At 42.6% G+C, this 72089-nt stretch overlaps 1 protein-coding gene across 1 annotated transcript; it reads right to left on the bottom strand.

The window, feature by feature from the left end:
* Window positions 1-25639: 25639 nt before the first annotated feature.
* FAM110C (family with sequence similarity 110 member C) lies at window positions 25640-48017 on the bottom strand. Its single transcript, XM_054989646.1, has 2 exons — window positions 46673-48017; window positions 25640-30648 (listed from the first exon to the last, which is right to left on the bottom strand). The coding sequence occupies exon 1, from the start codon at window positions 47788-47790 to the stop codon at window positions 46705-46707; it is 1086 nt and encodes a 361-aa protein (XP_054845621.1). The 5' UTR covers window positions 47791-48017; the 3' UTR covers window positions 25640-30648; window positions 46673-46704.
* Window positions 48018-72089: the final 24072 nt, after the last annotated feature.

Raw genomic sequence — 72089 nt, 5'->3', positions numbered from 1 at the left:
CCAGGTGGAAACCAAGATTGGTCCAGGAAGGATGATAACGGAGAAGGAGTGGGGGCTAGATACTGCCTTACCCTGTCCCAAGTTATTAGAGTAGATTTCAGAAAAGGATTGGTAAATGTTTGAACTGGTCTGCTTTTATGATCTGTCCAGATTATATCTTTTATGTCATGTGGGGAAATGCGTGTCGTTTCAGCATAGCTCCAGTCTAAATTTTCTGTAGGATTTAACAAAAGCACTATATTAGCTAATTGAGCAGCCATGCAATAATGTTTTAAATCAGGTATAGCCAATCCACCTCTATTGGAGGCACGTTTCATGGTTGAGAAGTTGATTCTAGGGCGTTTGTTAGCCCAGATAAATTTATTTATGAGACTTTGCCATGACTGGATATCTTGATCCGTGAGATGGATAGGCAGCATACGAAAGTTAAATAAGAAAAGAGGTAAAATCATGGATTTGACTAGCAGTATTTTTTCAGCCCAGGGCAAATTTAACTTGTCCCAATCCTTAAACTTATCGTTAACCTAGAAGCTGAAGACTCAGCACTCTAAGTGGACCTATACTGGGTCATCCTACAAAACCCAGATCTTGAGTAAACAGCTTCAAAATAGGATGCCCCCAGAACAATTCTATAAGAAGAAAGGGGCGGCAGCTGAAGCAGAAAAAAACTTTGGATCACTCCAAATCACACAGATCTGAACTCCAGAGATTGTCCCCTACAAGAGGACATGTGCTGGTGCTGATCCAGTCTCTGGTTCTGGACCTAAGGCCTCCTATGTGGCCTGCCTGGAAAAAACTTGTATTAGGCATTGCTGTGAATAAGGAAGTGGGGAACTATAAGCCCTCTGAAACCCCAAACAATCTTTGGATCACCCCAAATCACACACCCCTGAACTCCAGAGACTGTCCCCTACAAGAGGACATGTGCTGGTGCTGGTCCAGTCTCTGGTTCTGGACCTAAGGCCTCGAATATGGCCTGTCTCCAAGCACCCAGTACTAGACATGGCTTTGAATAAGGAAGTGGTGAAAATGTTGCACAAAAAAGTGCTCTTTCCCTTTGCCCCTTCCAATCTTCTGAGCAAAAGAGAGATGAGACAGACAAGGGCTGTTGTAACAGAGTATATTTGCAAATATAGGGTACCAGCTTACAAAATGAGCTTAGAATGTACCACCGAACAAAGGAGCACATGCTTCTTTTAAGGGCTCATGACATCATTTTGGAGAAACGAAACTCACATTCAAACAAAACGTGATCTCTTTACACCTATGGATAGGCTATTCTCCATTTCTCACTCTCGCAACAGCTTTATTTTTCACAGTAGTCACTCGTTACTTTCACACACACACACACACTCTTCCTCCAAAGAGGAGGGAGGGGAAACTTATAATTCTCCCTTTGTCTCTGCCTCTGCATCCCAAGAATGTTCAGTTATCTATTCCCAAGGACATACATTTCTTCTGTCATAAACAACTAGAGAAAAAGGGGGGGGTAGCTAAAGAGCAGAGACCAGTTACTTTAAAACATAAAAATCCATTCTTTTCCTCTTGCTAGCTTAAATCAATAATTACATTATTGATTCAAGGTCTCCACTAAAAATTTGCTAATCCCACAAATATATAAGCCCCCCTGCACCCCAAAATAATCTTTGGATCACCCCAAATCACACACCCCTGAACTCCACAGACTGTCCCCTACAAAAGGACATGTGCTGGTTCTGATCCAGTCTCTGGTTCTGGTCCTAAGGCCTCCTATGTGGCCTGCCTGAAAAAAAACTTGTATTAGACATTGCTGTGAATAAGGAAGTGGGGAACGATAAACCCTCTGAAACCCAAAACAATCTTTGGATCGCTCCAAATCACACACCCCTGAACTCCAGAAACTGTCCCCTACAAGAGGACATGTGCTGGTTCTGCTCCAGTCTCTAGTTCCAGAGTTGAGGCCTGCTATTTCACCTTTCTCTCAGAACCTTGTACTTTATATTGCTGTGAATAAGGAACTCAGAAATATAACAGCCCTCGGCACCCCCAAATAATCTTTGGATCACCAGAAATCAAACAGACCTGGGTTCCAGAGACTGTCCCTCACAACAGGACATGTGCTGGTGCTGATCCAGTCTCTGCTTCCAGAGCTGAGGCCTCCTATTTGGCCTGCCTCCCAGAACCTTCTATCAGACATTGCTGTAAATAAGGAACTGGGGAAAATGAAAGCCCTCTATGCATCAAAACAATCTTTGGATCACCCCATCTCACACAGACCCGAACTCCAGAGACTGCCCTCTGCAAGAAAACATGTGCTGGTTCTGATCCAGTCTCTATTTCTGGAGCTGAGGCCTACTATTTCACCTTTCTCCATGAACCTTATATTAGACATTGCTGTCAATAAGGAAGTGAGAAACATAAAAGCCCTCTGCATCCCCAAATAATCTTTGGATCACCCCAGATCTCACAGACCTGAACTCCAGAGACTGTCCCCTACAAGAAGACGTGCTGGTTCTGATCCAGTCCAGGTTCTGGTCCTAAGGCCTCCTGTGTGGCCTGCCTGGAAAAAAACTTGTATTAGATATTGCTTTGAATAAGAAAGTGGGGGAAAGTGGGGGAAATATAAGCGCTCTGCCCCCCAAAGTGGTTCTGGTGCTGTGAGCTCCCTTTTCAGCTGCCTCCAAGAAGCTTGTATTCGGAAAAGTTTCTCTCTCAAAGCAGCCCTGGTCTCGAGTCTGCTCAGATTTGGAGCCTGGACTAGAGTGTTGATTTTTATGCTCTTTCCTATTATTCCCATTCAAATATACTGTAATACCAGTACATGTCCTTTTGTAGGGGACAGTCTCTGGATTGCAGGGGTGTGTGATTAGGGGTGATCCAAAGATTGTTTTGGGTTTCAGAGGGCTAATAGTTCCCCACTTCCTTATTCACAGCAATGTCTAATACAAGTTTTTTCCAGGCAGGCCACATAGGAGACCTTAGGTCTAGAACCAGAGACTGGATCAGAACCAGCACATGTCCTATTGTAGGGGACAGTCTCTGGAGTTCAGGGGTGTGTGATTTGGGGTGATCCAAAGATTATTTGGGGTTGCAGGGGGCTTATATCTTCACCACTTCCTTATTCAAAGCCATGTCTAATACAGGGTGCTTGGAAGCAGGCCACATTCGAGGCGTTTGTTCCAGAACCAGAGACTGGATCAGCACCAGCACATGTCCTCTTGTAGGGGACAGTCTCTGGAGTTCAGGGGTGTGTGATTTGGGGTGATCCAATGATTGTTTTGGGTTGCAGGGCGCTTATATTTTCACCACTTCCTTATTCAAAGCCATGTCTAATATTGGGTGCTTGGAAGCAGGCCACATTCGAGGCCTTAGGTCCAGAACCAGAGACTGGATCAGCACCAGCACATGTCCTCTTGTAGGGGACAGTCTCTGGAGTTCAGGGGTGTGTGATTTGGAGTGATCCAAAGATTGTTTTGGGTTTCAGAGGGCTTATATTTTCACCACTTCCTTATTCAAAGCCATGTCTAATACAGGGTGCTTGGAAGCAGGCCACATTCGAGGCCTTTGTTCCAGAACCAGAGACTGGATCAGCACCAGCACATGTCCTCTTGTAGGGGACAGTCTTTGGAGTTCAGGGGTGTGTGATTTGGGGTGATCCAAAGATTGTTTTGGGTTTCAGAGGGCTTATATTTTCACCACTTCCGTATTCAAAGCCATGTCTAATACAGGGTGTTTGGAGAGAGGCCACATTCGAGGCCTTAGGTCCAGAACCAGAGACTGGATCAGCACCAGCACATGTCCTCTTGTAGGGGACAGTCTCTGGAGTTCAGGGGTGTGTGATTTGGGGTGATCCAAAGATTGTTTTGGGTTTCAGAGGGCTTATATTTTCACCACTTCCGTATTCAAAGCCATGTCTAATACAGGGTGCTTGGAAGCAGGCCACATTCGAGGCCTTAGGTCCAGGACCAGAGACTGGATCAGCACCAGCACATGTCCTCTTGTAGGGGACAGTCTCTGGAGTTCAGGGGTGTGTGATTTGGAGTGATCCAAAGATTGTTTTGGGTTTCAGAGGGCTTATATTTTCACCACTTCCGTATTAAAAGCCATGTCTAATACAGGGTGCTTGGAAGCAGGCCACATTCGAGGCCTTTGTTCCAGAACCAGAGACTGGATCAGCACCAGCACATGTCCTCTTGTAGGGGACAGTCTCTGGAGTTCAGGGGTGTGTGATTTGGGGTGATCCAAAGATTGTTTTGGGTTTCAGAGGGCTTATATTTACACCATTTCCTTATTCAAATCCATGTCTAATACAGGGTGTTTGGAGAGAGGCCACATTCAAGGCCTTTGTTCCAGAACCAGAGACTGGATCAGCACCAGCACATGTCCTTTTGTAGGGGACAGTCTGTGGAGTTCAGGGGTGTGTGATTTGGGATGATCCAAAGATTGTTTTGGGTTGCAGGGCGCTTATATTTTCACCACTTACTTATTCAAAGCCATGTCTAATACTGGGTGCTTGGAGACAGGCCACATTCGAGGCTTTAGGTCCAGAACCAGAGACTGGATCAGCGCCAGCACATGTCCTCTTGTAGGGGACATTCTCTGGAGTTCAGGGGTGTGTGATTTGGGGTGATCCAAAGATTGTTTTGGGTTTCAGAGGGCTTATATTTTCACCACTTCCTTATTCAAAGCCATGTCTAATACAGGGTGCTTGGAAGCAGGCCACATTCGAGGCCTTAGGTCCAGAACCAGAGACTGGATCAGCACCAGCACATGTCCCCTTGTAAGGGACAGTCTCTGGAGTTCAGGGGTGTGTGATTTGGGGTGATCCAAAGATTATTTGGGGTTTCAGAGGGCTTATATTTTCACCACTTCCTTATTCAAAGCCATGTCTAATACTGGGTGCTTGGAAGCAGGCCACATTCGAGGCCTTAGGTTCAGAACCAGAGACTGGATCAGCACCAGCACATGTCCTCTTGTAGGGGACAGTCTCTGGAGTTCAGGGGTGTGTGATTTGGGGTGATCCAAAGATTATTTGGGTTTCAGAGGGCTTATATTTTCACTACTTCCTTATTCAAAGCCAAGTCTAATACAGGGTGCTTGGAGACAGGCCACATTCGAGGCCTTAGGTCCAGAACCAGAGACTGGATCAGCACCAGCACATGTTCTCTTGTAGGGGACAGTCTCTGGAGTTCAGGGGTGTGTGATTTGGAGTGATCCAAAGATTGTTTTGGGTTTGCAGGGGCTTATATTTTCACCACTTCCTTATTCAAAGCCATGTCTAATACAGGGTGCTTGGAAGCAGGCCACATTCGAGGCCTTAGGTCCAGAACCAGAGACTGGATCAGCACCAGCACATGTCCCCTTGTAAGGGACAGTCTCTGGAGTTCAGGGGTGTGTGATTTGGGGTGATCCAAAGTATTTTTCTGCTGCAGCTGCCGCCCCTGTCTTCTTATTGAAATGTTCTGGGGGCATCCTATTTTGAAGCTCAAGATCTGGGTTTTGTAGGATGACCCAGTATAGGTCCACTTAGAGTGCTGAGTCTTCTGAATATCGAGGTGTATAATATGTGCCCCTGCAAACTTCATTTTGGAGTTATAGCTTTTCAGTTTTCCCACAATATTTTTTTTTGGCTTTGCGAATAACGAATAAGGAATAAGGAACTGCGAATAAGGAACTGGGAACTGGGAACCAACTTCAGCTTCGTCTATGATTCTACGATTCTATATTATGGCAATACTCCATCAACTGAAGTTGTTTTGAGGAGGCCCAGTTCAAATAGCTGGTTTGGACCTTCAAAGCCCTAAATGGCCTGAGACTAGGATGCTCAAATGACCACCAACTGCTGTATTAGTCTACTTGATATTGCAATCTGCCTCAGTAAAGATTTTCATCTGCCACTCCCATCAGAAGTTCAGTGGGCCACCAAGGTTGGTAAGACCCACCAGAAACCTACCCAGGTAGCAGTTTAGCACCAAACAAATGAAAGCATTTGGGCCCCTTAGGTAAAGAGAAAGATGTCCATTCCACTGATGTCTTATTTGTTTTGCTCTCTGCAATTTTTATGGTTTTGTTTTCTTTTAGTTTACATTGCTCTTCTGGATTGCTGGTTATGGGTTGCTTTTATAATTTTATTATAGTTTTTATCGTAAGTTTTCCTTTTAAAGTTTATATTAAACTTTCTCTCATTGTTCTTCACCTTGAAGCCTTTTATAAGCCAAAAGGCCATGAAAATAAATATTTTAGATAAATTAAATAATTGAGGTAAACTAGGAAGGAGGTGCCGTGGCTCAGAATGGGTTGGATCCAGTGAGTTTTTTGCTCAATCTGACCCAATCCCCTGCTTTAGTACAGCCCCCATCCCACGTGATTTCATCCAAGCATGTCTAGGGTTGCCAGCTCCTGATTGGGAAATTCCTGGAGATTTGGGGGGGGGGGGGGTTGAGCCTGGAGAGGGCAGGGTTTGGGAGGGAGAGGGACTTCAGCTGGCTATAATGCCATAGAGTCCACTTTCCAAGACAGCCATTTTCTCCAGGGGAACTGATCTCTGTCACCTGGAGATCAGTTGTAATTCCGGGAGATCTCCAGCCAACACCTGGAGGCTGGCAACCCTAAGCATGTCCCATGATCTCTAGCATCATCTTTTTTGCAGTGAAAGTGAGCCCCTTCCTCCCCTTTTCACCAGAAGAAAACCTGGTTGGACCTTACCCAATAATTCAATCTATTCTAAAGAAGAAACTTTGCTTGTAAGGTCTCAGATATGAGGTAACCAGTTAGTCTGATTTAATGAGTTCATCTTAATTTGCAAATGAGCTGAACAGCTTGCAAGGACACCAGAGCTGTGTGCTTTGCTTTGATCTTGCAAATGCAGCTTAGCTTGGGAGGAGTGGGCACCTAGATTGACAAAGTTGACAAGAAGTGCACAGTTAAGAGATCATTTTTCAAAATGTGTGTGTGGCAGGTGGGAAGAGATCAAATTTGAGTTATTCCTACCCAGAGAGAGAGAGAGAGAGAGAGAGAGAGAGAGAGAGAGAGAGAGAGAGAGAGAGAGAGAGAGAGAGAGAGTATATGTCTCTCTCTCTCTCTCTCTCTCTCTCTCTCCTTGGTAAGATTACTGGTATATTTAATTCAATGCCAACATAAGCCACAAAATTTTGTCTGCTTTAGGCATCTAGCACATAACTATTAAAATGTCACTGTAGATACTTATCTATGTCAAAATCACACTATGGAGAGGACAGAGTACAATTAACTCAGCACTTTAGGGGCAACATTATCATCTTTTTTGCAATGGTAATGTGTATGTGTATACCATTCCAAAATGTCTGCAAAAGAGCATCAGTTTCATTAAAGTCTTTGCCTTAGGCTAATATCTGTCTTGCTTATGTTATCCGTGTCATCATCACCTTGGCTCCAGAAATTAAATACGCAGTTATTCTTTGGTTTGGAAATAACTCAGAAATCATTTTAAGCTAGTTATAGGGCACATTCCTGTCTTCCTCTCTTTGTCTATGGCATCAGAAATAAAGATGAGCTGAGGAGGTGGGAAAGTTATTTCTCGGAAGCTTCGGTGGAGAAAGCTCACTGTGCTACCAGGACAGAGGCATGAACAACATTCACAGGGTGGGCGGGCGGGCGGGCAGGGAGTATGTATTTGCTTGTTATTTGGGGACTGAATAGAATTAATTCATACATCAGGCATCCTGATGGCCCTTCCACACATTACATTTTTAATGTGTGCACTTAAGAGATTTTAAAGGGAAACCTAAAAAAATGGATATGGCAAAGCCCTGTTTGCAAACATTTGTCACACATGATTATACTCACTGGTGAGCCAGGCTCCAGGCGCAGCTCCCTACACAGTTGTACTGAGTTTACCTCTGCATAATATCTATATTTGGCCATTCCTATACTGCTTTTTGACTCTGGATTGTTGAGCAAAATGGCTATATCAAATGCCTCGATAGGCATTTTCAGCAGTGCCTTTGCCAAACAGACTCTACTATGGGTTCAAGGAAATTTTGCTGATCACTTCTCATTCTGTTTCTTTGATCCAAAGATGATATAATTCACCAGAGTGGAGAAAGGCTTTTAACTCTCTTCACAGTGCTCAATCATTATTTTCATTTTCATTTTTTCACGGAACTACTTTTTCCTTGTTTCTCTTTAATTGGCTGAGCCAGCTTTATGTAACTTCTCATGGAGGATGGTTTTGCTAGCCTAGCTTGGTGAAATGCACTCCAACGCACGGATCCCCTCCTTTAAAATAACCTCCAAAGGTCACTGCACATTAGATAAGTGAAAAAAGTTTCCAGGGAACTGAAATCTCCAGAGGCTGATTAATATCCTACAGTTCAGTTTAGTATTCAGCATAGTTTTAGTAAGGAGTCAAAACGTAAAAATCTCAGGTTTCCTTGTACCATCACAACATCCACACAATTCCAAAGATGCATTTATTTCATATGCATTCAGTTCCTGCCCTTCCACCTCAGAGTTCAGAATAGTTCTCCCATATTCTATTTCATGTTAACCAGTAAACCAAGTGGGGAATTAAACAGAGGCCTCTCAAGTCCTGTCTGATACTCTCTGCGCTAAAACACAAATCCTTTTCAGATGTTTGGTTTTGGGATTCCAGCTGTTCATAACAAGAACGCACACAACCCAAATGCACAATCACCGTTTTGTGTGAATGAGGCAACATGCATAGTTTCTGTGCACATGTAGCTTTCAGTACATGTGGATGGAACCAAAGTCTTTTGATGGAATGTGCTTCCACATATTGAGGTTGTACACTCATGGAAAATATATATGTTGCCCCATTCATACAAAATGGCGACTCTACATATGACTGGCGAATCAGCATTAAACATCCGAAAAGGGCTGCACTGCTTCAGCATTTATTCTGTTCCCTCCAAATGTTGTTTCCCAAGCTTAACACTTCATGTGAAGATTGGGGGAGAGGGTGGAGATTCTCAGCAATTTAAAGGCTTATATTATTCAGAATTAAATTACCAATCAGAAATGTAATGAACTACATTTCTTATGGCTGGCATATAAGAACTATAACAGTCTTTTTAGCACAGGAGTCATTTTGCCTCATTCTAAATATTTGTGAACGAAGAGGCCAGGATTTGCCATAGCTTGCAGAAAGTTGACCTCGATATTTACAGCCAGTGGAAATACTGGCTGTAAATACTGACCATAGGACAGGACAGTGGCAGGACAGTGTTAAAAAATGATTTGGTACTGTTTGCATATTAGCCAAAGCTGGTAAAAGACCCTATGTGCCACTCTAATCATAGGCCAAGATCTAGCAGCACCCCCAAGCTACCAACCTGCTCCTTCAAGGCAGTGCAGTTAGAGATAGGCACGGACCAAGAAAATGCCATGGACCTCTGGTCTGTCGATTTTCACAGACCATGGGCAACAAACTTTTCATGGACCAGCCTGTTCATGGACTGGTTCGTTGGTCCATGGTTTGTCACTTCCAGGGGCCCTAGGACTGCCCCCTTCACACTTAGAGATGCCAAACTCGCAGCAAGGCTTCAGCAGGCTCTCCTCTAGCCACCTTCCAAGTTTGGCCAAGATTGCATTTCAGAGGTCTGAGTTACAGCCCCCCCAAAGTAGCCACCCCAGGAAACTTCCAGTAGATACTAGGAGTTGCAAATGCCAATTGACTTACATTGGCTTGCAGCACCAAAAAGTTGCAATGCAGCAAAATCAAATAGAAAAGGGTGGAGGAAGAATCCCCTCACTCACCACACAGACACCTTCCCAGCCATTGCCTAGGGAATTAATTCTTGCTCCTTGCTCACATAGAGCGGAATGAGCTCTCTGGTTGACAGGCAGAGCTGCCTATCAAGGTTTTGAGGGCTAAGATTGGTGTTCCTATGGCTGCAAAACATCTACCCCTCCATTGCCTAGGGAATTAATTCTTCCTCCTTGCTTGCGTAGAGCAGAATGGGAGCTCTCTGTCAGAGCTGCCTATCAAGTTTTTAAGGTCTGCAGAAGGTCTGCGGACATCCTTTCTGTTGCCTAGGGAATTGATAGATCAAAGCCAGGATGTCTGGACTCATAGACCACGGACTGATGAACCAGCCCAAACGGACCAAAGTTTGTGAAAAAGGTGAGTCCCATGAACCATGTGTTCATGAACCACGAACTGGGCTAGACCATGTCAAGTTTAGGTCTGTTTTCCAGACCATGCCCATCTCTAAATGCACCCCTCCAGAACAGGCTGACTGTGCAATCCTCAAGCAGCATCTGTATTGACCAACAGCCTCTGAGTCTTGTCTGGACTGAGCTTCAATTTATTGGCCCTCTTACATCCCATTACCTTTTCTAGATAATGTTCAGGATCTCCATAGGCTCACTTAGGCTGTTAAGAAATAGGGTGCGTTCCTTCCACATATTGGTGACACCTCATTCCAAATCCTCAGACAACCTCTCACAATGGTTTCATGTAGATGCTAAGACTTCAGTTAATTGCACATTGATTATGGAGGTACATTCAGATCGTGACAGAAACAAAATTTCTAGGTAAGATGAATAATGAATAACACCTTGGAACAGTTCTTCATAGAGCCAAGCTGTACCTAGAATCTATTGTGCAATTCTCACTGCTATCCAATTCTGAACAAACCTAAGCAGAAAGCTGTCCAACATATAATTTCAAAAGAGGCAATTTATCAAAAAGGAGATTAGCGTGAGGAAGACCAAGTCTTTTCAAAAGAGATTTGGAGGTAATTATTAAAATAGAAGTTTTAATCAAACAAGAGAGGAGCCTGTAAGAACTCATGAGGGAGGGCATGCCCCACTTGGGACGGCTCCAGCTTCCCAAACTGGTGTCTGGACTCAAGCAGTTTGCTTTTTGTGACATCTGTACATTTGCAAATGTCACTTTTAGGTTTTGACATATTTTTTTTAAAAGAACTTATTTTCAGCAAGCCTGGAGGTTCCCCTGGACTTGGGCAACTGTAATTGGTAGTCATGGCATGGATTTCACTATTCCTGCTAGTCCTAGTCCTTTACTATTAGATATAATGTAAATAAAGAGACAAAGCAGATTAAAGAACAAATAAATCCAAGAGGTCACCAGTGAGGCTAATAAGCAGAGACAGGGAAGCTATAAAACGCAAGAAGGCTTTCTTTAATAGATTGGAAGGCAGATTTACTTTATTCCATTCTGCTACCAATAAACCCAAGGCAGTTTAAATAGGCTTCCCAAGCAGTTTCCCATTCAAACGCTGACTAGGCCCAAACCTAAGTAGCTTCAACAGTGTCCTCTGGAGCCATATCATATGCATGCCAATCATACACAGAGATGATTTGGGTGACAAAGGAATGAAAAGGTTACTGAGGGAGGCTAGAGATATTGCCAAGAGACTAAATAAATTATTTTTATCAGGCTCTGTTACAGAAAATGTTGTATTATATATACATAATCCTGAACCAATTTCTTGGGGGAGGGAACAAAGACAGAGATTTTAAGTACATACATAGCAGTACAATGTACATACGAATTAGACCCTGGGTCCATCCAGGTCAGTACTGTTTGCAGAGATTGACAGCAGCTCTCCAGGGTCTTTCACATCACCTACGACCTGGTCTTTTTACCTGTAGATGTTGGCAATTGAACCTAGGACCTTCTGTATATCAGATGCTCTGCCACTGAGCCGCAGCTGATGACTATGTTCAGAAATGGGGTGTGCAAGTGTGGAACACAAACTCCATGCCCCCACTCCAAGCCAAGCCCATATTTAGGCAGGCACCATGCTGAATTCTTCCTATAAAGGCAGTCCAGTCAATGACTCCCCTTCACACCAGCAAGAGGGGCAAAGAAGCATGGCAAGAGAGGCCTTGCAGGTGTCTCCCACTGAAGGCTTGGATAGTTCTGAACATGCTCAGGAGGAAATGACTTGCTATAGGATTTATAGCTTGTAAGGTACCTCTGAAGGATGGGGAGGCAGTGAGAACTGGGGACATGAAAGAGGTTAATAAAATTATGAAAAGGGGAAAATAGGTCGAATGATTTTTTCTCTTTCTCGTGTTTATTTCTTTGTTTGTTGTCAATCTTTCCTACTGAGCTGCAAGACGGATTACACAGTGCAAGTGAAATACAATATAACCAACATCTAGGACATTCACTGAGCAAAATACAACAATTAACACGGTTAGGAGGACATTCAGTGAAACCGATACAATAGGGTCCGGTAGCAGAAAATTTGAAAACAAGCAGAAAGGTAAACTGCCAATAGATTCAGGAAGGAAGTATTCCCCGCAATACATAATTAGTAAAGCATTAACAAGCTGTAGTGATAGTTGCTAGCGTAGAGGACTTTAAAAGGGGACTAAAATTCATGAAGGATGTCTATCAGTTGCTATGACGGTGAAATGAACTCTTATCTGGCGATTCGTTTTCGTTTTCTCAGCCATGCCGGACGCTCCTCTCGGCTGGTCCGGGAGGAAACGACCGGGCACCCTGACCGGGCGGCTGATCCGCAAGGATTAGCCCCCAGGACTCCCAGGGAGGGAGCCAGGGTCCGGGACGCGGCGGGAAGAACTCCCCGAAATCAATGCGGGGGGGGAATTGCCCGTTTGTCCCTATGGAGGCCGGCAGACGTGCGCGGCGCCTCGAGTGCCGCCGGGCAACGAGAAACGGCAAATAAAAGAAACAGGCGGAAGCCCGTAAACAAGCGAATCCCTTCTGTTCTACAAGCGTTTGTGAAGGAGAGGTTGATCTGAAGAAGACTCGTTCTTCCCCTTCGTTGAGTTCCAGAATTTTGTTGGCGCCCCCCCCCCCCAAATGGCAGCAAAGAAGCAAAGTCCCGCTCTCGGTAAGTCAATCTCGGCTACCTTGAAGGGGGAGTCGCTCGAAGAGTTGGTGCGCAGGGCGGTGGTGGAAGCCATAAAACCCTTTGTTGACAAGCTGAACGAAACTGATCAAAGGGTGGGCTTAATTGAAAGCGAAGTGAAAACCATTAAGGCAGCAGCGGGGGGGGGGCAGAGAAGTCTGCTCTGGAAAGTGCGTCACTTGTGAAGGCTACAAAAAAGGAGCTGAAGCTGGTTGAGAACCAGCTGATCGGGCTACAGATGGAACGAACGCAGACAATTTTGCGTCTCCAAAACGTGAAAGAGGAGGAAAAAGAGGATCTGTGGGAGGTGGTCTCGGAACTATTGGCGATACCCACGAGGACGACTAAAGAAGAGGTTAAAAGCGCCATTTTGGAGGTCCGTCGGGCTTCTTCAAAATATGCAACAAAGCGACAGTTGCCTCGTGAGATCATTATTGACTTTTCATCTAAAAAGATTCGGGACACCATCCTATATAACTCATACAATGCGGATTTGGACTTTATGGGTTTGAAAGTCAAGATTTTGAAGGACGTTCCATTTCTAGTCCGGAAACGGCGTTTTAAATATAAAAAGTTTGCAGCTCTTCTGAGGGACCATGGAATAAAGTACAAATGGTTATTCCCGGAAGGAATATGGTTCAGATATAAAGATCAGGACTATAAGATATTATCAGAAGATCAACTAAAGGATTTTGAGAATAAAAACCCAGAACTCTGCTGCACCGAGAACGAAGAAAAGGAGGAGCCGGAGGGGGGGGAGGAGGAGGAGAGCACCGCAACAGCGGTTGCACAGAGAGAACTGCGTCCGGGACCTAGAAGGGGGAGGAAAGTTTAATCAGAATTTGAAATGTTTATTCTCTGTATGATTAACCACTCCATCATTATCCTATGGAGCTATTTTTGTATTATGACAGTATGAAGGGAAACATTGAAGTGTAGTGTTTAGTGTTTGTAGTTCATTCCCCCCCCTTTTTCTTTTTTTTCTTTTTCCACCCCCCTTTGTCCCTTCCCTCTCCCCTTTCCTTGTGATAGTCTTGTGTAGTGCTGTGTAGTGTTTTGTAGTTATGAAAAATAAAAAAAAATTATAAAAAAATAAAAAAAAAGAAATGAACTCTTATCTTTTTGGAAGCAGTGTATCTCTCTGAAACAGTGGCATAAACATAGGAACAAACAATGTGGGGGAGTATTGCCTTTGCACCTTCCTGCAACTTCCCAGAAGCATTTGGCAGGAACCTGGTCTAGTGATTTAGCAGGACTTTTCTTGTGTCCTTAATGAAGAACGTTACTTCTTGAACCACCAGCTCTGTTCTTGTTTCAAATATCCCTGAGATCTGCTTGCAGAGTGGATCTCAAGGAATGGGATTTCCCACTTCCTTCCTTTGTTATCTTCTGCGCTCACTCCTCAGACTTTCTTCCTGGCAGTCAGCAAGCCATCAAAAAATGCATCGTGGGCAAAGAGGGGGTTTGCAGAGAGAAGAGGGAAAGGGCAGAAGTCATTGCCATCTCTTCTGAAGACAGAAGTGCCTTTAAGTTATCTGAACTGTGTGGTTAGATGTAAGCTAGTATTTTCTGGTTTCTCTATGTTTAAGACATTGCTGGTTTCCTATGTTATTGTAGTGCATCTTTACACTGTTGAAAAATCTCATCTGCATTTCATTCAGGGTTTTGGATTTATTTTTTTGCAGCTAGGCCATCACAATTCATCTATTTATCCTTTTTGTAGGTTTTAAAAATGTGACTTCATTTGATTATATTTTTCAATTCCTCCATCATCTGCACTGGTTGTATTTTGGGCTCCTGAAACATTTGCTGGTGTGTGGTAACACCTTATCCCAAGGAACTATTCATTTGTCTTTGAAGATGTTCCGTTTTCATTTATCAAACCTTCAAGAGTGCAGTCTTAAGCAATTTCATTACATTCTGCCCATGTTTACTCGCTCTCCTGATGAAATTCAAGGGTGTTATTTGTCTTTTTATGATCTCACTATTAGTAAATCTGACTCGATAAAATATGTTCATTGTTGGTCATAAATTCCCTCTGTGGTTTATGTGCTCAGCATTATTCAGAGGAAACAAGCATCTCATCAGAAAATTATCAATTATCAAAACAATCTCTGAATCAATCCTCAAGCTTTTAAAATCTGGAGTAGAGTTTATTTGGGAGAACTCCTCATTCAAAAAGATCTGTTCATATTTCTTCATTGAGCTCCTGGAATTATAGACAGTAATAAGTTCCTATACTCACTTATAGGGCTTTTTTCTGGGAAAAGAGGTGGTGGAACTCAGGACTGCACAATGACATCACTTTGGGTCAGCTGGAACAAGGGGTGAGTTTTTAAAAGTTTAAATAGCCCTCAGCGAAAATGGTCACATGGCCAGTGGCCCCGGCCCCTGATCTCCAGACAGAGGGGAGTTTAGATTGTCCTCCACGCCAGTGGAGGAACTCCATTCCACCATGTTCCAGCTGAAAAAAAAAGCCCTGCTCACTTCTTATAGTTTCCTAGCCCCTTCTTTGTCCAATCTATTAGGACAAGAATGAGACCATGTTTTCTTGACAACGGTGATGCTTTTAGTATCCCTCACATAACTACTATTTGGTTTTCTAGTGCAATATCAGGGAATCTTAATATGTTTTTACTCCCTCTCTTGGGATCATCTCACTTTTGTGTAATAGCAGAAAGAAGTGCTGCACAGGACTTTCCCACTCTGATGGGAAAAGATGATAGATATGTCTGAGAAGGTGGCTCACAGTGCAATCCTAAGCAGAGTTATGCCCTTCTAAGTGGAAGTCAGTGGGTTGAAAAGGGTGTAACTCTGCTTAGGACTGAACTGCTAATTCTTTGGGGCATGCTTCAGTCCCTCTCATAGCACGCAGTCTGGGAATCACTGCTGTAAATACTACACAGGGGCCCAAATAAAAATCTTGCATATGAGGGAAAAAATGGCTTTAAGTCTGTAGGGTTGATATGATCTCTGCTTCTGTTACTGCAGTCCTAAGCAGAGTTACATTCTTCTAAGTCCACTGAAGTAAATTGGCCTATGTAAAGGGTATATAATATTAGATTGCCCGCCAGCAGCACGGCGGGCAATCTAAACTCCCCTCTGTCTGGAGATCAGGGGGCAGGGCCACCAGCCATGTGACCATTTTCTCCAAGGGCAACCCATTGAGTTCCACCACCTCTTTTCCCAGAATAAAAGCCCTGGGTATAACTCTATTTAGGATTGCACCATGTATCATATAAGTAGCTCCCTTTGATGGCCAAACTAGACAACACACTGAACATCCACAAATGGATCGCCCAATTTTTAAAAAAATTGGGAAACAGCAACTACAAGCGGGTTCTGATGAGAAATGGTTTAACCCTGCCCTCCCATGCTGTCTTCGTATTTGCTGAACCAGAGGAACCACACAGGCAACACACAACTGATCTGCACATTTCCCTCAAGGGGGCAAAAAGCAGTTCACTTTGGTTGGATTGTGCCCTAACCATATTAATCACTTGAACAAGCAGTAAACTAGGCATTATGTAAAATATATATTGTTTACATATACAAAGATCCATTTCTCTCCTGTGCTCTTTTAAAATTCCTTAGATGAACCACATCATTTATTTAACATCATTTCTTTATTTAAAACATTTGTTAGCCGCCTTTCTACCTTACGTCCCTCAAGGTGGCTTACTATTGATTTACTACTTCGAAATGCCTAAGTTCTAGTAACAGTCTGCTAGCACGGTGTGTGGATTGAGTATCTTTCTTGCATTCATTCATGTCACCACTAATATTTGGGTAATAGAATAACATTTGTACTCTGATTATGGGTGTTGCTGTAGATTCCAGACCTCCCAATGAGAGAAGACTCTCGTATTACATTACAATTCCACTTAGCTTTGTTTTGTAAACATGTAGGTCTCACTGGATTTTGTGAGTGAGCAGGGGAAAATGTGTTCAAGAATGTAGTAAACAGGAGGCTGTAAAACAAAAGTGAGTGTGTGTGGGCGGAGGGTTGTTAGAACAATAACATGGAGAAAGAAAAAACATCTTATTGGCATGACCCTTGGCCGAATATTTTAATAACAAGCAACAATTCTACCCACTTTTCTTTATGCTTCCTTTTCCAGGGTTCAGAGAGTGACACAGCAGATCAACATTAACATGTGTTTAACTACTGGCTGAACTTGTCATCTGACTGGCCAGAACTAGTCAATTTACATACCACCCGTGTTAAAGGTTGTTGCTACCGGAATCAAAATTGTGCAAGCTATTGGAATTTACTTATTAATTGTAATGATCTAACCAGCTCAATTAAATGCTATCTGTTTTAGAGCATACATAAACTACAAGCCTATATTGATGTTATACCCTAACTGTCATTACTTCCTACACAGAATCCTAGGAATTGTAAAGAATGTGACGGTGCTGAGAATCTCCTGCTAGAAAGTCTGGTATCCTTCACAGAACTACCTTTGCCACAGTTCACTGTGGATTGACTTTTAAATCATCCCACATTTGTGGTGTGTAATGTGTATATGAATCTAGGGCAGCGTTCCTCAAACTTTTCCTAACTTCCTAACTAGAGGCGGGCATGAACTGAAATATCAATTGAAGTTCATCATGAATGAGGCTGGTTCGTGGTTCACAACCTGATGGTTCATGGGAGCTCATTTCTCACGAATTGTGATGAATTTTAGCCTGGTTCATTTGGTTCATATTTCAGTTTGTCACTGCGTACAGCCTGGCACTGATCAATCAGTTTCCTAGGCAACGGGAGGGATAGGCTTTCTGCAGACCTTCTGCTGACCCGGAAGTGATATTTTCATGAACCGAACAAACCGGTTCACAAACCGGGGCAAGTTCATGAAAGTTCATGGTTCATGAAACATGAGAAACCATGAACCGCATGGTTCAGAATTTTCCTGGTTCATGCCCATATCTACTCCTAACTCATTCCATTGCTACAGGTGATTGATGGTATATTGCACTATCACTCCAACACTGGCATTTGGAGATATTACCTCTGGATCCTCCTGAAATCCACACATATAGAACTATCATTAGAACTAAGTAGCAAGGCTGGAATAATTGGGCTGTAACAATGCAGTCTGTCACTCCCACAACTTCAGAGTGCACCAGTGAAGATCTTCTGCCAGAAGGTATTCAACCTCACAAGGAGGGATTCTCCATGTGTACCAGGATCCAAACTTTCCGTTTAGTCTCCAAGGAATTTTGCCCCAAAATCTGGGAGCCAATGCCTTAGTGCCTTCTGGTATAATTACAGTAAGAATTCCACAATCACAGGTGAGACAGGATAAAGCAAGGAAGCAACTTTGCTATACAACTTTTAAAAAATTAGGATTCACTATACACTACAATACGAACAGTTCAATCCTAACAGTATATTCACACTACAGATACTTTTTAATGGTCTATCCATTGGTACAATATACATTTCTTGTTAATACAGTACAAAATATATGCACAAGTACACAAAACTAAAACAAACCACCTTGCCTTTGGCCAGGCATACATCTCTTGTGGATGTTGCTAATGGAAGACAGAAAGCAGATGAAAATAATTTTTGAATCCTACAGGTACTGTGGTTAATTTTTTCACTGACATAAAAAATTCAAGAACATATTTAAATATTCCTTGTAAAATGGCCTGAATGTATATAGCTCATTTCTTCTGTCAAATCCTAGCATATATCATCATTATGTAAAAACATGCGAATTTTCCTCAAAAACTATGATTATATGCCCGAAGGGATAAGTTGGTCCAATAAAAGAAACATTTTAGCTTAAGGAAGAGCCAGAACTGACAGCAATTCCCAGTGGGAGCACCATTTCTCTTTTCTGAGACAACAGATCTGGATTAGATTTCCAGTCCTTTTGTAATTCCTTCTAAGTAATTTGGATAGTGCGTACAGCCTTGTGTACCCTGTGTACTGAGCGATGATTACCTCTTTTCATGTTCTCTGATTAAAGAGGATAGTTTGTTTCAACAAAATGATTTTCTTTCCATTCTGTTCTTAAATTGAGTATTAACAGAAGACCAGGCTTGAGTTCAGAAATTCAAAGAAGAATGAATAATTGTTTTTGATAGGGAAATGTCTGGCATTCAAACTTTTTAAAATAAAAAGTGAATTAATCATAACACAGTAGACAATTACATCCAGGCTAAAAAGAACCACAAGCTATTAGTTAGGGTAGTCGCTCTAAGTCAGAGCAACAAACACTTTAGAACAACATGTGGGTGCAGACAGTTTTCTTAGATGGTACATTAAAGCCATTGTTCATTATGTGTACACTGGTATGTGCTGTGTACATTCATCCCATTTGTAAGATCTATGTTGAGGGTTTGACTCCATCCCAATTGCATAGCCTGACGCATGAGCCCTTGGGTGAAAGGGCTCTTGGCCTTTGGGCTTAGCCAGTAGCCTTGTGGACCACCCTAGGGGATACCAGCCCAGCCCAGGATGTTTTATATACCTTTTGGGTTTTTTTCATATATTGACACTATAGTTTATTTAAATTTTATATTTAAACTTTATTTGTATTGTTTTTCTAAGCCACTTTAGGCAGAAAATAGATAACATAATTCTTCTATATAAATAAGTAAATCCTGCTCTCCCCCCTATCACAGGTAAATAGGTTTTGCAGGATTTTGTGTTGCATCAAAAATGAACAAAACCTATTTGACCAAAGGAAACAACAAGACCAAACAATTGAAAAAAGTTACACACAGAGAGGCAGTGTGGTGTTGTGTAGTGGTTAGAGTGCTGGACTAGGATATGGGAGGCCCAGGTTCAGATTCCCACTCAACCAGGGAAACTTGCTGGATAATCTTGGGCCAGTCACACACAGCCTAAACTACTTCATGAGATTGTTGTGAGGATTAAATAGACGGGAAGAGAAGAGAACGATGTAAGCCACTTTGTGTATCCATTGGGGAGAAAGATAGAGTGTAAATGAAGTAAATAATAAATTAAAAATAATCAATAACATATGACAATAGCTGTATCATGCCACCTTCAACTTACTTTAAAAACATTTGTTTCCAGCCATGATTGCCTTAGAACGAGTTCCCAACCATTATCCTGTTTCATTCAAATATTCTTTGGAGCTTTTATAATTTATTGGCTATTAGAAACCTCTAGAGGGATAGTGGAATAGGGTTAATGACACAAGCATGAAACATAACCACTGTGGCCCTTCTAGATTCAATATAAATATCTCAAATAAGCAATAGTGGTTCTTTAGGGCTTCTTGTACTGTAATATTTCGATAGTCTTTTTTAAAAGATGTGCTGAAATGGCTACGAGACTGAGATAGTGAGGCTCCAGTTCCAGTCTAAGCAGAATTCTAAGTTGACTGAAGTCAATGGGCTTGGCAGGGTATAACTCTGCTTGGGATGGCGCTGTCAGATGCCAGTGTGATGCATACATCTAGTAGGATTTCTAAATCAGCTTCACTAGATGGGGTCGTCTTCTCCAGCTAGACAAATGCTGCATTCCTGTGCACACATACTTTGGAATGGTATTTCCTTTTAAATAAACATGTAGGGAATAGGATGAAAACTTTACATCTTTGACAGTTTTGTATCCAGTGGGTAATTAAGTTTTTAGTACTCAATTACAAAAGGGGGAGAGAAAAAAGATTTCCCACAGGAACAATATAGTCAGACATGGCAGCCATTTTTGCTCTATTGGAATGAGGTTAAACTATATGAAGATGCCAAAATAGATATTTTATCATGTGCGTAAAGTGGCAATTAGAGATGGGCATGAACCGAAATATGAACCAAAATTAAGCACGAACCAGGCCGATTCGTGGTTTGCAAACCATGGTTCGTCAGATCCCATTTCTGACGAACCATCACAAACTTTTAGGCTGGTTCGTTTGGTTCATTTTTTGGTTCGTCACTGCAGACAGCCTGGTGCCAATCGATCAGTTTCCTAGGCAACAGGGGATGGACTTCCTGCAGACCTTCTGCTGACCCAGAAGTGACCTTCTGCTGACCAGGAAGTGATGATTTTCTGACCTGGATGTGATGTTTTCATGAACCAAACAAACCGGTTCGCGAACCAGGGGCAGGTTCATGAAAAGTTCGTGGTTTGTGAAATTTGAAGAACCACGAACCACATGGTTCGGGGGGTTTTCGGTTCATGCCCATCTCTAGTGGCAATAATAGAAGATTGCTAGAGTCATTTCCTTTCTTTAAGCATCAGTGATTTGAATACAAAGGAAATACTTGTATACAGAGGCAATACTGTTCAATTAGATGAAAAAGGTTAGAAATTCTACTAGGTGTATCAATAGAGTAATAAGGATGGAGTGTTCTCGCTTAGTTTGAAAATCAATGATTTGACTATGAGTTAATGTAACTGGTTCTATGGAAAAATTTGTATAGTGATTTAATTTGAATGTTATTTATATAAAAATGTTGGAAATATTGGACAGAGCTACACTGCAGTGTGGAGTGCTACTTCGAAGTACAGCAATAAGCAGAGGGCAGAAGAAAGATTCAGTCCCCTCCTCTCTTCCCCAATGCTTCATAGTCTGAAATCATCTCTACACCACCCCACTTCAGCAGTACAAAGGGCTGCTTCACACACTGCATTTTAAAGGATTTACTTAAAATGGTAAGTGCAAATAATCAGCTCTCTGTCAAAAGTAAGGTCAGTGAGAAACCCAGGTTTGCTGAATTCTAATATGTGAAACGGCCTTTTTGTGGCTATTTTGAAAAAAAAATGCATTCACACAAATATCAAGTCACCTGTCATATGATTGTAACTTGAATTATGTAACTGCTGTGACTGATTTAGCTTGTAAACTAAAACCAAACATGAACACAATTGTCAGTTGTTGAGTAATGAAAATTTAAGTCACTCTGGAGCAGTAGATGAAAGTAAGGAGAAGTTAATGCACTCAAGAGACAACACAGTAGTGGCAGCAAATAAATTTAGCAAAAAGAGGGGCAATTATCAGAACTGGGCAGTCCTGTTCTCTTTGGCCAGCCAAGACTCTCATGGCATAGACATTTATACAATTTACCATTCAACCTACCTGGATGGATTGCATTGTTCTGCCTACCAAGTGCCAACTATACTATTTCCTGTGACATCAACAGCTAAGCTTCAGAAAATAAAAGGGACATGTGGGAAATGCTCATTAATTTGATCTTGTCCCAGGATAAATAATGACTGCATGCCTTGCAGGATACCTATCTGAGTTTCTAAGTTCTGCCAGGTATCAGTAGCAGCAGTTGTCTCCGTTGAATTTATATAGGAAAGTCGTATTCTTGATTGTGCATACAGTAAAGTGACATCAGAGGGTGTACTTCCAAAGCATACTTCACACACATACACAGCAAGTACACTATAAAGAGCTAGCCATTTTCAAGAAGGAACTGCAAGTTCTTTGATGTATTTTTAAATATTTAATACATTATAAAATATGAGTATTTAAGTTTTAAAAAACAGTCATTCCAGTTAAGATTGCAGCCTATTTTTTCCTCAGAGAAACATTTGCACGAAGATTTGTGCTGTATAATAATATATTAACCATAAGTGTCTTGTCTATTTCTGTCTTTTAGAGTAGGCTTTTGCCTAGAAGCATGAAGATATTAAATCCTTTAAAAATATTTAGTAGTCAATATATAATAGTTTTCACATATGTGCTCCTGTAATGGCTATTTAAAATGTATTGTCTGGGTCATAATCAGAAGCACCCAATGCTTTTATTGTAAATTCCAGTGCCTAGTAATAAAGTTGGAATTAGTACCAGCTCCCTGCTAAAATTACATCAGTGGGCACAGTGAAGAAATGAGATATAAATATCTGGAAGTTATAATAAAACCGTATGCAACAGTTGTTAATACATATAGTCAGCTCTCTGTCAAAAGTAAGGTCAGTGAGAAACCCAGGTTTGCTGAATTCTAATAAGTGAAATGGCCTTTTTGTGGCTATTTTGAAAAAAAAAAATTGCATTCACACAAATATAATCACCTGTCATATGATGTAACTTGAATTATGTAATTGCTGTGACCAATTTAGCTGATTTTCTTCTATGTTTAGCTGATTGTCTTCTATACTTTCATTCAAAAGAGAGGAATGGGTTTGTGGCAACTCAGAACAATTTTTATCAATCTGTTTTTCAGCAATTCTTGGTAAACCTAGGAGACAATGCATGTTCATAACAGAAGGTACTTTCTGCTTGGACCTCTCTTCCAACTTACTGTCTACTCCAGGCTTTTCTATAGTATAAAGGGAAATGACTTGCTCTGTGTACTTTTCATCTCAGGACTAAATGAAAGGAGGGCAAGCTCTGCCGCCAATGATGATGTGAGAAGCCTCCGGCGCGGAACTTACCCGCGCCGGCGTTTGCGGGGCCGCAAAGCGGGAAAGGAAGGCAGGACGGCTTTCCTGCTGGCCCAGCCCAAGCGCACGGCTCTGCAGCAGGCTGAGCTGGGTGGGTTTGAAAAGCACAGCTGGCCAATCGGAGTCGCCGCCTGGGAGCCAATGGGGAGAAGGCAGTCAGCCGACCTGAAAGGGGAAGTTTTCCCTCAGGTCCTCCCCAAGGGTTAATAGGGCTGGGCCGGCTTCCGTAGCTCAGTCGGCTTTGGAGCAGTGATCCCCGCCCACCCTCTGCTTGAGGACAGTTAGAAGTTAATGTAATAGTTAGGATAAAATTACTGCAGGATTATGTCTGTAAGAGCATTGAAGTTGAGCTTTTGTTAGCATTAATTGTCACAACTTGTTGTTGGCGGTTTGGGCGTGGGGCACCGATCCCTTTGGGAAAAACAGTGCCGGCCGGCACTGTGTTCCCATAGATGGGGATCCCCATAAGGGATCTTGGACCAGGCTTGGCAGTGGTAAGCCCAGCTCGGGAGGCTGACAGACCAGGCCTGTGTTCAGATGACGGGGGAGCCACGCAGAGGCTACCGCCCAGTGTGACTCCCTTAACTGTCATCCCGTGGTTTCCCCCTGCAGTGGGCCGGCTGGAGGGGTGAGGGGTCATCGCCTGGCAGGCGGGTCAGCTGATGCTGGGATCCGTGCCCTTACGCAGCCATAGCTCCATGATTCTGTAACCAATAAAGTTGTGGCCAATTTTCTCCAAAAGAAGCGTCAGCGTGTTTTTTCCTGCCTGGTGAATTCCTGCGATTCAGGCTGGTCCCGCAAACGGGTATAGAGTGACAACAAAGCCGCTCTGCTTTTATGTAAGATAAATCAGTGAAGGATATTTGAAAATCTGAATATTACCATAGGTTTGTTGCTAGGTTAATCAACCTCAGCAATTTCAGCTGAGTCCATTTATAACATCTGCCACTTCTAAAATGAGCCATGAAAGTTACTAGTAACTGCTTTACTGACTTCTTATTCCTTCTTTCCTTTTGTTTTGTTGCTTATCCATGGAAGATTACAAGTGCAGCTGTGACTCTGAATTCTGAAACGATGCATTATCATGAGTGTGTGTACAGCACTTCATACATTATTCATTGGTAAACCTCGCTTTGTTGCTGATTCAATGGTATCTTTGGTAAGAAGCTAGTCTGGGCCATCCCATCTTCCTGACAAATCTGCCTGCATGGTATAAATGTTTACAGTATTGGCTTGCCATGTTCACACTTTCATCTGCAGGTGTACACATATTATATGGATTGGATTCTATAAAGAATATTCAGTTGTATCTTACAAAGAGAACAGATCTCCCTTCTCTGCAGCTTCATGAACACAGTGAGTGTTAGCAGATATTACTCCCTTCCCTCTTGTGCAAGTTGCTTCACAAATGGAGCAGACACTCATGCAAGGGGAAAGGCACATTTATGTGATTCCTTCTCTTTGTCACATAAGCCCCACCCTCGCAGCTTCCCATTCTGTTCCTGAGGGACACCCCCCCCAACCTTCTGGTGCTGTTTTTCACAGGGACTTAGCAAGGGAGGAAGAGAGAGTCTTGTTCTGTGTTAATGTTTGTAGGATGTGTTCCATTGGTAAGAGGCAGTCTTTATTCCATGGACTTTATAAAAGAAGGCTTTATAGCACTAGCTTTTCACTAAAACATGGGCCGTTTTCACATGCCTGTAAATGCCTCCGGAAAATCACGCATGACAGCATCTTCAAAGCGCGATTTCCCATTTAATGGCACGATGACATCAGAAATTGCGCCATTAAATGGGAAATCGCGCTGTGAAGACATCATTGTGCCATGAGTTTTCCGTGATTTCCCAGAGGTTTTAGGTGTGTGAAAACGGCCATGATTTAACTCTACAGTGAGCTGGAAAGAATGAAAAAAACAAATGTCAGGATTGTCGTCCTCAATAGTGAAAATTTTAAAATCGCCACCTGTCCTTTCCATCAAGTCTATAGGGTGCAAGTTTATCTCCCTGCTCTTAGACAGACCAATTGCAGAGGCAAATAAGGCCTGCCTGGAGAAACTCCTAATTGATGCAAATCCAACTATCTCCGGGCAATTAGCCAAATTCTGTCTCCATTTGGTTAAATTCCTGCCCTTTTTACTATTTTAATGTAAGTGTTTTAAATATTAGAATTACTGTGGTTCCCAGAGAACTATATACATTTTAAGATATGATTTTAAACGTCAAATGTATTTTTCTATGTCCTTTACACTTTTACACTGGATTTAACTATTTTATTGACTGTTAAGGATGTATTGCCATTGTAATGGTCTCTGACCGCAAATAAATTCATTTATACTTTAAAATTGCCATACCATTAGGTAACTTCATACCATATTAGAAGCTTTTGATGCAGAGTCAGAAATTAAGCACCGATGATAACGTAACGATTTTTACTATAATGGAAGATGATATATTTATTTCACAACAACATCCAGGCATTAAGCATAAGGTAGAACAACAATGCACTTTTATAAAAACATTTCTTGTAAGCATCAGCTGCTCTGAGAGAACAGTTCATAAAAGACAACCTAAAGAGATACATAATAACATCGGAACATCCAAGGCAAAATGGGATGCAGTGACTGAGAATAACATCTGTCTACTGACTAATAAGGATTTTTTTTTAACTCACATAAATTTATTAATGAGCACTTAAAGTGCTGGTTTTAGCTTCCTAACACTGGAATAAATTAAAAATAAAATATATTTAATCATCCTTGCAATCATGTGTACAAATCCAGAGGTCCATAGATCTTCTGATGCATGCACAGAGCTCCTAGAGATATGTGTATCTCCACATATTCCAGTAACTGGGATCTGCTCCATGTACTCCACAGCATGCTTGTGCCGATTAATCTCTTCCATTGAATTGGGTTGGGTACTCTACATGCCTACTAGAACCTTTGAATCAGGAACAGATTCAAGGATTATGGGTCTAGAGTTCTATCTTTTAAAAGAAATGTTCTAAATTAACATATTTAAACCCTTTCTTTTTACACATACATTTTACAGAATTAAAAAAGACACAGAAAAGTGCTCATCAGGTGCTTATTTCACTTTCAGTATTTCAGTAAGGTTAGCTGTTTCTTTGGTGCAACGTGGCGAGTAATTGGAAAGAGCTTGTTGTGGGTCTCTTATTGGGATGGCAAAGGAACCCCCACATTCCTCTGCTGGTTGCAGTATGTGGCTGAGACCTTGGGCTGAACAAAAACATACCAGGGCACTCCACTCATTTTTTCAGCTTTGAGCAGAAGAGTTCTTCCCTCGCCTGTACCAAATACAGTGGCAGAACATAAATATAACACACAGCATAATTTTGAGAAATAAATACTGTTCTGACAGGAGTCTCTGACTCAAGTTAAGAGTAAACCATGCCCAAGTAAAGTTACAGATGCTGGAGTTAGACTTGCCAACTTCCAAGTGGTAGCTGGAGATCTCCCAGAATTACAACTGATCACAGACCACGGAGAACCATTCCCCTTGAGCAGGGCTTTTTTTATGGGGAAAGAGGTGGTGGAACTCAGTGGGTTGCCCTTGGAGAAAATGGTCACATGGCTGGTGGCCCTCCCCCCTGATCTCCAGGCAGAGGGCAATCTAAACTCCCCTCTGCCTGGAGATCAGGGGGCGGTGCCACCAGCCATGTGACCATTTTCAAGAGGTTCCAGAACTCCGTTCCCCTGCGTTCCCCCTGAAAGAAAGCCCTGCCCTTGAGAAAATGGCTGCTTTGGAGGGTGGACTTCATCTTATTATATCCTACAGAGTTCCCTTCCCTCTCCACCCCCAAATCTCCAGGAACCCCCCCGCCCGAGTTGGCAAAACTAAGTTAATATGTTGTCGAAGGCTTTCACAGCCAGAGAACGATGGTTGTTGTGGAAGATGTTGTGTGAAGATGCCAGCCACAGCTGCTGGCGAAACGTCAGGAACTACAATGCCAAGACCACGGCTATACAGCCCGGAAAATCCACAATGACCATCGTTCTCCAGCCATGAAAGCCTTCGACAATATATCGAACACCTCTACGGGGAGGAAACATTTCAACAGACCCGGAGATTGGAAACACTTCAGAACAAGAAAGTACATCTACTCTGTTCTTTACCTGCCAACATCTTCTCCACACTGTGACACTGAGAGATCTCTGTCTTTTGGTGCTACACCTCTGAAGATGCCAGCCACAGCTGCTGGCGAAATGTCAGGAACTACAATGCCAAGACCTCAGCTATACAGCCCGGAAAATCCACAACAACCATAAGTTAATATGATTCTTTGGAATCATATATATATATATGATTTATATATATATGGCTGCTAATATCCAAAAGCAAAGGGTTTTTTATATATATAGCAGCCATCTTTTAAAATTAAAGACCTCCTTACCTCTGGCAGCCATAATCCAAAGTGGCCAGCATTCCCCAAATCCTGCTTTAGCATTTCATTAACTAAAATCAGAAACCAGAGACCAAACTGTATTCAAGTGAGATGAGAGTTGCTCTGGCATAACTGAATCACATAGCATGAGCTGTTTTCTGTTTTTTTCAGCTCCAGCATGCCATTCCTGGACTGGCTGGCTGGCACCATCTCAGGAACGTTCAGAATAGGTTTTGTTTAGTAATATTGTAAGTTGATATGGCCTGAAATTCTGAAGCATACAGAAAGATCAAGGGCCTATCCATTCCTCTGCATTGTTTTGCTGTCCAAATTTTTATCAAAAACGAATCTCAGTGGCAATTATGCTTTACAAAACAAAATAAGTTGTTTGGTAAAAAAAGTTAACTACCCATGCAATCCTAACCATGTATTCTCAGAAGTAAATCCCATTATTAGGATTGAATCCTCAAACCAGCCATTTCGATGCTATGAGTTTGGATATGAAGGGTGTTCAATTTTTAAAACATTTGCCCCCAAAGTCACTGTTCCTAACCTCCCATCAGTAAAATGTATGCTGCAGATTTTTGTGGTATTTGGAAGTGCAGGAAAAGTTGTGTGGGGGAGTGAAATAACAGGGGAAGGCTTGTTTGCGCTTGCTGGCTGTTGCAGAAAATGACAGCCACTTCCAAGGGGTGGAGAAGCAAGCCCTGTTTGGAAAGCCCTAGTCAGAAGCCATCTTTGCCTTGATACTGTAACTACTCCAGACAGCTGTGTGCCTGCAGGCCTGTCTAGACCACACATTTTACTTTGCATCTCTGCTGTCCTATAAAAATGCAGTGGTCTTTCCCAATAAATAGCAGCCCCGTTGTGTCTGCAGTATCATTTGATACCATGCCAAGATTATGGCTGGGATCCAAACAACCCAGAGCATCAACATACTCATGGGGAGGAGACGAATTCTCTTTTTTGGCTGTATTCCCATGCATCACCAGTTCTTACTCTGGAGGATCTCCCAGGCTTCAGGAATGGCTTTTCAGAAAGTGCAAGAGAAGGGCAGAAGGAGACTGTTAGGTATGGCCCTATCCATCCTTCTGTATTCTTTTGTTGGCTATATTTCACCCAAAACAGAGCAAAGCTGGAGATAGAGCTTTCCACAATGCAAAAAAAGAACTGATTAAGTACCCATGGAGTGTAAAAAGGTTTGCATTTCTTTAAAATATGTATTTACTTTATTTATACCCCCACCTTCTCCCCAAGGGGGGGGCAAGGTGGCTTACATCATTCTCATCTCCTCCATTTTATCCCTGCAACAAACCTGTGGGATAAGTTAGGCTGAGAGTTTGTGATGGGCCCAAGGGAACCCAGCAACCTTTCATGGCAGAGTGAGGATTTGAACCTGGTTCTCCCAGATCACAGCCTAACACTGTAAACACCACACCATGCTGGCTTTCTTGTGGTGTCATTGCATAGTCTGGAAAGACTGTTCTTTTATGTACCCCAGCAGAGCATTTAATTAGTATGGAAAGCAGATTTCTGTTAGAAATGAAGGTGGATGCTTTGTCACAGTGTATTCCAACCTCATGGCTACTTCATACAAAGGCTCTGTTTTAGTTCAGACTAGAGATGGGCACGAACTGGGAAAATGGCAGTTTATTGTGGTTCGTGGTTCATCGCATTTCACAAACCATGAAACAGCATGAAATTGCCCGGTTCACAAATCAGTTCATTTGGTTTGTGAATACGTCTCTTTCAGGGCACCAGAAGGTCTGCAGAAAGCCCATCCCCCATTGCCTAGGAAACTGGTAGGCACCAGGCTGTCTGCAGTGTCAAACCAAAAAATGAACCAAATGAACTGGCCTAAAAATCATAGCAGTTCATTGTGGTTTGTCAGAAATGCCCTCCAACAAACCACTGGTTTGCAAACCAAAAAACAGTCCGGTTCATGACGAACTTTGTTCATATTTCGGTTCATGACATCTCCAGACTTATCTCAAAACCAAACAAATCAAACTAGCTCTGGTTAGGGTGATCATCTGAGCCAGGCCACTCTGCTAAATACGGTTAGTTGAACAAATTGAACATGAAGCTGCCTTATACTGAACCATACTGGTTCATCAAGGTCAGTGTTGCGTATTCTGACTGCCATCAGCTCCAGTCTCACATAAAGGTCTTCCACATCATTTACCACTTGGCCAGAGATAGAACACAGGACTTAGATGCTCCAACCATCATAGTTCTGGGTAGGCTTCATCATACTAGGATGTGAAACTCTGAAGTTGGTTTATAACCATAGTAAGTTTGCAAGAAATCTGAACATAGATATGGATATCCTGACTTAATCCTGGTTGCTTTTCTAGTGTTGCCCTCATCACTGCCACCGACAGAAAGGCCTGGCCATAGCAAAGGTAATTAAACCAGCATTAATTGAGACAAAACAGAACAGATGATTCTTGGTTCCACAAAGTGATCATAGTTAACAACATAAACCATTGAAAGGAGCTAAAATGTCATTCCTAAGTTGGAAAACCATACACTCATTAATAATGCAAGACAACCACACACACCTCTTTTTTGCTCTATGTACGTGTTTGGGAAATCTCTGCTCCTTGCAACTTCTCCGCACCCAGCAAAACTGCCATATAATTGCCATACATGATGGCTAATCAGTTATTCTCGTTATGTTAGCGATATCCATGTGGAAAATCATCCACAAGAAGCAGCACTCAGAGGTTATTTCCAGGTTTCTTTTTTGCTGATGGATAGCTAATCAGAAAATTCAGCTGTGTACAAACCAACATGGCTTTAACCATCAGTTTGCTCATAGTGGTGTTATTTGGCAATGAGTTGCAGTTCTACCGATTTCAGAATGGCCGCTCCTCCTTTTCCCAGAAGCTATTATTGACTCCCAGATTCAGGTTGTGGTTCAGTCTAACGTATTGTTGTTGGGTTGTGGGTCACAATTACACAACTGAGGGAAAATGGCTGAAATGGTTGCAGCAAATCCATGTTCTGATTAGTTCAGAGAATACTTCAGTTCTGAGAAAAGAGAACAAAATGTTATTTAGACATCTTGTAGTACCTGATACTGCCAATTAAGTGAATACATTTTATTCAGCTTGATACTAGACATTTGAGAAGCATTTTTAGGGCTCACCAACACTGCAGGTTTACCACAAATCACCAAATCTCAACGACATTTTTGCCTTAGACTAGAGCCTATCAAATTGAAGCTTAGTGGCTTGCCCAAGAGGACCCAAGAACCTTCGTTACAATGATTTGCTTCGTATTTCATGCAACATTCCTCATCACATTTATATTCCACTTTTCCTCCAGGGAGCTCAGGGTGGTATGCATGGTTCCTCCTCCATTTTATCCTCAGAAGAACTCTGGGAGGTGGGATAGCCAGAGAAAAGATGACTGATGCAAATGAGCTTCATGTAGGGTGGGTACCTGAACTCAATTCTCCACAGTCTTTATCTGATAGTATCATCACTAGACCACTGTGGCTCTCAAAAATAACATTGTTTGCTCTAAGAAACATAAAGTATGAAACAGAAAGAGAGAGAGGGACATCTCCTAACATCCAGTAGACCTGTATGAGGAAACTGTGAGAATTGCTGCTGTGTAGATAAGAGTATGGGAGTGCCCATTGCCCCTACATGTTTTCTATATTTATCTCAGCAAACTATTAGTGCACTCAGAATGCTGCATAAACTTTACTTCCATCCTACACCAATTCTCTACAAACATTGGATTTCAGCGTGAAATATTAGGTAATATACAAAATACAGCAGTGTGCTTGGAATCCGTCTATATCTTTTGCCAGCCAACACTCACCAACTCTTCATCCTCTATTTAATACTAGGAATTCATTAAAAGAAGGGACTTAAATAATGCACATATAAAGCTGTAAAAACATCTTGTTATAACTATAAAACAAACAATCATAATTATAAGCATTTAATTTTAGTCTAGTTTTTCTTCTTAATATTTTTGTTTTGTATTTGTCCTTTTCCATTTGCTATGTTTTGTTGTTAATGTATAGCTATGTGTATTTGTTGTGTAACTGAGTTATAAAATTATTTAAAATATACGCAGAGTAGAAAAGGGGCTTGCCTGGAAAATGTTGCAGTGGGGAGATGAGGTGAAGTGGAGGGTCAACTGCTTTGGTAGCTCAGCCACTACCATTGTGGGGGGGGGCAGAGTGGGGAGGTCTCCCAGGCTCCCATGCGTCTCTGGGTGCCCTATCAGGGCAAGTGGTGAAGGGGGAGGCAGAGCCGGGCTGCTGGGCTTTTAGCCCAGCCTGGGTTGCTCCAGTCCATGTGGGGATTGGCAACAAGACAGTCACCCCCTCTCCCTCCCTGTGGGTTGCCAACTTCAGCTGGGGTCATCTGTCACAACTTTTTGATGGTTTGTGGGGGGGGGGCACTAGGCCAGATCCACTGGAGGGAGTTTGCACCGGCTGGATGCCTCACCCATTTTGGGGTCCCCTCAAGGGATCTAGGGGGAAGCTGAAGGGTATATGCCTAGCTCAAGGGTCACTGGCAAGCTTTACCCCAAGTGGCAGGGAATTGCCGGGGCTGTGCCTACAGTCAGCTGTACACCTGCTGGCATCCCGTTTATTATTATTATTTCAATTTATAAACTGCCCATCCTCAGGGGCTCTGGGCAGTGAACAACAGTTAAAATCAATAAAAACAAGAAAACAATAATTCTAAAATCAACATACAATAAACAATAAAATAAATTAACCAAATACATTAAGGTGCAATGGTTTAGTGTCCAGCAGGTGGGCTGGGGGGGGGGGGGTAGGAGTTCCATCAAATGGCAGGTGGGTCATTTGACACTATGAATCCATAGCCTATGCTTTGCTGTAATCAGTAAAGCTGTGGTTGATTTTCTCCCAAAGCATATGTATGTAAGTATCTTATTTGCCTGCAACGCCAACCTCATAAATGCTAATACAGCTGCAAGTCATACCAGTCTGAAGAGGGATATGTTTCCTCACTTAAACAGACTATGATGTAAAAATGTATATTGATATCATCTTTGAGAGGAAACCTTCACTGTTTTTATTATAAAAATAACAGGCAAAACCATCAGAGTATTTACAGTAGTTGCTTCGAGGGTTTCCCTCTGTATTAGATGACACTCCATCTCCATTGTCCCTGCCTGATTTCAACCTCCATTCATATGTGTTATATGATAGCAGAATTAGTATAGCTAGGGTTGCCAACTCTGGGTTGTGAAACTCCTGCAGATTTGTGAGTGAAGCCAGGAGAGAGTAGGGGTAGGGGAGGGGCCTCAGCAGGATATAATGCCATAAAGTCCACCCTCTAACGCAGCCATTTTCTTTAGGGGAACTGATCTCTGTAGTCTGGAGATCAGTTGTAATTCTGGGAGATCTCCAAGTCCCACCTGGCAGCCAGCATTCCTGGCCTAAGGGCAACAATGACATCTGTATAGAATGCTCTCATATCACATTGCCCCCTGAACAGGTACGCTGTGATTGCTCATATATATATTCCTGTTTTGGAGAAGTGGTAGCCTTGGAAAGTGTGGATCCACCTTCTGTGATCCCCAATGTGTTTGCATTTTCATGTGGCTTTAAGGCACATCCTCTTGAGAACTCTGTGTTTGCACCCTACGAATGTTCAATATTGCAATATTGCAAGTAAAGCTCTTGGTCGTGTCGTACCTCAGACTATGCATAGAGTACTGCTGGAGCTTAAATAGTATTGTTAAAAGCCTCCTTAATTATTCCCTTCTTGGGCTGAATAGGTTTCCAGTGTTGTCAGTATCAAATGTATTTATTCATGCATTGTTTTACCCATGACAATAGAAGCCCATGAAAAATTGAACTGAGGATATAAAAGATTCATGGCTAAGCTTCTGATGCATTAAAAGCTCAGAGCTGTGTAAAAAACCTTAGGGAGTGCAACTCCCTCATACACACACACATTTGCTTATCTCTTTTCTTTTTCCAACGAGGCACAAGAAAATCTGCCAGGAGTGTTGGTCACTCTGCCCAAAGTCTCTTCAAGCAACTAACAAAGGAAGACAAACTAGGAAGTGTGTTTCTTTCACCCCCAGATCCTCACCCACTGAATGACAGCCAATCCAGTCTACAAACAGGTACTCAAAAGGCAAATAAAGCCAAATTGTCAGCACTAGCCCTGCAGGATTTTTTATTTCCCTTTTTGCCTTTTAACCAATGTTTAGACAACAAATGGGGCAGCCTGAGATACAACCGGGTTACGGACAGCGCTCAAAAGAAGCCAGGCTGACACCAAACACAAAGCTGGCAACTCTGGATGGTCTGGTGATAATAGTTGTCAAGAAGAAATGCAGGCATAAAGTTGTCGATAGGAAAGCTCCTCTAGTGCTCTTGCAAGGCTTAGCATCCCTGCGAGTGGGACGGGACTGGGTTTTTTGCCGTCATGGCTTGCATTCCCAGCAGGTGCAACAAGCCAGTCTCCCGGGGATGTAATCACCAGAGAGATGCTTGAAAGTGATGGAGACCAGCTGAAAGGGGGACCATTTCTAATTAAGCTTATGTGAAGATGTTGCTTCTGATGCTATTAGCTAGGGTCACTGGCTTGGATTCAGAACACTGCCAGTGCAGAGAAGTGATGGAGCAGAATCTTCCAGCTTCCTCCTCACTCTGAGCTTCCTAAAATTCTGCTCCATGGGAGGAGAGGTCAGGAACGTTGCAGGAGGTAAAGTGCGTGTCTGCAGAGAATGAAGGGAATTGGCAAAAACGTCTTGTTCTCCCTCCCAGGAGCCATTACATCAGTGTAACTTCCATAAAGCTAGTGGAATGGCACCTTTTGTCCCCAATCCATTCTCACTTCTGAAGCATTTTATCGTGCAGAATTATGTGGAATCGTTCCCTTCCCTCTCTCTTGCAAAACACCAGCGCCTTTCCAAATGCTTCGCAAAGCCTTTGGAGGGGAAAAGGTAGTACTCTTAATAGGCGGGTACTGAAAAGCATTTTCCAGGTGGTGATTTATTTATATTTATTTGTATTCTGCTCCCCTGTCCGCCATATGGACCACTTGGACAAGTTGCAAAACATTAAAAACACAAAAATGACCATTTCAAATCCAACCTCAAAAAGCCACTATTGTAAAAAAAGCAACCTTAATTAAAATCAAAATAAATTCAAAGCCTTAATTAAATAATTAATAATTATTAATAATTAATAATTATTAATAATTCAACCTTAATTAAAATCAAAATAAATTCAAAGCCATACTTAAGTTCACCACCACCAATTAATAACTAGCAAAAAGTAAATTCAGTATTTATTTTAAAGCATTTTTTGCAAACATCCAGACCTAGGGTTGCCAACTTCCCAGTGATTGCCTGAAATTGCAACTGATCTCTGGATTATAAAGATCAGTTCCCCTAGAGAAAATGGCTGGTTTGGAGGGTGGAGTCTATGGTATTATATCCTGCTGTGGCCCCTCCCCAAACTCCACCCTCTCCAAGCCCCACCATAAATCTCCAGGAATTTCCAGGTAGAATTTTCTTTATTTAAACTATAAACTATAAACCATAACATAATAGCTATAAACTATAAACAATAAACATAGAGAATAAGAAAAAACACAACATTCTAAACATAAGACACACTAACAATACATATATCTACAGTGGAGAAATGGTGGACAAAAGTTTTGGAGTTTGCGTCAATGGCAAAACTTACTGCATTGATTAGAGAAAGGACATTAGTTAACTTCTTGACTGAATGGAAACCATTTATAGACTTTTTGCATGAAATGGAGAACAAGAATTTGATGACATCTGGATTTATGGATTAAGAAACATGAACAATAGAAAAAAGAGGGGTTTTGTGACTAATCTAGAATAAGTGTGAGTGACTCTAGAAATGATATATACTTGTTGCAGAGAAAATCGGAACTCAACCTGTAGTGTAATTTAGTTCCCCCCCCCCCCACCTTCTTTTTAATTATATAGATATAATCTCCAGGAATTTCCAACCTAGAGTTGGCAATTCTATCTAGACCTGATAAGAAGTTAGGAAAAGTAGCAGAATGGTAACATTATTCTTGATGCTTGGAATGATGACACAGGGAACTGTCTTGCCACTAGAGATGGGCACGATCCGCATTACGATCCAAAAAAACCCACGATAATGGCGATCGCGCGATCGTGACTCAGCGGATCGTGATCGGCCACGGCCAACGATCCAGCGATCAGGAGGGGGCAGGATCGGGGCTGGATCGTGCTCGGATCGGGAAGCCAGACACTCAGGTGCCAGTAATCTATTCCCGGGGCAAAGGAGCCAGGGGAATGCCTGAGCTGTGTTTGTCCTCCTTCTGTCGCCCTGGAAACCCGAATGGAAGCCCAGCTTTCCTTGATCAGCAGGGCTTCCTTCCAACCACGGAGCAGCAAAGCAGTCACCAGTTGGGAGAAGACACCCAGGGGAGGGAAGGGGAAGGGGGTGTTCTGTAGCCATGGGCACTCCAATCTCATCCCTGCAAACCCTGATAGGCAGCTCTAACGGCCAAACACAGACGGCCAAACACAAACACAGATGCCACCAGCATCACCCACCGTTCTTTTCTCGCCAGCGCGCTCCTTTTTGGCCTGGCGGGCGGGCACATGGGGGGTGCCGCCGGCGAGCGGCCAGACCCCCTGCCCCCTGAGGGGAGGTGGCTCGTCATCACCAACACCCACCTTCCCACATAGCTGGGAATAGAAGCGCGCCCCGCTTTGGCCTCCACGATCCACGATCCACGGATCGGGAACAGGAGATGATCGATGTGGATCATTTAGTTGGGATCGTCACCGGCGCCGATCCATGATCAGCTGGATCAGCAATTTTTTTTGGATCGTGCCCATCTCTACTTGCCACATCTATTGGGGCAGATCCTATCACTCAGCTGAGCAAACTTTTAAGGCCTTCTTCAAATTGAATGTCTCTTCCTTTGCAAGAAGAGCCATTTAAGTTGGAAGAAGGCTCCTTAGGCTGGAGGAAAGCCTCTTGGAGGATGACTGGATCCACCGAACTGTAATCAATCACCACTAGATAAATGGTGGGTTGTATTTATCCTTAATGGCAGTTGCTTGGTACAGATATAACACTGCTGTTCTTTCAAGAGATTTATATAAGTTAAATAAATTAAATAAACAAAAGCGGGCCATCAGTTTCCTCTCCACTGCCAGCATCTAACCATAGTGAAGTATTATATGTACGCCAGAACTAAACCTGGAGAATGTTAACCAGGTTTAGTTTTAACTTGTCATAGTCTGATTAAAAGATTACTCTGATTCATTGTGTCAATAGATAAGCCAATGGCTATTAGCTGTGATGGTTAAGTAGCTGTATGTCCCTAACACCAGGTGCCAGAGGTGGGTTATTCACTTCCTATACTTCCTATACAATTTAACAAAGTTACTGTTTGCCATTTTATGTGGTTAAAGTACATTCATTTATCATAACCCTTGTGGTTATTTGAATAGATGAAACCATGTATTGAGCCATGCGCTGTAAATAGTTTATGAGGAAAGAAAGGTTGTTGCTTTTTTCTCCTTTGTCATTTGCAAGAGGTGGCGCTTCCCTCATAAAGGAGCACAAGCATGGTTTATCATAGCACTGCTTACAGTTATCGTATCTGATCTTAGCTACCGTATCGTTTTGCACTCCGGGCAGCTGGGCTCCTGAAAATCTTAACAAGCTCTTTATGTTTCATGAGATGCACTCCCCAAACAATATCTGTGTCGGTTCAGTTTTACAAACTTAAGCTGTTCTATTGACTTCACTGGAACAACTGAAGCACATAAGTACATTTTTACAAAACCAAGGCCAAGCTCATACAAAAAAATGGATGCCCACATTAACAAAGTCCAACTTGGACACTGCTTTGGTATAATATGGTCCAGCTATTGGCCTGTCTATGGATCTTATGCCACCGTGTCCTTCAAGGAACTCCTAATGGTATACATGGTTTCCCCCTCTTCATTTGTATCTTCACAACAACCTTGTGAGGTGGAGCCAGCTGAAAGGATGCCATTGGCCCAAGGTCGCTGAGTGCCCTTCATGGCAGAGTGGGAACTTGAACCAAGATGTTCAAGGTCCCAGCTCAACACTCTAACCACTACACCACAGTAGACCAATTTATGCAACACAGTCCTTTGTTTTGGAGAGATATCAGATACCTTTTAACAGCTTTATTAGTGTATGTATGCTTGCATCATTTCACAAGCTATGGTTTTCCAAGTTTCTGATCCTCTACTGGATTTTTAGAAGTTAAGGCTACATTTTTACACCAAAGAGTAAGTCTCATTGTAAGAAAGACTTACTTCTGAAAACCTGGCATAGGTTGGAGGCGCTCACTTTGGTTGCAGTACATCAATGGATACTCATGGACCCACAACATCAATATCCTTGTATTCCTCCATCACCAGTATAGCCTATCCTTTATAAATGTTATGGGATGCTTTAAGATAACTGTTCTGCAATAGGTAACCTTTGGATATATTAATTTTATTAAATTTTTAAAGAAGTTTTGTGTGTGTATGTGTGTGTTTAAAGAAAAACTGTTACTGCCAATTTGTTAACACACCCTGCTTGAGAAGCCAGGCAGGGCAGGGCAGGTTGGGGCAGAGGTACATTGGAGAGCAGGCAGAGAAGAAAAGTGAGTAATGTGTACATTGCTAGGGGTGGGAAAGAGAAAGAAGAGACAAAACCAACTCAAGCTGTGATCCTTGGGGTAACAACTGGGGCTTTTATTGGTACATGAGTGTCCCTATTTTCTTCTTTGGCTCTGCTTCTGTTGGGGATGTTGTCTTCATAAAGTGAATGCATTTTGCTTCTAGTCACAACAGAGATCTTGTCTGCTGTTGCTTTAAAAAGGGAAGGGCCTGCTCAAGCCGTTCACAAGCACAAGCACAGGCATCTCTGTTTGCTCTTGGGACATGAGCCAATATTTGCCCAGAGTCAGAATGTGTTGCTTCATGGCAGGAAGTGGCTTGAATGGCAAGACTCTGTCAGGCCTGCAGGTGTCCCACGCTCATTCCTCTCCCAAAATGGTTCGTCCTCTGACTAATCAATTATGTAAAGACGCTATGATGCATTTTTATTGGAGCCGTTTGTAGCTTAGGTTAGCCAAGATCATTTGGCTAAGCGGTCGCATCTGTGGTTTTTCAAGCTATGTGTCGTCAATAGCAGTTTGCTTTTACTTTTAGGAGACCTTGTTTGTGGCACACTGAGGAGTGTGTCATCATGAGCTCTAGCTGGCACATGAAAAATGTTTTTTTACCACAGAATGGTGGACAATTTAAGACTGTTCAATTGATAGCTTTCCCCAAACATTTCTATTGTCTGCTTTGGATCCTAAAGTACAGTTACTTTGAATTACCAACAGATCTCTTATAAATAGCTGCAGACTTGACACACAGAGATTTCTTGACATGCCCTCTGAGACTGGAATGACATGACTAGAATAGGGTTGCCAACCTCCAGGCGAGGCCTGGCATTATGCCAGAATTGGACTTGATCTCCAGATTACCCCTGGAACAAATAATAACTTCAGAGGGCATACCATATGGTATGGCATACCATAGAGTCTAGCATAAGTAGACATCCTAGAGTGACATCACATCCCTGCTGAGTTCCATCCCCAGGTACCACTAGGTTGCCAGGTCTCCTTACCCTCCCAAAAAGGGGTGGGGGAGAGACTCGGCACTTACCTTGTTAGTGTTCTTACACACGCACAAAGTGTTTAAACGCTTCTGAAGCCAGCACAATGATGTCACTTCTGGGAGTAATGTCATCATGCCCGGCAGGAGCAAGCCTGCTGTGTGCTGGCCCAGGAGACTTCTTGCCTCCCAGGCCCATTCCCCAAGGGGTTTTCCCCTACTGGCCAGGAGAGTGGTAGCAGGAGGAAGAGGCTGGGAGTAGGAGATCCCTCACCCCCACCGGGGGACTGGCAGCCCTAGGTACCACCCTCAAATCTCCAGGAATTTCCTAGGTCAGAGTTGACAACCCCAGATTAACAGTAGAGCCGCCGCCCCCCCCCCCCAGCCCTATATTTCCTGCCACAGTGCACACTGGTATGTGTGGAGGAAAGGGTTTCACAAGTAAGCAGCAGCAAATGGGAGGAGGGAAAACTTAGCTCTTCCCCTCCACAGTGTCTTTCTTCTTCTTCTACCCTTGCTCTGATTACTGGTGGCCTTCAGATATACTGTTCGAGCAAATGGGGGAAAGCAGCAGGAATTGCAGGTGAGAGGCAGCAAGATGGAGGAATTGTTAAGCACCTGCTTCTCAATCCCTCCTTCTGCCCCCCCCCATTTGCCACAGCCCGTGTAGTTGTAGCCGAGTCCCAGATGCAATACAGGATAGGACAGTCCTGTCTCTTTTATTAGTTGGTGAATATTTTGGACAGTGCAGCTTTTCTCATCCTTTAGCACTAGATTATGACAGGATGCAGCTGGAAGAAATTTCCTTTACTACGCAGCTATTGGGACTTGGAACTCTTGCCCCTAATAAAAAAGTAGCTGAGCACATGGATGTGATGTTTCAGGCATATTTCAAAATGGAGCGGAAGTGGGGTTGCCAACAGTCCTGGAGAATAATGCTCTGCCCCTTAAATATAGGCTTAATGTGTGGGAAAGAGCAGTGGAAGCTTTTCATGACATGGAGGTCAATAACATCCCCTGATAAATAACTTCCTATTCAGCATATTTTAACAGAACAGGACTGTATTACTCCAGGCAGTTGACAACCCTAGTAGGGGGAAAGAAAGAGAACCCACCATTTTCTGCTGCGCAACCCATGAAGATTTACAATCACAGGGTGATCGAAGGGCAGAAAGGAAGAAAACAAAAACAAAGGAAAGTTGGCTGTGCTGCAGGAAGTTGTAAGGCTGGTTTGAGAGCTGAAAGCAGATGTGAATGAAGTTTCGCCTTTGCGGCCCTTTTACTTCTTACGCTCTTTCAGCAACAGGTGCCCCAAGGAACAGAGAGCCTGGATCCTATGAAAGGAGTTAGTAAGGTTTTAAAGTCAAGTGGATGGAAGCTCTGCTTCAAGGTTCTACTATATGCAGATTCATTTTTTCCCCAATTTCTCTCAGGGCCAAGCTACAAGTGACGAATGACACTTGAACGGCAAGTGTATTTCTCCCTGTTCACTTGCCCTTCACTCAATCCACTTGCCGCTCAAGTGTCATTCGTCACTTGTAGCTTGGCCCTCACATCATTGGAATCAAGGCTGGACTCAAGAACAGAATGGGATGGAATAAGATTGGGGGCCTTTATTCTGCACTTGGGTCAGCAGCAGCATGGTTCCCTGGCCTTGCTGGCACTGTCTTTAGTGGTCTGTACTCACCTTTCCCTATCACATCACAAACAATGTAATCCAATATCTCTACCCTCTTCTTATGTTGGGTCAACTTCCAGAGCTTTACACTTTTCTAAAGCTGGGAACATGACTCTTTTAAAAGATAAAGAAGCAACCACCATGTTTCATTTAGTACAAAATCCTAAAAAGTCCCAGTACAGAAGCAGGACGGCTTTACTTTCTCTTGAGATACTTTTCGATACATCTGTCAGATTGAGAGTTTCTTATAAACAAAGATGGTGAGGAAGTTGACAGATAATTGGGTCATAATGCAATATTCATAACACCAGTTTTTACTACAATTCAGATGTGCTTTGTCTCAGACATATATTCCATTTATAATTAATAGCTAGATGCATTTTCAGTGAAATCCTAAGCAGAGTTATTCCAATCTAAGACCACTGAATGGGCTTAGACCGGAGTAACTCTGTTTAGGATTTCACTGTTTGAGATGTTCTGCCACTGCACACATGTGTGGTCTCATTAAACACAGTGCAATTTATTTCTGAGTAACCCTGCATAGGATTACACTGCAAATGAGGAACTGAGTAAAGAAACCGAGGCTGCAATTCTGTGCTCAGTCATTTGGGAATAAGCCCCATTGAATTCAATGGAGTAAAGATACACAGCCTTGGACAGCACATGTATTATTTCTGCGCATGTAATCTGTTAGTAGTTATGGGGGTTTGATTTATAATCTTGGACCATTCTTAGCAACATTAACAATATACATCAGCTCTGAGAAAGCCACCTTGAACCATGAGGAAAGGTGGAAGGGAAACATTTTAAATAAATAATAAATTATTTTTAAAATACTCAGAGTCGTGGACTCAGTGTGGAGTAATATCCATGCAGATTGCTGGGCTGTGGTGAGAAGCACAGAAATAATACATGTGCTGTCCAAGGCTGTGCATCTTTACTCCATTGAATTCAATGGGGCTTATTCCCAAATGCCCTGCTGCTTCTTCCTTCAGCAGAGACTCACTGACAGAAGAAGAGAGTGATTTTAACCTCCTTCTTTCTCCTCACAACAAGCCAGTGACCCAGATGGCTATTACTCCATAGAGGTCCTATCACCCCAGTAATAAACTTTCCCAGGGTTAGAAATGGCTGTTGGGGGAGGGGAAAGTGGAGAAGAACCATGATCCTAACACAAGCAGCTTGCCGGATCCAACCCAGTGTGGTGTAGCAGTTAATGTCTTGGGCTAGGACATGAGGGAACCAGTTCAAAGCTCCAGTCTGCCATGGAGATCACTAGACACCCTTGAGCCATCACTCTCTCATGTGGCCACACTGGCTTGTTGTCAATATACAGTGGAGCAAGGGAGCTCTGAATGGACGTTGCCTAAGCTCCTTGGAGAAAAGGCAAGATAAAAAAGGCAGCATTGAGCAGTCTAAAGTTTCACTGAAGCAATGGCAGCTGTGCTGGAACTAACAGTGGGAATCTAGTTTTACTGCAAAACGGGCTGCAATTCTATGTACCTCTTACTTAGAAGCAAGGAATTCAGTGAGATTGACTTCTCAGTGAGGAAAGAGACTAATGAAGCACTAAGCTGATTAGCTTAGCATGTATAAATATGGAATAGAATATTCGAACTGATAATGTGTGAAATTGGACCTTTCGTAGCATGGAGATAAAATAAAATAATATCACCTCGGTAAATAACATCCCATTAAATTTTTATTAAAGGGACAGGACATTATTTTTTTCTCCAGCCAGTTGGCAAACCTAGAAATAACACTTTGCCAAGAAGCAATTTTTAATTGCATATACTTAGCATTGATATGTTGGGTGGTGGTTTGTCTCTCTTGTGAGAGAGGTAGAAACCCTACTTGGTAGTTCTTAGAAAAACAGTTTTCCTCGAAAACAGAGGTAAGGTCTGCTGGGCTTTAAAAAAAATAACTGCAAAGTAATCCAGCCTGAGGCATTTAAGGCCTGCTAATGTGAGGACAAAGTGCGTGGAAATGCTGAACTACATCATCATGTTAGAAGTTATCAAACACATCTACTTTTATTACTCCTCCCCTGAGCCAGGAATCCTCTTTTTTATTCCGTTTATTCACTTTCCACTGTACAATATAACTGCCCCAACCAAGTGACAGAACATAAAGAGAAAGTCTTGATTTCCATTCTAGTCAACAAAAGACAATTTTACACCCCCTCCCCCAATCTAGAGGACATTCATATGGCTGATTTCATCTAATGTTATTTAAAACGTTATTTAAAACTTTTTTTAAAAATCCAAGAATCCCAACTCAAGCACTGGTTTGCAGACTGCACCTTTGGAAACTGAAGTTGGTAAACACAGATTGTTGTAAAAGCCGTGAGATAACAGAAGGCAGGCGGAAAGGAACTAATGCAAGGGAGTAGATAACAAAGGAGCACTTAGGGGTTCTTTTAATGTGAAAGGGAGCTGTTGACTAGCTGATTAACACTTTGGTAAACTGAGCCTCACACAACTCTGTTCTATGAAAATCAAGTTGCAAATTATGCCAGGCTCAGTTGTGGGCCTTTTAAATGCATCTTTTTGTGCACATGTTACAAATAGAGGCCCACCATCATTCAAGGTAGGTGGTGGAGGAGAGGGAGGCAGAGACTTTCCATTATCTCCTTTGCCCTCCCAGCTTTCCTCATCTTTGGACCTTCCCTAAATAGAAAAGTTTATGATATCTTGCAAAGTGTTCCACCTGGGAATTCCACCCTTGTCGATGAGTTTATAGCAACAGGTTCCTGCATATTCCTCCTCCAGATAAAAGCCTGAGAGCTGGGGATGGGGGAAGGAGGCAGGTCATTCCCCCTCCCCCCATAAGTTAAAATAAATCTGTGTTCTGCATAGCACTGGGATTCTATGGGGGATTTGTCTGCGTGTGGATCAGCTCCTTTCTAGGATGTGGAGGCTTTCTTGAGATGGATATGTGGTGGGATATCTGTTTGCTCGCAACCTATTTTATAGTTTCAGGTAGGTAGCTGTGCTGGTTTGCAGTAAAACAGCAGGATTTGAGTCCAGTGGCACCTTAGAGACCCACAAGATTTTTCAGGGTATAAGCTTTCAAAAGTCAGCTTTGACCTTGAACTATTTGATGTCATTTTCCCATCCTCAGCTAGCGCAGACATGCTAGACAATTTATTCATAAAACTTAGCTGCTTTTTCACAATGTGCTCAAGTTGATTTACAAAAATCCTGCACAACAGCAGGACAATAACCTGGGCTGCAAGGATGGTTGCACTGGCTAAGGCCACTTGTCAGGACTGAGCGTACTTTGGTAGGCATGCCAACCTCCAGGTTGTGACTGGAGATCTCCCAGAATGGCCACTTTGGAGGGTGGACTATATGGCATTATACCCTGCTGAGGTCCCTCCCCTTCCCAAACCCTGTCCTCTTCAGGATCTATCCCCCAAAATCTCCAGGAATTTTCCAGCCTGGAGCTGGCAACCCTAGCACTTTGGTCTCCTTTGGAGCAAATGGGAGGGATCAGTTGCTGTTCCAAACAGAGGTTTTCTAGGAGAGAGACCAACCTGATGTTGCCTGTGAGTTTCTTAGTTTCCCACATGGTCAATCAAGAACATCACTTTTACTATTAGTGTACAGGTATTAACAGAAAGGGATGGTGGAGTGGCGTTGTATAGTCTGATGCCTCCCCCCGCCCCCCCATCCTTCAAGAAGGTTTTTCCTCAAGGTGAATGCCACTGCTGAACTAGCCCAGGCTGACACAGATGCCAAGTGAGCAACCTTAAAAAGGTGAACAAGAAAGTACCCGCTGGAGTGCCCAAAATAAACTGATCCATTTCCTTGGTGGAGCAGTCATCATGGGATGCAAAGGCAATTCCTGCTGTCAGTTTCCCCAGCAAATGAAAAGCTCGGCCGTTTTCACATGTCTTACCTGCCACCGAAACATTGTGCAAACCACCTGGAAGACAGTGTCTTCTTGCGCGAAATCGCACCAGGAAAATGCTGTCATCCAGGAATTTTGTCCAAAATCACGTCTTCCTGGCGCAATTTCTTGCAAGAAGGCGCTGTCTTCCGGGTGTTTTGTGTGATGTTCCAGAGGCAGGTAAGACATGTGAAAATGGCCCCCATCTTTGGCAACTCACATGACCATGACCATAACCATAACCATGTGAGATAAAACGAGTGTGAACTGGGCTGCTTGTGATTCTAAAAAGCCATAATTCATGGGACTTTTTCCAATTCCCCCCCCCCCAGTCCCTGTGATTATCACTGAATTGTGTATTGCTTGGTTCACACTCATATTCTTCCACATGATTAAGGGTACGTACACAGCTAAAGATGGACAATGGCTGCTCACATGCAAATGCAAAGGACAGAATCAGCCCTCAGTGAAGTGCTATCAGTATGAACATAGGCAAAGGATCGTGTGGCAAATCGGTCTAGGACTTGGGAGATCCAGGTTCCCTGATCAGCTGTAGAAGCTTCCTGGGTGGCCTTGGGCCAGTCACTTTGTCAGCTTGCCCTACCCCACAGGGTGGTCGTTGTGAGGATAAAATGGATGAGAGGAGAATGAAGTGTAAACTGCTTTAGATCCTCTTGGGGGAGAAAAGTTGGTATAAATATTGAAATAAATAAATACAACCCTTTCACATTTTAAATCTCACTGCAGACCTACTGTGCAGTAACAAAACAGTTGCTGAACACTATTGCAACACATTTACCTGGAAACAAGCTCCTTGCTTGCAATGGAATCCTGTTGCAAGAAAATGTACCTAGGATTATATATTAATGCTCATCCAGAAGTTACTTTATTCAGGAGCTTACCCTATTTCAGAAGGATCTCTCCCCACCCCAAGTTCAGTGGAGCATACATTTACATAAGAGTGTAATGAATAGGCTGCTTTAATGTTCAAACTCTGCTTTCTGCACAGGTGCATCTACTCCATTTAATCTGTACCACTTAGAAGCAAAATAATTTATACAGAGCAGAGCAACAAGAAAAATTCCTCTTCCCAGCAGATTAGAGAATGTGAACTGCTAAGGGTTAGCAGGAACAAACTGCTAAGGCGATGTGGAAAGAGCTAAATAAAATGAGGCTTGGTAGAGGGATTGACAAACATTTAATTTGCCACCTCTTGGTTGCATATGCCTAGGTGAAGGCAAGGAAAGAGAGATAAGGAAAGGGGAAGGGTTACAAAACAGACAGCTCTTAAACAGCAAAGGCTTCTTAAGGAGGTATAATTAAGGTTTGAGCAAATTTCCAGGCTTTCTGTTCAGAGAGTTGGTGTCAATCAGACATTTACAAAGCAGGAGGCTGCAGATAACAGATGCCTCCTGTAACCATCGACTCTAAATTTCTTCTGAGGTTTTGATCCCATTGCAGCAAAGTACACCATTTCTTAAAAGTCATCTTAGAATTTTAGGATTCTGTTTTAGGGGAAGTAATCATTTGTGTACTGTCTGTGAGGTAATACAACTTAACAGGTAATTTTCAGCAGCATAGATGGAAACCCAAAATACAACTTCAAAAGTCAATATACTCTTGTCAAGGTTCCATCATTCTATACCTTTTATTTTTGCCCCTATTTATTTTGTATTGCATTTATTTATGTTCATTAGTAGTGCATACATATAGCACGGCCCTCCTTTGCCTTCGGAGGAGAGATCTTACTACATGTATTCAAAGCAACATAAGATAGAATATAAACATTGTTAGACTTTGCTCACACCTTGTACTTACCTTGCTACGATACTTTTTGGGAAAGGAAGACCTCATGCGAACTCCTGCAGCGTGTTTTTGTTCTCCTTGGCTTTCTTGCATGTGTACAGCCATTTGATTATCCGAGCATTGCGTTCAATCACTGACAGGCCCGTGGGAACCTGTTCTGTGAGTTCTTCTTCCAGCAACCCGTCGTCACCACTATGCCGAGTGAAGTCACTTTCTGATGTTGCCACGCTGATGCTGCGGATACGGAAAGAGACGTTGTCCGAAGCCACAGAAAAGTTCTCTTGCCCAAGGTCCTCTATGACTTCAGGTTCAAGGCCACAGTACTTAAAGAAGGTGTCAAACTCAGAGAAAGATTTTGAGTATCGAGAAGTAATGTCCGATTGGGACCGATGCAGACCTTTCCTTCTCACTTCCTTTACTTCATAAGGTGCCACGGTCCGATTTGGGGCATTCTCACATCTGCTGGCAAGAACAGCTGTTGTGTTTGTGGTTGTATTCTGCCCTGCTGCGTCAAGTTTATCGACCACGTCTTCAATGAGTAGACTCCCCTCTGTTGTGGGTAGAATATCTTCCTTCAGAATGGCTTTGGATGCCTCAGAAACCAGCTGCTTTTCCTTGAAAGACCCCTGGAACAACCTTCTGACCAAACTCCCACGACTGTTCTCATTGCTCTGGCCTCTCACAAATTCACATTTCTGGCGATAGATCACTAAGGAGTCTGGTCTAATTTGCCTCTTGGAGCTGCTGCGCCTGGCTATGGGAGGGCCGTGCTCCAGGGGAGCTGGGCCCAAGTCCACCTTGTTAACTTGTTCTGTGATTTTGATGCTTTTCCCCTCACTCGAGTTGTTATTGACTTTTTTACTTTCCACAGAACTGCTCTCACAACTGCTCTCAGAAGCAGAGCTCAAGGCAGAGATCGGCCCCTGCTTGGTACTCATTACCTGCTGACTTTTTACATACTTGGCCTTATCTGCTGCCAGCCTTTCCACAGCGCTCTTCCTACCAGGGGTGCCTGCCTCCATCTGCTTGCGAAGGTACTCTGGACCTTTGTTGAGAAGTCGCACTGTCAGCGAAGAATGGAAGCCGGGGATGGCATGCATTCTCACCGCATGAGAGATTTCAGTTGGCATATCAGGTTCAGGTGTTCCAAGCTCACTCGCCGTTCAGGAAAAAGAAAACCGGCTTGCGCAACATCCGTCCCTCCTCCTCTTCTAACCTTACTCTTCATGGGTAAGACGTCCAGGGATCATTTCCAAAGTGCCAACCCTCTGCTGCTGCTGCTGTTTAAAATTTTCTGAAGGCAGGAACAAGTCCTGTGCTTTAGCAAAGCCCCACTGCCTGTGTCTGCTGCAGACACTCTGACGGCACACACCTCCACACAGCTGCTTCCTTGCACATTCACCTTTCGGTTGAGCCAGCCCCTGCAAGACAGACATCCAATCCTGTCTGGGTGCAGAAGGCCTCTCTGACATCACCAGCTCATTGACGTGAGAGGAGTGGCTCAGACCATCAACACTCCACTGCCGCTAGCAAGGACGAGCCCTAATGAAAGTGTTTGTTTAGCATCTGCTTTTAGCTGTCTCCTCCTACCACAGCAGTCTGTGAGTGGATAAAAATACCAGAGGAGTCTTGCTGCAACAGCTGCCTGGGAAAGATGCTTAGAGGAGCGAAACTTCAGAAAGACTCTGCTAGATGGATGGGCACGGGGACTCTGTGCTGAGACGCATTTGGTGATCCTACAGAACTATGACTTGTATACTGCATTCCATACAAAAGGGCTGCAGAGACACAGACAGGGACCCCCCCCCGCCCCTCACTTTCAGTTATCCCACACTGTTGCATAATGTACTTGGGCATTTTGTTTTTCAAAAACTGGTGATCCGTATTGTAAAGAGACATATTGGAAATGTCTCTTTTGTGTTTTCCTGTCAGGAGCAAACTGCCAACGTGTTGGGAATGCTGGCAAACAGGGACTGAAGGGCTGCAAACTCATGGGTTAGTAAAAAAGGAACACTCCATCAAAATATAGAATTGGAATGACTACTGATAGGATTTTTCTTCCAGCCTCTGTTCCGTTTCAAGAGCAGTTTCCTTACTTCAGCATTAAGATGGTCAGGTTGCAATCCACGGGAACAAGCTTGTTTCGAACACCTTGGCAGGTGTCACTTTTCCCACCCCCCTTCTCCTTGATCTTGTTGCCCACTTTCCTAGCCAGACCTCTCATGTTTCCCCATGGCTAGTGGAACAGCAGAGTGGATAACAGAACCAAGAGGAAGAGTAGAATGAAGAAGCCAGAGAGGCACCCTCCCTTTTAATGTGGAGGCTGCCTAAAGGCAGCATGATTTGAATCCAACTCTGCCAAGGAAGCTTGCTGGGTGATCTTGGGCCAATCACACACTCTCAGCCTAACCTACCTCACAGGGTTTTTGTTGTGAGGATAAATCGAAGGGGAGGGGAGATACTGTTATAAGTTGCTTTGCATTTCCTTTGGGAGAAAATCAGGGCACACAAATCTAAATGAATAAAAACTAATTATTTTGACTGCCTCGATTATTATTATTTCTTTCATTTTTGTTTAGAGTTGCCAACCTCCAGGTAGGGGCTAGAGAACACCTGGTATTACAACTGATCTCAGAGATCAGTTTCCCTCTTTAAAATGGCTGCTTTGGAAGGCAGACTGTATGGCATCATACCCCTCTCCAAACTCTCCTGCCTGGTTCCACCCCTAAAACCTCTAGGAATTTCCAGATCTGAAGCTAGTAACTCTATTTTTATTGTACTCATTTTCTAAGGAGTTCATAGTGGTACACGTGCCCCCCCCCAATTTTATCTTCACAACAACTTTGTGAGGTATGCTAGGCTGACTGATCCAAGGCTACCTAATGAGAGCCAGTTTGGTGTAGTGGTTAAGAGCGTGGGACTCTAATCTGGAGAGCCGGGTTTGATTCCCCACTCCTCCACTTGAAGCCAGCTGGGTGACCTTGGGCTAGTCACAGCTCTCTGGAGCTCTCTCAGCCCCACCCACCTCACAGGGTGTTTGTTGTGGGGATAATAATAACATACTTCGTAAACCGCTCTGAGTGGGCATTAAGTTGTCCTGAAGGGCGGTATATAAATCAAATGTTGTTGTCGTTATCGTTGTTGTCGTCATTATTATTATTAATTATTATTGCAAGTGAGCGCTTGTATGTGGGCCCTCCCAGTCTAGTCCCATACTCCAGCCTCTATACTAACTCTCCATAGTACTATGGACAATATTAAACTGCAGTAGGGTGTCCGTTCCAATAGTGCCTGGTCAATTGAGCAGAACCTCTCTCCTAATAACAACAGTGTCTTGCAGTCACTGTGGTAATGGCCTTTGTAACTACCAGTCTCTAGGTCTTTGTCTTGACATACATGAGGGAACTTAGCTGACGAGCGCCTCTGGCTTAAGTTATGAGTTCTCTAAATAGAAATCAGTTCACACAACCTTAGGATAAGTCACAGGAGCTATTTAGTTGCCTGAGAAACAATGAAAAGTGGCATCCAGAGATGAGGCAAAGAGGCGCAGGTCCAGAATAGACCTTATTTTCAGAGAACATAAGAAGAGCGCTGCTGGATCAGACCAGTGGTCCATCTAGTCCAGCATCCTGTGGCCAGCCAATTGCCCTATAGGGCCAGCAACAGGACACAGAGGACAAGGGATTCTCCTTATGCTGCCCTCCAGGCACTGGTATTCAGAGGTTCACTGCCTCTGAACGTGGAGGTTCCCTTTAGTCCCCATGGCTACTAGCTATTATCCTCCATGAATTTGTCCAGCCCCCTTTTAAAGTAATCTATGCCTGTGGCCATAATTGCATCCTCTGGCAGCGAATTCCACATTTTCATCGCAATTTCTGGCTGAGACTTTGAACAGTTATAGACAAGACTGGTCTAGACAGTTTGACTCAATATAAACCTGCTTTTCTATAAACTAGAAAAGTAAATATGCCACATCAAGCAAGACTCTGGAGAGACAGTACAGAATTTCCCAAATAAACTGAAAATATGGACAACCATGCAGGGATTCAACAGGAAGTTCATCACTTTGGTTTTTTTTTTTAATATGTTGGAAGCAAAAGTGATCACAAATAAAATGAATAGTGGGGATTTTATCAGTGAATTTAAAACACACGTTATTTGTTTATATCTGCTGTTGGAAATTAATATGCTGTCATCCACTCTGAGGCTCCAGGCTAGAGCAGGATGTCAATACAAATAGACAACAAAGCCTGATTGGGGTTTTAAAATCTACCTAACAAAGATAGACAAAAAGTGTGAAAATATGTGGGTGAAGCATCTCGGAGGCCATGGGGGCACACCCTAGGTTGCTGCCTTGGTATTAAATAATATGCAATAATTATTTTAAAATAAACCTGATTAAGTGCTGATTGGAAATTTTAAAAGTGTAAATTAAAATCTGTGCTAGAGTAAAAGCATCATATTGAGGCAGCTGTTGTTTTGCTTCCTTTTCCAGTTTTCATCTGAAACCATGGCAAGATTTGACACAGGCCATGTTGAATTATTCCCATAATATTTTCCTATATGATTAGAACTGCTACCTTGGTATTTTTCTTCTAGTAATGCTTCAAAGCTTAGGTGCTGCTAGAGATACAGACCTGCCTTAATGCCCTCAAAGGGCAAACTGCTGCACCATCTGTTAGACCCTGGGACGATCCATAATTCAAAGAAAGCAGGGAGCATGGGAAAGATTTAAAGAAGAAGGGGTGGATGGAAAGAGGGTACTCAGTCCTTCCCCTGCCTGCCAGCTTTACTTTCAAACCTTCCTCCTCTGCCTCCTGTTTTTATTATAATGGAGCTTTGACACTGGAACCCTTGCCTGGAACAAATCAGCTGAGCAGAAGAGGCTGTGAATGAAAAGCTATAGGCAAGATAAAAATTCAGTACCCTCCCCAATATCTTCTTTGCTTTAAATTGCCTGCCTTTGTACAAATTCAGGTCTACCAGTCAAGCCACCATCCCATGTAGTTATCTCTTAACTATCCTGCTTCCAAAGAAAATACATTTTTCCTTCTCAACTTTAGTTTTACTTCACATCCTCCATCTTCGTACTGCAACTTCAACGGACATGGCTGGGTAAAGATGAACCTGGAAAGGCAGGACATGTGCTGTAAGGAAGCACAGGAAGATGAAAAGAGGTATCAGTGCAAGCAGGAATGTTAGCTGAAATGAGTGAGGGACAAGAAGGTATGTGGCTCAGCAGCAGAGTATCTGTTTTGTTTGCATAAGGTCCTGGGTTCGATCCCCAGCACCTCTAATTAAAAGGATGGAATAGTAGGGGTGATGTGAAAGACCTTCCCCTGAGACCTTGGAAAGCTGACTCAGTCTGACTCAGGGCCAAGCTACACATGACGAATGACACTTGAACGGCAAGTGGATTGAGTGGAGGGCAAGTGAACAGGGAGAAATACACTTGCCATTCAAGTGTCATTTGTCATGTGTAGCTTGGCCCTCAATTTAAGTCACCTTCATATGTTCCTGAGTTCATGGGCTCAAATTGGAAGCTCGAGATAGGCTTGCTGGCATCTCCCCCGGGCTGAAAAACCTGACCGTTATAAATCAGAAGCTAACTTTCAGCTAACTTCCACGAGTGGGTGCATCTAAAGTGGTTGCCTCATTCTATGTTTCTTGTTCTAACATATGGAAGAATTTGTCTGGGATCATTTGGTCATGCACATGACATTGTAAGTCCCTTTCCACTGTTCAGCTCTATGGATTGAATCATTCAATTCATTCCTCAGAGTAATGTCCTGCTCTTCCACCAAGGAGCTCAGGCTGGGGGCCATGGGATAATGTATCTCAGGGTCAAACCACACAAGGCAAAATACACTTGAATTACACTCGAATTACATTCAAATACACTTTAATTATGAAATACACTCAAATAACCCATGTAATTCGAGTGTATTTTATCTCGTATGGTGGTGAGACCCTCATTTTTTATCTCCACAACACAAACTGTGAGTTAGGTAAGGCTGACAGGGATTTTAGCTCAAAATCCACCAGTGACCTTCATGGCTTGAGGAGGGATTGGAACCTGAGTCTCCCCAAAGAGGCTTACCTCTATGCCACACTTGCTTTTCAAAAGCGAATTTTAAAAAACTGGATCAAAAGGGCCCTTGAAAAGTGAGGAAAATATGTTCAAGAACATTCACCTTCTTGTGCAATAGATGCAGAGAAGTTAGCCGTGTTAGTCTGTGGTAGCAAAATCAAAAAGAGTCCAGTAGCACCTTTAAGACTAACCAATTTTATTTTAGCATAAGCTTTCGAGAATCAAGTTCTCTTCTTCAGATGCCTGATAAAGAGACTGGTCAAACACAGAAGAGCAGAGGGAAGAGGCAATTAGGAGGGGAGGGGGAGGGAGCAATCAAAACATTCCTTTGCAAGAGATCGTACAGTTTTTGTACCGAGAGAAGCTTGAGAATGATGGCAGAACTAAGCCGATCTTTCTCCTCTGCTCACAGTTCTTTGGATAAACACCTAGTATTTTAAAATCTAAACATCTTGTATGTGTCAAGTATTGCTGCTGTTTCATTGCCTCAGGAAGGAGGCGGGGAAAAGGGGTTTTCCCACAGAGATGGTGTGTCTCAGAGGCATTCCAAACTGATGGGGCAGATGGCGGCCACTTCATCTGTCAGAAATCACACCAGGACACTGTCTTATTCCTCCATCGTGGCCATGAGTCATGCCGTACTTCTACCAGCCTTCTCGTGAGCTGTTGTGAAGGAATTCATAATCATTTCAGGAAGACCAGCCCATCTGTAATGTGTATTGTGATGTGTCCATGTTTTCATGGCTCCAGGCCACCAGTCTCGAAGGATGCTGCTATTATGCACCCGGCTACCTTCCCACACAACCCTATGTTTAAACATGAACAAAACCCTTATGGATTTGGCATGGTAGCTTGTATTTTTTAAAAGGAAGTGTGATTATCACCTGGCAATCAACTGCAGAAGCTTGAGGAGCTGAATAAGCCAATTAAGGGTGTTTTCAGAGACACCCCCCCCCCATTTTCCTGTTGTGTAACTTCAAAGTAAAGGCACTCCCTTTGGCTTTTCCCAGCCATCACAGTGCTTTTGCAGGTGACCAGCATTCTGATATACTGTCATGCAAAACATGACCACTCATCAACTGAACTGGCCCCCTGTGCTTGTCCAGTGTTGGTGTATGTGTGTGTGGTCTGCACTGGCTTTCGGTTAGATTAGTTCAGGGTGAGACAACCAAGTAGTGAAAAAAATGCATCTACCTGTGCTTTTGCTGGTATGCCCGGAAACCAAAGGGGGCAGGGAGTGGCAAGGGTTATATTTGGCCAAATGCATGGGGAACAAGACAAGTCTTGTCATGCTGCTGCTATCTCACATGCTCATTTGGACCTGGGTGGTGGCCAGAATATGACAATGGGCAGATGCCTTCACCTTCTTCAACACCGCCAGCCCCATCTGCCCTGCCTGTTTGAGTGGAGATTGGAACCGGGGGCTTGCCTCAATTGATTGGGCAGAGAATCAGTTCTGCATGCTGAGCAAAGTGATTTGGCATTTTACTGTTGCCTACCCCCGGACTATTGACTTCTACTGCTAGCTGCTATGGCAGAGTGGTTAAGAGAATGAGCTGTGATCATTTTGTGTGTCTGTATAACACTCCTTCAAAACTCTTCTCAGGTACAAACTCAGGAGATGGCTTTGAAACAAACCCTCACCCCCTGCCCATCGGAAAACTAGATGGAAAATGGGCTTTCTTGGGTCCCAGCATGTGCTTGGTATTTTAAGTATGACCCACGTTAACTGAAAGTTGGATCATAAATTTGGTTAGCATGTCCATCTAGGATCTGGGAGACCCAGGTTCAAATCCCCACTCTGCCATAGAAGCTTGCTTGGTAACCTTGGACCATTTACACACTCTCAGCCTAACCAACCTCACAACATTGTTAGGATGAAATGGAGGAGAGAACAATGTAAGCCACTTTGGGTCCCCGTTAGGGAGAAAGTTGGGGTACAATAAGTAAATAAGCATGCATTATAATAACAATAACAACAACATTCAATTTATATACCACCCTTCAGGACAACTTAATGCCACACTCAGAGCGTGTATCATTATTATCCTCATGACAATCACCCTGTGAGGTAAATGGGGCTGAGAGAGCTCTGAGAGAGCTGTGACTGACCCAAGGTCACCCAGCTGGCTTCAAGCGGAGGAGTGGGGAATCAGACCTGGTTCTCCAGATTAGAGCCCTGTCTCTCTTAACCACTACACTAAACTGGCTTGCAATCAATTGTAAGGTAAGGAAGACATAAGGAAGCCTCAACTTTGCCTGTTGTCTTGCCACATCACCGCCAAATACGAATGTGAAATATAATATCAAAATACATCAAAATGTATCCAGCAGTGCCTGCATTCCAAGAAAGAGGTTCAGGTGCCCATCGTTTCCAAAGGCAAGTAGCCATCAATCCTACCTCGCTTCCCAGAGACCATTAGATGCCCCTGAATGGTTTAGTCCTCACTCACAAGGTTGGTTCAAGATATTTTTGTCATCTTGAACAAAAAGCACTCTAAGAAAATGATACTTGTCCATTCTGATGGCTTGGAGCAAGTGGAGTCCTTACAGCACGTTGGTGTCCTCCTCCCTACGCTGACCCAAGCAATCACTCAGGTGGCTTCTCTGGAGAGCCAGCCCTGCTCACCCATGACAAACTCCAAATGCACACGAGTACTAATGCCTTATTTTCTGGTTGCTCGTGAAATTCGATTTTGTTTCTTGTAATTTATGCTCTATGCAACTCTACTTGCATGCTAATTAACTCTCCAGATTAAGTAATGCTATGGGTAACAAAGGTAGCATGGCTCAGCTCTAACTATATCAGTTCCTATGCCCTAGGAAATAAATCAGCACAAAAGCTTCCCAAAACATAATCATATCTATAGTGAATTCTTCTCTCACTAAAGTCCAAGCGAATTTTCTGGATAGGATCAGGATGTTGTTTCTTCCCAGGCTGAGAGGGTTTTAGAGACTTCAGGGTCTGCATGTCTGCTCTCTCTCTCTCTCTCTCTCTCTCTCTCAATCACCATTATGCAATCCTTTATGAAAAAAGAACTGGTCAGGATTTTCTGTCTTTGTCAAAGCTGATGTCATCAGAAGAAATGCAATTCAAACAACTGACAAATTGATAAGAACAGATCCCCTTAAGTTACATCAAGTTGTACTTCCTTTTGCTGAGACATGGAGGTGAAAGGGAGGAGAAAGCAGAAGCAAAGGATTAAAGTTCACCCAAAGTGCAACTCAAGACATGCTTGGAACTGCCTACATAATCCTTGGTCAAATGATTAAACTGCGAAGTTTTGCATGCAAATTTCATTTCCTTGATAGAGATAAAGGATCAAACTGCCAATATATCAAGGGGCTAGGTTGTAAATCTGAGCAATGCTAATGGTCCACTCCTCTTTGATTGTGGTTGAATCCAGGATTTATCAGTCAATCTGCCACTCTATGTGCATTTTGCTGTTAGCTAGAACCTTTTTATTTATTTATTTAGAAAATGGATATGCTGCCTCTTCAGGAACTTGTTTGAGGTAGATCACAGAATAAAACAAGGTAAAATAATAAGCATATACAATCATTATTATTATTAACAACCATTAAAAATCCAGTGAATAAAACTCAGAACATAAAAACAGACAGTATTAAGCATGAGTCCAAAGCATAAAAGAAATAAAAATTTTTGGAGCATTAAATATTTAGCCACCTAAATATTAATAGCAATTGTTATCCAAAGTTAAAGTGACTTTTAAAAAATTACTACCGTAACAGAGTAAATGTGAATATAAAATATGCATAAAAATAGAAACATTAATGTATCTGAAGTCATAGGTAGTTGTGTTGATCCACAGCAAAAGCCAAAACTATTATTATGACATGTCAAAATAACAAAACACAGTGTGTAGGCGAGCTCAAAAGCTTGCAATTTTGGTTGGTCTAAATAAAAGGTATTACCTGGCTTTTATATTTTGATATAATTGAAGAAGTGTTGAAGGAGAGCTAATACAAGTGGGATCCTGGACCAGGACGCAACATGGTAAAAGGCAACTGAGAAGAAAGAGATCTTTCTACCATGGAGTCTCTGCTCTTTCTTAAATCCAACTGTGATCAAGGGAAGCCTTTTCATTCACACTTCAAAGGGTGTGGAGCTTCAGCAAATGATTATCTTGTTTCAGAAAAGGATAGTGGGGAGCTTGCCAAAAGGGATCTGGAGGTGTGTCCAAAGGAAAGTTCTCAGGTGTCAGGCTTAGAACCTGGAAATGAGAGACCTAAGGATAAGATAAGATGAAGGTTGTACATGAGGCAGAATTAGCAAAGAATAATGGATGGAAGAAAGAGGTATTTGTTATGTTGCCAGTCTCAACTCTGCAAAACTCATACGCAAGGGAAGATTAAGAGCTGTTTCAACTTCCTGGGATCTGCTGTGGAGATGTGAAGTAGTAATAAAGAGTAGGTGCAGAGTGCCTTCACTGCAGTCTGTCTAACCAGAGTTTCAAGGTGGTGAGAAAAGTTTGAGCTCCACCACCTCCACCTTCTCGAAATTAATCTCCGGGGATTTCACTTGCTATAACTCTCCTTTGATCTTTCCATTTGAATCTTTCCAGTTCCTCTCTTGCTCCTTTTCACAGGCATGGACATTCTTCATCTTTGCATGTTATATCCTGTCCAGCCTAGGACTAACCCTGTTCTTTCACCCAAAGATAACATGATCTATAGGGAGGCCTGATGATGGGAAATGATTGCCTACAGGCACTGATTGACAAAAATAACCCAACCCCTGAGGATTGTTTCCATTGACAAGTCTGTAGGCCTTTCGTTCCCTTCTGTATCAGATGGAGAGCTGAACCTTTCTGTCCAAAACACTAGTTCAAAAAACAAAAACAAAACTCTTATCATGAGGCTAAATCATGCACAACAATTTTTCTGCAGCTCAAAACTTGCTTTTTTCTGCTTTGTCAGCCGGGCGGCCCATCTCTGGCTTTCAGGGGAACTTGGTACAGCGCTATGCACCTACAAGCAGTCTGAACATAGGCTTCTAAATTCTGGACCTGTATCCCATGCCAGTCCCCAGGTGGTGGCTGGAGATCTCCAGGCCACAGAGACCAAGATCTCCTGGAGAAAATGGCTGCTTCAGAGACTGGACTCTATGGCCTTCCCCTCCCCAAACCACACCCTCTCGGGCTCCATCCCCCAAATCTCCAGGAATTTCCCAACCTGGAACTAGAAACCCGAATCCAATGCCACAGATCAAGGCTGCCGCTGAAGTACTACTAACTTCCCATGTGTGTTCCTTATCCCAAAATAGTAATCTCCACTTCTCCACCAGAAAGAACTCTGTATTTAACTAGCAGCTGCCCAGGGACTGTAAGCATAAGAAATGCACCGTGACCTCTACCACTAGCCAGAGGACCAAGTGCTGCAGAGTAGTTATTAGCATGTGTCCTACCACTCTGCTGAGCAATGTTGGAAGCCTTCTTCTAGCCTAAGGAGACTTCCTCCAACTTACGTAGCTCTTCCTGCAATAGAACCTCCTTAGACACTTCTGACAGTAGGATGTGTGTGTGTGAAGTGCAGTCAAATTGCAGCTGACTTATGGTGACTCCATAGGGCTTTCAAGGCAAGAGATGTTCAGAGGTGGTTTGCCATTGCTTGCCTCTGTGTAGCAACCCTGGACTTTTTGATGATCTCAAATACTAACCAGGCCCAATCCTGCTTAGCTTCCAAAATCTGATGAGATTGGACTAGCCTGGGCCATTCAGGTCAGAGGATCCCAGTAGGATATATGCCTATAATATTGATACTGATGATGATGATGATGATGATGATGATGATGGCAGTGCTGGAACATGAGATCATCACCTGCAGACTGAAGTGGGACAGTACAGGAAATGTTTTACCCCCTCAGCTCTTTTATGTAGTCCAAGCTTAAGAATAGGGGTGTTTGTCAAAAACAGCATCCCTGAGGCAAATTTTTCCCACCCCATCAATTACATTCATCACATAATGCGATTTCCTGCACCAGCCTGTAGCAGCCAATGACCATGCACCTGAGATAAGAAAGGACGTACATGGTCATGGTACCCTATTACAGGGAGGCACAGCTAAATATTATGGTGGGGAAAACTCACCATGAGGATGCTATTTTGGGCAACACTCTTATGGCAACTGTCCTTATTTAGAGATTTACACCCTGCTTTTCTCCCCAGAGTTGCTTGCAGTATTGTTCTCCCCTCCTCCATTTTATCCTCACAACAGAACCCTGCGAGGTAGGTGAGGCTGAGAGGGTGTGACTGGCCCAAGGTCACCCAGTGAGCTTCCATGGCAGAGTGGAGATTCAAAGCTAGGTCTCCCAGATCCTAGTCTGACACTGTAGCCATTACACCATGCTCTGATTTATACTAAGACGTTTGGTCTCAAGATACAGGGAAGATCTCATCATTGGTAAGGCTCCATATCTTCCATTTGCAGTGAATTCTCTGAACATACTGAAGGACCCTACCAGCTGTGTGATTCTATGAGATCCTGAGTGCAAATTCTATGAGTTAAATTTCTACAAGGTTCAGAGATTTCAAGGTAGATCATTAAACTTATTTCTCTTCGAGAGCTGCCACTTAAAAACTCTTTGATTTCAGCTATGCTGGCATTTGCCAAGCCATCTGTGACTCATTTGACACTTGCACAGACTTGCCAAAAAGAGAGCAAAGTCATCTCAAAGACCAAACTGTTCTAAACTTGCGCTAAACAAGAGGCTCAGGCCAAGTGGGTAAAGTTGCAGCGGCTTGCCTTTTGTGAACAAAGTTTTTTCTTTGAGAGCCATAGGGTGAATAAAAGCTGGTGATAGACATTTAAATGATAGTGATCTTTTTAGCAAACATGTGTTGTTCTTTACAGTGGCATATATCCAACAACATAATTCTAATGACTTAAAGGCATTTGTTTTTGGAACAGAGGTGTTGATTGCCACTGATTCCCCCTCCCACTGCGGACCACCATTTTGCTCTGAAGCAGGAGGGGGAAGTGGGACAGTCCATGAAGTCCACAGATCATCATTGGATACCCATCAGCGTTCACAAATTGTAACCGAGGAATCTGATAATTTTATTGGAAGCTGGAAGGCTGACCGAAGGGATAAAATCAGCCATAGCTAGTGCAGGGAAATTACTGTACTTCCTGTATTCTACCACCGTGCAGTAACTGATATGGGGGCATGCACAGCTAAGGATCAGAGAAGAGCGGGTTCATGCAGCACTGGTGCCACAATGCAGCACTGGAGCTACAATACGTACTGAGTCAGATGATCAGAAGTACAGATATGCCTGCACAAGGGAAAATTATAACTACCAAATAACAGGGGTTGATACTAGCCTTATAAAGGCCATCATAGATCTCTGTGCAGGTAAAATGCTGTCAGTCAGGGCTTCCCAGCCTGGGCCTGCAGGCACTATTGAAATGTTGAGGAAGTGTGATGAGCAACATCACAAAAGGGCTGTTATGGGGACAGGGGTCAATCACAAAATTCTGGCACAAATTCCAAGCATGGAATCCTCCTATCATGGAAGTAGCTATTTCAACATGGGTGCTCCCTGCGCACACAAAGGTGACGTCTCCTGGAGTCTTCTGAAACACTTCTTGTCCCAATGTGTTGGAGGAAAGCCAGGGTTGACTCTTCTTTGAGGAAGAAGAGTCAAAGAGCGCATTGGTGGGTACAGCTGTGCCCACTAGGTACCAAACTCTACCAGTCAAGCTGTACCTCTTCCTTAATTGCCTCTCAATGGGGCCTCAGGCTCTGTCACTATTCAGCTTCCACACAGCAGCAGTGGTTCTGAAGCGAGTGCACACCACTACAATTTCATTGAGCATTTAGAATCATAGAATCGTAGGGTTGGAAGAGACCTCTAGGTTCATCTAGTCCAACCCCCTGCACAATGCAGGAAATTCACAACTACCCCCCCCGACTGCCCTAATGACCCCTGCTCCATGCCCAGAAGATGGCAAAACACCTCCAGGATCCCTAGCCAAACTGGCCTGTGGAAAATTGCTACCTGACCCCAAGGTGGCAATTGGCATTACCCTGGGCATGTAAGAAGGGCTACGAGAACTAAGCATGGATGTAACCCAAGGCTTCAAGGATCCTGCGTGAAGGTGTTTGGGTATAACAGGAATTCTGAAACCTAATTTTGCAAAGCCTGCACATGCTGAAATGAACGGAATGGGGCATTCCCAGGTTGGCTTGGTGGGCATAGTGGGCTGAATGGCAGAAATGGTAAAATTATTTGCACCCCTAAACACATGGATAAGTGTGTAATAAACATTAGGTAGCTGATGATAACCCAAATAATGTTACGGTGTGTTTTATTCACTTTTGTTCTCCTTTGTTGTGGGGGGTGGAGGTGCAAGATAAATCATTTCGGCACATTGTTTTGTCTTTGAAAGCAGACATAGCAAACTGAAGTGGCAAGTTTAATCATTTCTTACCTCGTTTCCAATCTCTGTGGTGTTCCTTTTTAAAATCTGTTATGTTCTTTTGCATTGCTTTGAATAGCACTGAAGTGAATAGATCCTTCATTTCAGATGTCTTGAAGCATGGATTTTACCTGTATGACAAGATAAATGTGATGCCTTCAGAATACGATCAGATTTGCCTGTTGCTTTACATCAGCATGGTTTTTGGTCATATTTAGTTCTGTTTTATTTTTACCACATCCTATGTCCATGCTTGTGAAAGTGGATATTAGTCACATTTGGCCACAAGCTGTAGCCAATTTGTAGTTCTGTGGAAATGTAAAGTGCATTCTCGAATATCAACCAACCACACACACACACATCTGCCAAAACATCTGCTGTGGCAAACCACAACTATAACACAGCTACCAGGTTGAAAGTCTGCAGAAATAGACTGAAACTGGTGCTTTGCTCTTAGTACTAGAAGAAGGGGAATTTCACTGCCACCAGGGGTAAGAATTCAGGACAGGTCTAGGTCAGCCCAGCCTTCCTATTTATTTTAAAGGGTGGGTCCGACATACTATGTTGTTAGTATCTGGAAATCTCATTTAACCTTTTAGTTGTGGTAGGTTAACAGAAAACAATAGAAATACTTAGAAAATTAAATTTCCATTTATGCTTTATATTTTTAATAAAAAGATTACACACACTCACACCTCATTTAATAGGCTAAAGAGATATTGGTTCTGCCCATATTTCTTCTTTGGGGCTTGTAGTGTATTGGCTAGTGTGCTGGGCTAGCAGCTGTACCACCCAGGTTTCAATCCCTGTTCTCCCATAACCATGGGGCAGTTGCTTTTACCCAACCCAACCAACCTGTTTGTGTTGTTACTGTGAAGATAAAATAGAGAAGTGGAGAACAATGTTGCGACTGCGAGCCACTCTGAGCCCCTGCTGAGGAGAAAAGCAGAGTCTAAAAATTTAAAATAATAATAATAGCACTACTATAGATTATGGTAGTTTAATGGTGGTGGCTGTTGTCTTCTTGAGTGTCTGCCGTAGAGAACTGAAGGCATATGAGCAAAATACAGGTTGTTTCATTTTGTTGGCTAAGAACATTTGTCTTTCCCCCCCCCCATGCAGTGGGGTGGGTGGGAAGATGGCTGCCAACAGTTCAAAATCCAGTCTAAGCTTTCACCTCCCTCTTCTTGAAGGCACTTAAAGCCTGGCTGTGGCCAGAGGCATGAGCCAAAGTGCTCTTTGCCCATTACTTGTCACTTTTGTCCCTGGTGGATACCAGACCAGCTCAGGATGTTTCATGTACTTTTGGGTGTGTGTGTGTGTGTTTCTATTTATATACACTGTATTGTGTTCATTTAAATGGTATTGGTATCTTTTGTTAAGTTGCTTAGGGTACCCATCGGGGGAAAAGCCAGATAAGAAATTGGATGGGTGGATGGATTGTTTATTTTGTACCAATCATGAATTTTACTGAATAAAATTGGCAATTGTAGTTTTGAAAACGGCTGCAAATTATCTATTAGCTATTCCTTAAACTACCATAGTCCCCAGGGTTCTTTGAGGATAGGGTGTACTTTTAAACTTATTTTACATCTGTACTGTAGTTACGCTCAACGTTGAACTATGCCTCCTATTTCCCCTGTTCCAATTTATGGATGGATATCAGTGGTGGTGCTTTGGGCACTTGTATTTGTTCATCATCCTTAGAAGGCAAGCTTATAGAGAAAGGGTTGGATATATTCTTAAGCAATAAATGAACAGATGAAGAATTCATCAATATGCTAATGACACCCAGTATGTCACCAGTATGCTGATGAAACCCAGGTATGGATAGATAAATCCATCCCATGGGGATGTGGTCAGCTTGAGCCAGTGTCTGACTTCTGTGGTTAAATGGCTGGAAGTGAACAAACTGAAACTGAACCCAGACAAGATGGGAAGTGATGCTGGCTGGAAAGACTGAGATCTTGAAGGACAATGTGCTTTCCACTTCCATGGGGTTCAGCTGACCCTCACTGACGCAATGAAGAGGCTAGGGGTTATACTGGATCCAGCATTGTTGCTGGAGAAGCAAGTTAATACAGCTGCCAAAAGATTGCTTTCTTTCAACTGAGTCTAGCCCGGAAGATGGCTCCCTAACTTGACTCATCCAGCCTGACCACCTGGATTCACATCATGCTAACATCGAGACTAGACTACTGTAATACACTCTATGAAAAATTAAATTACTCTGGTGGGCTTTTTTTACATAGGTAGGAGGGCTGTACTATAAGGAAATGGTTCAAAGAAGCGCTTTGGTAGAGGTATAGGGACTGTGGACTATACTACTGAGTATAGAACTTTCTGTCTGTTGTACAATCATGCTAATTCCTGTATCATTTAATGATATTTAAACTCTGTTACAGCTCCCTTTTCATATTTCTGCTTTTTTCATATTTCTGCTATCCCTTATTGCTTTGTTTGTTTGATGTGCCATATAGTTAATTGCACTTGACTTACACTGTGTAATCCACCTTGAGGCTCAGTGAGAAAGGCAGGCTATAAGTAACATTGCTAACTAGCTAACTAAATAAATAAATCAAACCCACATTAACACCACTGTAAAATAGGAGCATAAACACATAAAATAGGAGCATAAGTACATAGAGGTGTTAATATTTAAGCCACCAGTGCTTTAATTTAAATGTCAGAACTGAGATGCTGGCACCCAAGTGAACTGTAAGCACTGGTGCAGATTCATCAGCACTTCACAGCTTGGTCTCAGACACACGTTAGATTTCTCTCCATTTTTTTTCCTCTTGCCCCTCCTCATTCTGATACCTTTTCCCACTCCTGCCACAAAATGCTCTTTTGTCACTTTGCCTGAGCTAACCAGGTCCTGATGAGAGCTGTTAGGCCCCATATCCTACAGCCATTAGCTTAATTCCTTCCAGATGGGATCCTGGCACACACAGTGCAGTGCAGTCATTTAGAAAGGGAACAGATGGCCCTAATGCTCACCCGCCAAGAACAGCTGGTGGCTGTCACAGTGGCAAAATACAGCCACATTTGATAATCAACTTCCCAAATAATTCACCTCCTATCAGGAGTTCTTGCACTTGAGCCCTGAAAGCAAATGCCTTTAGTTGGGGGGGTGGGCGGGGAGGGTAAGAACATCCTCTCCCAAAGGAATATATTAACTTTCATTTTAAAAAAAAACATTGGCTTTAAGTGAAAGGAAGTTTTACTGGTATTCCAACAAGAACCTTCTATGAATGCTTAGAAAGAAAGAAAGAAAGAAAGAAAGAAAGAAAGAAAGAAAGAAAGAAAGAAAGAAAGAAAGAAAGAAAGAAAGAAAGAAAGAATAACATATATGAAATGGGTATGCTGTGGAACTGTTTAAATACTAGAAGGTCAAATGATACCTAGAGAGAAGACCCTCACAGGTACATTGCGACAAGTTGGGTGTAAGGCCAAAGAATAGCATTTGAATGGGCAGAAGGGATAAAGACAATATTGAAAGTGAAGAGAGAGCTTTAATAATCATTTTGCTTGAGACATCTGGGACTTTTTTCTTTTCAGAGCAGCCCTAAGGAGAAGGCATTTGGCACGCAGAAGCAGGGCAAAAGAAGTGCCCAACCCACCACTTCTCCACTCTGCCACCTGCTCTCTCCTGGAGCAACTTCTCTTTAAAACAAAACATAGTCAGAGCTATCTTAACAAAGTTTGGCACGTTTTCTTCCCAGCACCAGCCCAGAAACCCTCAGTGTTATCAGGGTGTGGCAAGCTACTCTAAATATTATGGTTGTATGAAAGTGGTTTTATTGAATTGGGCTCCACCTTCCAATCTTCTAGTGCCAGCATGTCCTGGTGTCCTTTTCACTTATTCACATTACTACCATGCTTTTATTCTTCTTCTTACCACTTTTCCTGGCCTAACAAAACAAAGCTAGTGCATGCAGTCTTAAGTCTTACAAGGAATATGATCCAATATAATTATGCTTCATCCATACTAATTTCCTCTTTCCCTGACTAAGGCAAAACCCCAACTGATGTGGCTTAGAGAATAACATTTAGAAAAAAATATAATGCTCAGAATACATTGCTCCTAGGACATTTGTAACCAACCAAATTCCTTGTGCAGCGATAGAAAAGTAAATTTCAGATGGCCCCGATCTATAGCAGTTGTTCTGAGATAGCACTGTCCCAGAAAGCTACATACAGCTTGCTCACATGGCACCATTTTGTCGGAATGCATTCTGCCCTTACCAGAAGAAGGGGTGGCTGAACAGGTTCAGTGAATGGAAGACAGAAGCCTCTTTTGCACCAGGTGTATAAATCCTCACTATCCCTGAAGTTAAGCCAAAATGCATGGAATCGGCTTGTACAAGGCCATTCCCACCTCTCATGTTTGGTCCACATAGCCCTGGGGTTTTTGTTTGTTTGTTTGTCATATTTGGGTAGTCCCATTCTGGGTGGTTCTCAGGTTGAGAACTGAGAAGGCGGGGAATGGAGCACAGATTATGACAACCTGCCCACCCTCAACAAGAAGGCAGCTTTTAAAAACTTTATTTTTGCAACATGTGTGGATGCAAAGGGGGGAAGTTGACTAGCCTCCTCTACTTAGCTATGATGTGAAATTGACGAAGGTTGGTCAATTTCAGTTGTACCATCTCTCTGCAAAAAGAATGAGAAGGGAACTTCCTGCTCCCTCCTTTCAAACCAGTGAGTCATCAATCCTGCATTGGACTTAACATTCACAAAAAAAATAAGAAAGAGAGTATAGGAGGGGAAATGGAAAGGAGGAGAGAGGGAGTGGCTGGATAGACGAGAGTAGCCAATCACAATAAAGTGGGCTGGCAGGGGATGGGAGAGGAGGGAAGAGAGTGGAACACCCGAAAACAGAATAAAGAGTTTGCACAGAGTAAACAACCAACTGTAAAGTGGATTTTTAAAAAAGTTGTGGCATAAATCCTCTCAGGAAAGCTGAGGAAAAGCCGCATAGTGGCCAGAATAACTACTCATGGTGGCAAATCTGGTGCAGTCAGGAAAAAAAACACTGCAGTAGGGGAACTGAACCAGCAAAATAGACCCGTGTAGACTTGGCTTAAAAAAGCTAATTGGGATTGTAGAAAGTACAAGGCTGCATGGGAGGGTGGGAGGACAATGGCTCTTCAATTATATGAATGTTAAATTCTACTGACATAAATAGGTATTACTTTTAAGTAAGTGTGTTTATGACATAAGCCTTCTTTTGAAAGCAAGGAATTAAAGACAAAGGACAGGTTAGTATATTGTTCGGTCCTTGCTGCTAGAAATTCAGTTGCCCAAAACATGTGCTGGATAACTTTAATATTATGCACTGTTTCTGCATCGGCCAGAGATTATTTCCAATTGTGCTCTCACTGTAGCTTTAGTTGCTGTTCCAGTGTTATGCTGCTATAGCAGAATGCCAACAACCATTTTTAAAAGAAACTGCCAAAAACTTGCTGGTGATGGTGAGATTGGTGGGCACAAGGTTCAGAAATCCGCACCTTCCCAAGCACATTGGGAAAAACTGTTTTGTCTCCAACTTTTCCAGGAAGACTGAAGTAAAGCAGGTTTAGTCAACACTGGGTAAAGAGGAGGAAATCACAAAAGGAGACTGAAGGGAAACGCTTGGAGGACTACATGACATGTAGATGCTCCATGACGTCAAAACTCCATTCTGAGAACAAATTCTCAGCGTGGTGGACATTTGTCCTGGAAATCTTTGCCGTATGTTTTTTTTCTTTAAATAAGAAACAGATGAGCTGCAGTTCTCCTGAGAGGTGTCATTTTAGAGACCTTGTTTAAAGTCTAGGGATCCCATAGTTTGTAAGAAGATTATAGATCACCTCATGATGTTTTTTCCTTCAGTTTTTTCAGTCAACTGTATTCAAAGGATCTTTGATCAATACATACATCAGACAAGACAAAACAAAACGTGTTCTAGGAGAACCTACTGAGATAATATTGTTGTCAATGCCTCTTGTCACTGATCTGACTGATGTGGCAAGTTTCTGTCAAATATGTTCTCTGGGGATTTGGTTTGAACGAGATCAGGGTAAAGAGAAGAGAACTTTGTTGTGCAGGTTAAGGATGTGTTTGAATTTAGAAAGATGTCAGTCAGGATTATTCACTCTATCGCTTAACCGAATTAAAGGAAATGAAGAAAGGAAATGAATTTTAAAAAGCTAAACACACATCTTTAATTTGGGTTGTCCTGAATTATTCATACAATGTGTGCTGAAACACAGACACAACACAAGTATGAGTTCATGTAGAAATGTTATGATGTCAGGCAGAAAACTACACGTTTACAGTTTCTAAACAAAGGCTAGGTGCTTCATCTTAGCACTTTGAAATAAAAGAAATATGTAAAAAAGAATAAGAAAAAAGTAGTTTCTGCATTGCTTAGACTGTGATAGGCCTTTTAAAGCCTCACAATCAGTTTTATTTCAAACCATTCACAATTGCATTTTATTAGAAGCAGTTGTGGAACAAGTTCCCACTTGTACGGCATGCATAAGGACAGATGTGCCATCATTGGGCGCTTCACTTAAAGATTTATAGCCTGATTGGTTTGTGAGGAAACTAAAATGATTAAATATATGGCTTCTGTCATGACTTTAGACAAATTAGAAAATGGTTTAATTTTGAGCACAGCTATGCCCAATATACATATAAGAGTACAAAGTACAAAGTGGATTTTTAAGCTTATCTTTAAAGCTTATTTAGAATGGATCCTAGAGTCAGGGCAATGGAATAGCTGCTTATAAAAATTACTCACAAAAGTTCAAATTCTGAATCCAGGCAACTGAATGTTGCACAACGGCAGCTAGATTCTGCATCTTTATTCAGATTGATTTGCATAAAGATTGCATAGATTAATTTACATAAAACCCATACTGCATATAACTCTGAAAGTTATACACTTGGCATACTTTATTCTGGTTTTGACAAAGACAAAAAGCTAAGCACTAAAGCTCCAACCACTGGAGATATTATTTAGCCCTCCTCTTCTGCCTCCTGCTGGCATTGGCCCGACACTTTGAACCATACCTTCATAGCCATCAGGGTTAGAAAAAGTAACTGAAAGCTGAGGATTTTATTACCTAATACTACAAGCGTTGCTAGATAAAACTACAGGACATGCAGGAACAGATTCTTTACTTTTTAAAATACTAAAGTACCACTGCTGGGTCAAGGGGAATTTAATTGAAACAGGGTGGTGGCTCGACCCTTTCCCCACTAACCCTTTTTGCACCAAAATGGCTTCTCTGGTTCTTTTCTCCCCACAGGTGACAAGACCTGAGGACCCTATATCTTCTGTCCCCATAGTTACTGGGAAATGATAATTTTGATAGGAAATGCCCGGAGGGAAAAGGTTAATCCTATCCCCCGTATTACTCCAAACAAAATGTGTGTGCATGTGCAATGAAATACAGCTATGGGGATATTTTGGATACTGTTGCTCTCTCTCTAATGTTTCATCTCATCTGGTCTTTCTGTGTGTGTGTGTGTGTGTGTGTGTGTGTGTGTTTTCCTGGACTCATTGCACAATCACAGCTGTGTTTTTGTTCTCTCTCTGTGTTGTGTGGTGGACTGCAAGGTTGTTCTTTTAAATTCATTTTCTACATTTTACTGTTGTGTCTGGCAATTAGTTGAAAGTGTTTGGGGAGAAACCTGATTTCAGTACATTTCTTCATAGTTTTCTAAGAATTTGGAAGAAGAGCAGAAGCGGTGCTGGAGAGTGAGTTTAAAAAGTCCATACTTTTTTTTTCAATTGAAGAAATTTAAAAAATTAACAAAGCAGATAATTATTTAAATAGGACAGTCCATTAGATATCAGGAAGTGGTGTCTAGACGATTTAAATCTTTGGGATTTTCAGTTATTGCTTCTTATCTCTAGGAGGCCTGTTTGTGATTCATTGTGCAGTGTAAAAAGAACAAGTGGACACTTTCAGTCAGAATGACCCTGCTGACTTTGAGATAAGGAAAACAACATGCTTAATAATACCAAACAATGGTTGTTGTGGGTTTTCCGGGCTGTATTGCCGTGGTCTTGGCATTGTAGTTCCTGACGTTTCGCCAGCAGCTGTGGCTGGCATCTTCAGAGGTGTAGCACCAAAAGACAGAGATCTCTCAGTGTCACAGTGTGGAAAACATGTAGGTCATTTGTATCTACTCAGGAGGGGTGGGGTTGAGCTGAGTCATCCTGTAAGAGTTTCCCAGGGTGTGGAATGCTAATGGCGGGAGGCTTCACTGTATCCTGAGGAGGTTCTTTTGCATATGGATTGGTACTTGATGTGCTAATCTTCTCTGCAGGGCTATTGTCAAGGATAGAATGTTTTGTTAGCCTGGTGTTAGCCATTGTTAGCCATTGGCCCAGGCTAACAAAACATTCTATCCTTGACAATAGCCCTGCAGAGAAGATTAGCACATCAAGTACCAATCCATATGCAAAAGAACCTCCTCAGGATACAGTGAAGCCTCCCGCCATTAGCATTCCACACCCTGGGAAACTCTTACAGGATGACTCAGCTCAACCCCACCCCTCCTGAGTAGATACAAATGACCTACATGTTTTCCACACTGTGACACTGAGAGATCTCTGTCTTTTGGTGCTACACCTCTGAAGATGCCAGCCACAGCTGCTGGCGAAACGTCAGGAACTACAATGCCAAGACCACGGCAATACAGCCCGGAAAACCCACAACAACCATTGTTCTCCGGCCGTGAAAGCCTTCGACAATACATCAATACCAAACAACTCAGTGTATATGCATGTTTCACCAGCTAGTCTTCACAGATGTTTTAAGAGTGCAATGGATGCAAGGCACAGCTGACAAAAGTCTTGGAAAGGACTTAGGACTCTCTCACTACTGCTGGGCATGTGGCAGCCACAAGAAAAGCTCCTGCATGTTCATACTCTCAGCCTATGGCAGCTAGTCAGCATGAAATAGCTACACTGCTTTAGAAAAAAACTGAATCCTCGCTGCAGGATTCAGTGGAGAATGAACATCATATGTATGAGAAACTTGTCATCACTATTTTTATATTCTTTATTACAAATAAAACTAGCCAGAATTAACATATGCACTGTGTAGTAACACAGCACTTTGTTTTCAGAAGATCTGTGAATATAGATAACTTTGTATGATAAGCTGATTATCCAAAAATGTGAGCTCTACCACTTGGGACAGTTGGTTATTGATGGAAGGTTATTTTGAAAACCTGTAAATATGGGCATCGGAATTGATTACCAGATTCTTCTTAGAAGGAGCTCCTTGCTTGTGGCCTGCTTATTTTTGGATAAGACATTAACGGGCTGAAGTAACTGCTATCCCATAGAATCAATAGATGGTATTATATTCTTTTAAGTTGGTTAATGTTGAAGATGCAAATAGTTATGTAGTTATAAAATGGGAGCAAAGATTCTCTAGTAATATTTCCACTTGTATACTATATGCCAAAATGAACCCAAACATTGTCAAGGTGAACTTCTTGCTAGGAGATTAACGATCTCATATCAGAAAGCTAACTAGACACCTAAGTCTTCTCAAAATGCATACCTATATTTTAATTATTAATTTACTTAATTACTTCATTTATGTGCCACCTTTCTCCCCAGTGGGGATCCATAGCAGCTTTCATTGTTCTCCTTTACTCCATTTTCTCTTCATAACAACTCAGTGAGGTAGGTTAGGTTGAGAACATGTGATTGGCTCAAGGTTGCCCAGCAAGCTTCTATGGCAAAGTGGGGATTTGAACCTGGGTCTCCCAGAGCCTAGTCCAACACTCTAACCACTACACCACACTAGCTATCATATCAGGCCTGACCAGGTAGTGTCTCTACCTTTCATCAGCAGTTTGTCTTCAGGGACAATCACTCCATTGTGTGTCTGCTAGTGTATAATTATTAACGTCTTTGGGAATTTACACTCTGTCAATGAATAAAAAACTACTGCCAGTGCTCTCCCTTTTCCATTGGCAGTATTTGTTCATGTATATGGGGCCCAAAGGAAACCAGAACTTAGGGGACTAACCAAAAACAGATGATAGTCTGTCACCATAGATACAGTGCAACCATCAACACATTTACTCAGAAATGAATCAATCTAATGCACTTGGATTTCCAGATAGGAACACTCAGATATAAACCAACTCTTAGCAAAACATAAAGAGGTGTTTCCAAAAGAGTTTGCATCAGCAGAATATCACTTTTTCTTAGTCAAATTAAGATGTGATACAGATCTAGCTACAAACAACACCTTAACAATTTGGCAAAAGAATATATATTTCTTAAGGATAGCACCTCGGAAAAAATCACCACCAGTCAAATGTAGAAATACATACAGCTTTTTTTTTCTCCCTGTTGCCTCTCTGTAATCCATTGGTTTTGCATGCAGATATGATCATGTTGAAACCCAACTCTAAAAATCTGAGTTCGGTTATGTTGATCCATATTTTTTTAAAAATCTGAAATATCATCTGAAATAACACCAACTCTGTTTAATTAAGCCATCTTATTTTCCTCTCCCCCACTATTTCCTCTTTCCCTTCATTGACAGCCCCCATAGAATGCTTCCTTCTCTCTTTCCCACCCACCAGCCAACCTATATTTATTTATCCTCCTCTATTCAGCTTTCCTTTATTCTCTCACTGTCATAGCCTCTTCCCAGGAAAAGTCTTGTCTAGTGTGCGGTGCCAGAACAGTCACTGGGCTGTGCCCAGCTGCATGGTGGGGAATCTTTAAGGACTTGTGGAGGGCACTTTATTTTCCCTTGTATTCCCTTCCCGACACCATTTCTCTCCTCCTGCCAGCTATCATATCATCTACTTTCCTTGTTTCCTTCTCTCCTTCCCACCCACTGACCAACCTTCCTCTTA

Source organism: Eublepharis macularius, chromosome 1 (genome assembly GCF_028583425.1).
Source record: "Eublepharis macularius isolate TG4126 chromosome 1, MPM_Emac_v1.0, whole genome shotgun sequence".
Classification (NCBI taxonomy): Eukaryota; Metazoa; Chordata; class Lepidosauria; order Squamata; family Eublepharidae; genus Eublepharis; species Eublepharis macularius.
This window is presented reverse-complemented; position numbering and strand designations above follow the sequence as displayed.

Coding starts and splice junctions, on each gene's coding strand:
- FAM110C (XM_054989646.1), bottom strand. CDS start 47,790: ATGCCAACTGAAATCTCTCATGCGGTGAGAATGCATGCCATCCCCGGC.